Source organism: Crotalus tigris, unplaced genomic scaffold, assembly GCF_016545835.1.
Source record: "Crotalus tigris isolate CLP2741 ecotype Arizona unplaced genomic scaffold, ASM1654583v1 scf7180000017600.4437325, whole genome shotgun sequence".
NCBI classification, from domain to species: domain Eukaryota; kingdom Metazoa; phylum Chordata; class Lepidosauria; order Squamata; family Viperidae; genus Crotalus; species Crotalus tigris.
The window spans coordinates 1,231,723-1,303,811 of NW_024096504.1; positions in this window are offsets into that span (position 1 = coordinate 1,231,723).

The following is a 72,089-nucleotide window of genomic DNA, read 5'->3' on the forward strand; positions in this document are numbered from 1 at the left end:
GCTGGAATTAAAAAATTCCATGATTTCCTATATGGCAGACACTTCACGATCTACACTGACCATAAGCCTCTGTTGGGGTTGTTTACTACAAACAAACAAACCCCCATATCATCTCCCCCAGAATGCTGAGATAGTCCATCTTTCTGTCAACCTATGACTTTTCTTTGGTTCACAAACCTGGCAAGGAAATGGGCCATGCTGATGGCCTTAGCAGATTACCTTTACAAGTGGTAGAGGCTGCCCCTGCCCCTGCCATCAACATTCTTTCCATTCAGGCATTGCCTGAGTCTCCTTTAAATGACAGGGATGTGGCTGCTGAATCAGTCACAGACCTCACACTCACTCATGTATTGTCCTGGGTTTTGTCTGGATGGCCAGAGAGTTGTCCAGGTACTGAGTTTCAGAGTTTCTGGCTTAAGAAACATGAGTTATCCACTTTTCAGGGTTGTCTGTTGTGGGGCAGCAGAGTTGTTATTCCTACCTCAATGAGGCCTAGGGTCTTGGGTTCCCTTCATGAGGGCCATCCTGGCATTGTCAGGATGAAGGTGCTTGCGCACAGCCATTTGTGGTGGCCAGGGTTAGACAGGGAAATAGAGGCTCAGGTGCACGGATGCCACTTGTGTCAGCGCTCATGCCTGGAAATGCCTCAGGCTCCTGTACATAGATGGGAGGAAACACAGTCACCTTGGTCTAGGGTGCACATTGATTACGCTGGGCCCTTTCAGGGTCAATTCTTCTTGGTCCTTGTTGACAGCTATTCAAAGTGGCTTGAGGTTGTACCTGTCTCTTCAACCACTGCTGCCAAGACCATTCAAGTACTGAGGGGAATTTTTGCTGCACATGGGCTCCCAGATGTTCTGGTTTCTGACAATGGTCCTCAATTCACTTCTTTCAAGTTTCAAGCTTTCTTACAGGCCAACATGATTCGTCATGCCACCTCTGCACCATTCCACCCTTCCACCAACGGTATGGCTGAACAGATGGTCCGCATCATCAAGGATGTTTTAAAGAAACTGACCTACAGGGACTGGCACCACAGGTTGGCAGACTTTCTTCTTGCTTACTGCACCACACCTTCAACTTCCACTGGGAAGAGCCCAGCTGAACTCCATTGGGGGCGCAAACTATCATCAAACTTGATAGGTTGCACCCGTATAGCTGCCTCCTTAGGTCACCCAACCCAGGGCACCGCGGTATCTGCAAGTGGGTGCCCCTGTATGGACCCGGAACTACGGGCCTGATCACTTGTGGGTTCCTGCCGTAGTATGCAGGATTACTGGCCCTTTGTCATACAAGGTCTCCTTGGACGATGATCGTGTCCTTCAGCGGCATATCGACCAGCTGCGTACGAGACTGGACTTACCCTCTGCAACTCCTGGGCTTTCTCCAGGGGGGAGGGGAACCACTATGGCAAAGGGAAGGGTGTTGGCAGCACCCGGGGCCAAACGGAGAGGCCACAGACGGCCTGTTCCAAGGTTCCGCAAGTGTTCCAAACAGGAATTCAAGGGAACAAGAAATCACACAGGTACCAGTGCCTACTCCAGCCAGGGAGTCACCCAGGGGGCATACTCATCATTCACAAATACCATTCAGCACTCCAGTCAGGGAGAATAACCGGGAGCATCCTAATAACCCAAGCATTGCAAGAAAACTGGCACACAAACAGTCAAGTTGGCCCAGTTTCCAGAAGGGAGCCTTCACACAGGGAGGTGGTCAGAGAGGCAAATCCCAATTCTGGCACTTCTGACATAGATTGGGGGGCAACTGATTTTTGGGGCACTGCAGAAACCCCAGACGATCCCGTTATGGGGCTTGGGAGTGAAGGGATGCGTTCCCTTGATAGGTCCATTGTGGGCTTGGAGGGCTCTACAGAAATGCCAAACAGTGGCAGGCTTACAGAGGGGCCCGAGAGCCTACAGTTAGGCTGGTCAACCAGGTTCATGGGGGAGCAAACTCCTGGTCTGACGAGCCCGGTGGGCAAGCAAGCAGACCAGGCAACGGAGCACAGTTCACAGGGACCACCAGGGTTTGAAAGAGGGGGCAACTCCATGTCATCCTCTGTACAAGAGGAAGTAGGGGATTCTCAGAATCTAAGGAGGTCACAGAGAGTAAAAAGATCTCCCAAGTATCTTGAGGACTTTGTAACCCTGCTGCCAAAGCAGAAAAAGTGAGAGGATGCCTGCTGTTGTGGAAAATGGAAGTATGGGCATTGGATACTAATCCCAGAATTATAGCCCGGTACCATTTGTGGTGCGGGTATTGCACAGCTGCAATAGATGTGCAGGTTTGGGGTTGGCACACCATGCTTGTGTTGAGGTTGCGTATAACTACCTATATAGTTAATAAGTCTCATCCGGGGGGGAAGGGGTGTTGTGTCCTGAGCCTGCAAAGGCAGGCTCAGGATGTTGCAATGGTCCCGGGCAGTTGCAAGCTGCCTGGGAGCAGACTGGCTGGCGCCAGCTTCGCACACATGCGTGAGGCTCGGAGCGCACCTAATTGTTACCATTCTGCCCGGGGACATTGTTAAAAGGAGTCAGAGAGGCCTGCGAGCCTCAGAGCTGTGTCGGATAGTGTGAACTGTTGAATAAAGGCTGTTGTAATGAGCAGAATGTCTTCTCTTTATTCGCTGTTGATCCAAGAACTCAACACTTTCTATAAAAGCTGGCATGAGGATTTAATAATGGCAGTATTAATCAACATTCATGGAAGCTCAGAAGAGGAAATCATTGTCCATGGCAATTCTAGAAAAGTAGACCTAGAATTTTGCTGGCTGTCTGCCAGATCTTTGATTGTGATCTGGTTCAAGAAGGCCTTGTCTGAACTGACACAAGGTTGTTGATATTGATATATAGAAAGATTTATTCTCTAGCACAGTGGTTCTCAACCTGTGGGTCGGGACCCCATTTGGGGTCGAACGACCATTTCACGGGGGTCGCCAAACAATGCAGTCCGCCATTTTTCCCCCTTTTCCTTAGCTGTGCTACTCCCTTTTATTCTATTGGCTTTTGAAAGCCAATAGAATAGACTCTCTTGAATAGAGTCTAATTCTATTGGCTTTCAAAAGCCAATAGGAATTGTCCAGGCTGTCTCTGCCCTGCTGAGCCCGCCAAAAGTCCCATTCTGCAAACGGTGCTGCACCAGTTGAGTAGTCCTCGACTTACGACCGGTTGAGTAGTCCTCGACTTATGACCGATTGGGGGTCGCGGCATTGAAAAGGTTGAGAACCACTGCTCTAGCACAATCTTGTTTAGATCAGGCTTGCTTGGAAAATCCTTTTGAGTTGCTAATTAGGTTATTAGTAGTATATTGTATAAGACAGAAACTGCTTTGCTGTCTGTACTTTTGACTGTAAATTACGATTAAGGAATGTGCTAGTCAGAGTATACAGCTATCTGGTCAGAGTATATAGCTAGCTTAGGAATTAAGAACTGTTCCCTTAAGGGATAGCCTTCTGGGTAATGTAGTTTATGTTACCTGGTCATATCTGTGTTAGGATTGGCCACTGGGAGGGTCTTGTGTTTTATTATGGGATATCCTGATTACATGCCACTCTGCAATCTCCATGAATCCTAGTCATGAGGACTGGTAGCTCCGTTAGAATGGAGGAACCTATGGGTCTAATTTGCAACCCATATTCCAGAAGAATCTCTACAGTAACTATAAGTTATTGACTTGAGGATGCCTGTTGAATAACGTAATTCCATGAATCCGTCCATGGAGTTATTCTGCCTGTATCAAGTAATATCCACCAGCAATCTCTTTGCTTGAGCCAGGAAAGGGAAAGTGGTTTAGATCTTGAGCTGAACTTTCTTCAAGTATTTATCTGATGATGGCATGAAAATAGCTAGAGGATGGGTGTGCGTGATAGCTGTACTTCCTATTGTCTCTGACCTCTTTGGATTCCACTGAGAATTTAAAGTGACATTGTACTTGGTCCTAAATGGAAATATACATTGTGTCATCACATAAATAATATATAAAGATATTTATAGAGCCATTTCTTTGGGTGGCAATATATTGACTTTCAATGCTGCTAACATTGGATGTTCTTCCTTTGACAACATATAGAGATGCAGCCTTTTTCTTTCTTATGCTTTACTCTTAGAATTAGATGATACTGGGGGAGAAGGAGGAATGTGATGGGAGTTAGTTAGACATAACAATATTGTAATAGTGTGTGAATTCAGGCCTTTTGAAATGAGAGATGATAAGAAATGGTGGGTTTAGAAACAGGAGGGAAAGCCTGCATTTCAAACTAATTGGAGAATGTGATTTATAACTGTTAATTAGAGGAGGGAATTGTGTTTTGATTCTATGTGCTAAGGAGAGGAAAATCCAGATTTTGACTTTGCTTATGTATGTGCTGATGCTATGCTGTTTGAATAAAGATTCTTTAAGATAAACAATGTCTCAAAGTTCTTTGAAGAGTTTCATCTGTCAGAACCATGACATTGACATTTGAAGAATATTCTGTTGGATTCTCTCTCCCCCCTCTCCCTCCCTCTTCAATTCCAATGTTTTACAATTCTTCAAGAATATAGCAGAAGTTTCAAGCTCTCACATGTTCAGATGGATACCCTGGAGGGGAAAAAAGGTAATTCAATAAACAAACAATTCAACTTTGACAAATCAGAGGATAATTGATTTGATCTGAAGCTCATGTCTAAGAGAGATTTGCAAATCCAAAAAGTAATTCCTCCTTTTGTGAAACTTTGGGAAATTGAAAAAAATACTACTGCTGAATGGAATGATTTATTTAGGGAGACCAAGCTTCAAGACTGAAATCTTTCCAACTTCAGAGAAATAAGCAGGTGTATGCATGTGGAAGGGTGCTGAGCTAGTTAGCTTATAACACCAATCTGGATTCAGTAAAGAAAATGCAATTCAGAGTGACAGGTGAGTTTACACATTTTTAAACTGGATCTTTAAATCCAGCATGTCTTTTCTTGATTCTGTGTCAACTTTAAAAAGTTGTTAACAGCTGTCATATGCATTGCACCCATTACCAAATCAACTTTTCTTATCCACAGCTCTAAAAGTAGGTTACTATTAAATTCTGTTTAAAAAAGAAATGCAATGTTTTCTTCTTATTTCTCTTTTTTAGAAAATGCCTACAATATCTGCAATCATTGCTGTGAAAATGAATATACTCCCTTCAGTTTGAAATATGAAATGGTTTGTTTCAGCTTGAAACCCAATTACAGAATAGTGAAACAAAATAACATAAAAAAGTAATCACTTGATACTCTCACACTAAATCAAGCCACTTAGAAGGAACTGAGTTAATTATTTTAATTCAGACACTTTAGCTAACTTACATGAAGAAGATATGTGAATGATTTCCTGAATGGAAACACAAGATAAAATGCAATTTATAGTATTTTAAAAATAATAATCAATGTGTCAGGGTAATAATTTAATAGCTAAACAGCTTATGTAATGATGTAATATAATATAAGTTGGATGATGTAATGATAGGAATGACTTAGCAGGATATGTATCTCTTTAAGAGCCTGAGTATAAAAGGGAAGGTTTTTGCTGGAGTGTCTCTCATCCATTTCCTGCTGTAATTGCTGTGTGTTGGAGTTTGCTGTATTACCACGTGTATGTATATTGTTCCTAGTGTATGATATTGTAGATAGTTTAGGATAAATCACCATTTAATATAGGCCACTGTTTACTGTGTTTACTCCTAGGTTATCTCAGTGCAATAAGACTGTGCATGCTCTGACATAATGTTTTGGCATTGTGAAGTGGTTTATTCTAAAAAGTGCAGCTTGGATAAAGGAGGTGGCTAAGAATAAAAAAAGAAGCTGAAATGAAAGAACTTAATAACAGCCGACAATGGTAATAACAGCAGAAATGATGGAGAAAATGACAAGATCAAGACAGAGAATTGATCATCAACAGGTGAAGATGAAATGCATGGTTTTTAGTTGAAACATATGACTATATTCAATCATTGCCAAGCAGTTTACAACATACTGCCAGGAAGTGTAATTGGTTAACATCCAGCAGAACCTATGTGACAATGAAACATCCAACAGCTTCAAGTCAGGGTACCACCAGGTAGTTACCAGCCAATTACCTGCTTACCAACATCTTTCAAATTGCTGTCTGGCATTTAACAAAGCCCATAAGATGTCTCTGCCAGTATAATTGTAAATATTTTATCATCAAAAACACCATCATATCTTAAGGACTTGGAAAGGACTTGATAGGCAGATAAAAATGCCAACTCCATCTAAATATGTGGTTGACTTGCTCTAATTAGGATGTTTAAACTCATAGCTGGAACCAAATGGATGGAGCTCATCTATCCTATCATAATATAGTAATTAAGAAGCAGGTTCTCAATAAGAAAACTCAGGAAATAATATTTTTTCCACCAAATGTTTCTGCCTCCCTTTGGAAGACAGGAAACCTGAAACTATGAAAACCTAATTTTGAATTATCAGATTTCAAATATCTGTACTGAAAATAAATACACATTGATATAAAAGAACATTTTATGTCCCTTGGAGGAGAAGATATATATTTTGGTAATTTTCAAAGGAATTAACCTGTAGAAAGAATAAAATAACAACATTTATATTCTTATGGAAACTATAAGTCCCCTTTTGTTTTAAAAAGTACCTGTGAGTTTCATTACAAATGACACAGCATAAGTATGTAGCAGGAAAATATTCAGGAGGGAAGGTTGGATTACAGATGAAGGATCCACAGGAATCTAAAATTATAATCATTTTCAATCAAGTGCTTAGCAGGCTAGGATGGAGATCTGACAGGTGGGCAATTTTATAGTATTCATTTTCCATGTCTGATTCTGTAAATGCATGGTATTTATATTCAGACCTTACCATCTGGGTCACAGCCTGAGGGAGAAGACTTCATCTTGCATATGGATTCAAGAATGACTCCTAATGAACAGACTCATATGTTTAACAAAACAGGCAAAAATGGAAAAGAAATATCCTTATTTCATATTCTTGCAAAGCAACAATTAAAAAAAATCTTGCAAAGAGTCACAAAACAAAATTGAACAACCCTATTGTTCTGTGTGCGTGTCAAAGGCATTGAAACAAAGCAGGAGTAACAAAACAAGTCTTCTTTATTCAATTTCACCAACAGAATAGTTAACAAAATGGCACAGGGCCATTTTATACTCCCCTTGCAGGGACAGCATCAGCCAATCAATGCAAGGCTAATCTCCCGCCTTGCGCATGCGCTCAAGGCTGGAGACAGCCTGTTTGGTCCCGGGCAACCATGTGATCTGCCTGGGCCTTCTGCAGCTTCCTGAGCCTGCTGAGTCATTCAGCAGGCCCAGGACATAACACCCCTCCCCCCTGGGATAAAACAATAAGTACATGTACAGCATACATGTACACATGTTCAGTTAAGCAAGTTGTTATTCTAAACATAGTTATGCCTGCACACAGGCAGACCCATTCTTACTTTTTTTTTATTCACAAAATGCATCAACTGTTCAACACAGTGAAAAATAACACCCTTTCATGAGTGTGTTCTGATTTATAGAGAACTATTAAGCTTCCCTCATGACTGACAGGAACCTCACATAGTCCTCTTGATGACCAGAAATTAGGGGACAGTATTAATTGTGAATACATATAGATGGCTTCTCTCTCTTTGGTCACTTGTAATCCTGGATGCAGGGTCAGGAAAGGACAGCAAGGACAACACCCAATGTCCTAACCCACCCAAGAACATATGATATCTTTAAGAAACATTCAAATGGGAACATGTTTAGCTACTTCTGTCTTCTCCCTTTTAATCTACAGTGTGCCAGACTTACTGGGTGCAATCTTTATCTTATGTGTGTCAGCTTTGCTGGATGGGTTGCTTATGTAATTATACAGAATAAATACAAGGATTTCTTGTCATTCTTTGCTCCCTTCATTTAGAGGAGTCTGTCTCTATTCAGCTGAATAAACACATAAAACTTAAAAGGCACTTTCTGGTTTCCTGTATTTCTTTAACCAGCAAAACCTTAGAACCTGCATATCATTTTTGGCGAGCTCTAGCGCAGGAGAAGTGCTTGGTTGGTCCTAGAGAGCCTCAGGAAATGGGAAGGCACTGAGCGTGCTCCAGGATTTCCTGGAGGTGCCCCCCCCCCTTCTTGACTCTTCACTGTGGTTTTTAACAGGAACCAGTTTCTTCTTTTTGGTTGCCTTTTATTTGATTCCTGCATACTCAGGAGGGCTGAAGATAAGGTAGGACACACAGATATACATTACTTTGTTGCACCAGTTTGCCTGAGGGAGTGTGTAAAAGTGTGTTTGTTTCCTTGAATTATTTCCCACCATTGACCAGAGCTGGGCAGAAGGGTTCTTGCCAGCTGCACCTAAGCCCCCCCTCTTTTGGGGGGGTCCTCCTCTTTTGGGGGTTCCCTCTTTTTGAGGATTTGGGGGTGCTTAGAAAGCAAGGGGCTTGACCTTGTACTCTCATGCTCCAACAGATTGTGAGTGGTGTGTGGTTTGTGGTTGCTCCTTATATATTTCCCGCTGTTGACCAGGCCTAGGCATGATACTGATCTTAGCCGAAGGTCAGTGGATCTCTTGTGGCCCACCAGGCTGTGTAAGTAGTGTGAGTGATTTGAACACATGGGCTCAGCCCAAGAAAACTAGTTAGAATGAATAAAAAGGAAGGAATATGTCCTCAGCCCCCTTGAGTGTGTCATAAGGAACTTTGGTAAGCTTAAAACCCATCGGGATATGAAATTGAAACTCTAATTAAATACAATGCCTTCTGTCACCAAGACATACCCACTGTTTGGCCAACAGGGTGATCCATAAGACTGGGAGTTTTTGAAACCATGGGAGTTTATGCTTAAAGAAGCACAGATCATGATCAGCATGCTTAATGTGCTCTTTTTTTTGTGGAAACTTATACGAGAATAAGCAAGTGCTTCAAGACTGTGGGTTGCGGTAACCCTCCATAGCACCATCTTTTCCTGCTTTAGCTTCTGCTTCACCACCCTATAAGGGGATCTATTCCCTCATGGGGCAAGTATCTATTAGAAGGGGGAGACTAATAAGATTCTGATTCATACTCCTTCTCCACATCTGATCTATATGCATGGGAGGACCGATTGGGTTCTTACATTGAAACCCTTGAATTGGTTCTGTTCATTTTCAAACTTACGCCACTAACTGGGCAAAGCCATGCTGGATGTCTTTCTAACAACAGAGGAAAGACATCTGGTAGGAAATGCTGCTTTAAAAAAAAGTTATAATATTTGAGAATACATCATGTTCCTTTCTGGATACAATTCCTGCAGCAGCAAATATAGCAAAAAGAGAATGTAGCAAGCTGACAGAAAGTGGATTTTATTACAGAAGCCAGAAAACTGATTCAGCAATGACTTCTGGATTGGCGAGTAAAAATCACCTGAATGGTACTATTAATACTCTTTCCTATTTTAAGTTTTGAGGAGATTTGTAAAAAGCTTGTTCTCTTACTTTCCTAGCTTGGTTTTTTTTCCTTTGAGCAGGATTGATTAATCCTATCACCCAGGGGAGGAAATGACTTGTTGATGAAGTTTTTTTCTTGTGATAAGTGCTGGTATGTTTGGGGTTAATACTGGCATTGTTTTTTTATGTGTGTGTAGAGCAAACCTGTCAGCTTTCTTCTGGTATGTTCACAGTTAATGCCTAGCTTTTTCCTTCTGTGTCTCTTGGCCATCTGCCCAAGGCTATTGACTGGGGGGGGGGGGAGAGAGAAGAGGAAGAAAAAAACCCTCTTCTCTAGTACTTTTATTTTTCGGCTTGACTTTTCTGAGAGAAAGGAACTGAAGCAGCCTTTCGTATTTGTTATAGTTGGTTTCTAGGGCTCGGTTTTCTACATATGTCATTAGAGAGCCAGGGTTCCCTGCCCTAGTGGGAGGGGGAAGAAGTGGGACTTGTGGAAGAGGATGGCAAGGAGTGATAGGGCCCCCTACCACTGAGAGAAAAATGTCACCCAAATTCCAGGCACCCCCCCCCCCCCAGATCACCCATTGCAGTCTTTTGTCCTAAGACAGGACCAGCATTGTGTCTGCATGACATTTGGCCACTGGAGCAGGGAATGTTTTTTATATTCCCTTCCTAACTATCCTATAGGGTGCTGTTCCACAACTGTGCTCCAGATAAAGGGAGGGTGAGGGGCTGGGGGCCTTTGTCTCCCTGCTCTTATGAATGATTCTTCTTCTTCACCCCTGATACAGTTCAAAGTCAGAGGAAAACAATACCTTTTTTTTATTGGTATAGGAGCATCACATTTAGTATTAAATAAGCCCCTTGGAAGTCCTTCCTCACAAACATTCCAGGTCATTGGGGCCAGTGGTCATTCTGTGTCAGCTGCAATACTCAACCCTTTGGAATGCTTTATGGGTGGTATTCGCCTTACTTATTCATTTCTTTACCTTTCAGAATGCCCTATGCCTCTTTAGGATATATTTGCTTGCTAAAGTTACAAGCCACCATCTTTACTCAGGTGGCTACGCCCTTGTATCAGGCCACTACAGACACAGATAAGGAACCCTTTGCATAAACCAGGTGGCATTTGCTTTAGTCAATGATCCAGCCCTTGGCATTCCTGATGTCACTAAACCTTTTACCTTATATGTGGCTGAAAGTAAAGGGGTGGTTGCTGGGGTCCTTATTCAAACTCTTGGTACTTGGTCTCACCATGTTGCCTATTTTTCCAAACAACTGGCTTGTATTGCTCTTATGGATAGCCAGCATGCTTTCGGGCTGCTGCAGCTGTTGTTCTTCTTTTGGAGGCTGATGGGTAATTAACCTTTTGGGCTCCTATCATAGTGGCATCACCTTATTCTATCCATGCTTTGTTAGCATCTAAGGGGGGCCATTGGCTTACAGCCTCCTGACTAGAGCAGTATCAGATTGCATTTCTTGACAACACACAAGTTCATATTAAGCGCAGTAGCAGGTTCAATCCAGCAACCTTTCTTCCCCAACTGGAATAGGATGGTGATCATGATTGTGTATAAACTATTACAGAGTATTTTCTGGCTGGCTGGATCTAATTGACCAGCCATTGGAGGAGGTAGACAGGGACCTGTATACAGACGGCAGCAATTTTATGGGTCAAGGAGACAGGCAAGCTGGCTATGCCATGGTCACATTGGACCAGGTAATGGAAGCAACTGCTCTCCCTGCAGATACCTCAGCTCAGGAAGCTGAACTCATTGCCTTGACAAGGGCCTTGGAGAAATCAGACGGTGCAGTTAGTATATTTATCGACAGTACATATATGGGGAGGTTTGTGTTATGCACATGGGGCATTACAGATGGAGTGTGGATCACTCACTGCTCCTATTAAATAAGGGCGGGACATTTTAAGGCTATTGGCTGCTGTTTTGCTCCCACATAGCTGCCATGCATATGTGGGCCCTTGTTAGGGTTGATATTGAACATGGACTCTTGCGCAAGAGTCTGCTGCATCAGGTCCCCTGTTGCCTTGGTATATTGGTGTGCTTGTACCCGCACATTTGCCTGTGCTGGCTCCATCGTATATTTCACAGGATGGGCACAGAGCTTATAGACTGGGTGCTGTTTCTCATGGACATAGGCTGGAGAAGGCAGGGAATGCCTTCTCCCAGGATGTGGCTTATGGGCCCTCTTACAAAATTTGCATAGTAGCACTCATTGGGGTTACAAGGTCATGGCTGGGTTTCTTATGAAGGGCAATATTTGTCCTGGGATCTATAACAAGACCCTCACAATGTTCAAGCGATGTGTAGTTTGTTGATGTAATGACCTGTGGCAGTTATTAGGTTCCCTTGGGGAGGCTTGAGGCTGACCAGGATCCACTAGTTTATGGGAGGTTCATTTTACTGGGTTGCCATGGATGCGGGATTTTAGGTGCTTGCATGTTTTTGTGGGTGCTTTCTCTGGATAGAATAAGGCCTTTCCCTGTTGTACTAATAAGGCATGTGCAGTGGTTGAGGCCCTCCTGAAGAGAATTGTTCCGTTTTTTTTCTTTTCCTTACTGAGGCATTGGCTCTGACGATGGGCCCCACTTTATCTCTGATATTACCCAGCAGGTGTCATGGGCCCTGGGGATTGGTTGGTAGTTTCATTCAGCCTACAGACCCCCATCCTCATGGCACATGGAGAAGGCTAATGGCATTCTTCAATGTCTTAAAGCTTACTTAGGAGACACATCTTACTTGGCCTGTTCCCCTTTGAGATCATGTCCTTATCTGCTTCCTTATCTGTTTTTGGAGACCAGGCCCTCAGGGAATATGTACACTCTCTTGCTAATGATGTTTCTTCCATTTCTCGAGTTGTTCAGGCCCTCCATCATCCAGATCCCCATCCTTGCTTGTCGGATTCTGGATTGATTTTGGCTTTTAGCTGGATGCTGGACAGGACCCTTCATTGTTCTTCTCGCTACCTACACAGTTATCATGGTTGCTGGGATTCATGCTTGCATTCATCACACTCACCTTCACTTTTCTTCATCACCTTCTGACGCTAAGGACTGAGTTACTCGGACTATGGCCCCTGGTGCTGAGGAGAACCTTGGGCTGAAGCTTCTGTTTGGGGGCCGATGCTGATCTGTATGCCGGGACATTTTGGATGCTGTGCTACCTGTGCCTGCCAGGTTTCTACATGGGCAGTTTCCTCTCACCAGCTCCCTGCTTACTTGCACCACGGGCATCGTTTCTCTCTCTCTTGACTGATGCCTGGTTTTGTTTTGTTTTTTGTTTGGATGGTTCATCTTTTCTTTTGTGTCACTCTGTCTTGTTTTCTCCATGCTTTCTTTCTTTTTTTGCCTGATGTACTCTTACAGGGGGGATTGTGGGAAGGGTGGTCAAGTTGGAGATCAGGTTCTGGTCATGGTCAAGGTATGTGACTATGTGGACAGTTACTGTGGATTGGGATGTACAATCTAACACACCCTCCAGGCATGAACTCTTTTGTTGCTTTGCACATATGTCGGCAAGGACAGTTTCTTCTTACACATGGTTGGTTGGATCCAGATGCTGGCCAGGCTCACTCTGGGAAATTAGTACCAGGATCTCAGCCAGCTGCTTCCCATAATGCTGAGGTTGGACCTAAACAGGGTACTTTGCACGATAAAGCCCAAAGTAAGACCTCTGATATGCTGCCTCTAGGAGACCAGATATTGGAAAGGGGTCCTACCATTTTCAGTTGATCATATCTTGGCACAACAGTCACCTCCTTCTGATTCTGGGGATTCTAAGCCTGTGCCTGAATTATCTGGAGAATTACAAACATCATTCCCTGTCTTTCCCAATAAAATAAAAAGCCATGTTGGTCCCCAATTTCCCAGTCCTTCTTTAGGAAGTTGGGGCTCCAACACCCATATATAGAATATGAAAGCATGGATTCAGCTTTTGAATGTAACAAATTGCTGGATCTGCACACATATAGCCCCACTGGTACACAGGGATTGGTCATGGAAGCTACACCCTTAGGAGCCTTTATGTTCAGCATGAACAATGCAACAAGGGGCTAGACACTTCCTGTATTTGGGGTAGGGAAACTGTGGATTGCTAAACTAGGGGCACTACAGCACCCTACAGCAGCTTGCCTTAGTCATTTTAATTCTTCTTCCAGATATAAGTTAAGATCTATACATCTTGCAAGTCACATGGAAGGTGGGACGATTGGCATAGCTGTCATCAGTCCTTTGGCCTTGTCTACAAGAAGGACCCCTCCACTCTCTGTAGTTTGTTTGCAGTAATGGGGGTCATGGCTTATATGTTTGGTGTTAAGGCTTGTATGCCTGAGGGGTTGGGAGGCAAACCAAACATTTATCTTGCTGTCCACCCGGACTGATGGTTCTTTTGTGGTCGATTTGCCTATGAGTCTTTGCCAGCTTATTGGTCTGGTACATGTACCCTGGGAATTGGAAATTACCCTAAAGATCTGAAGGTTTCTACTGATACAGTATGGGAGGTCTTCAATGGTATATTCTCTTTCTTACCAGTTGGCTATCAGGATGGGAATAGTTTAGGAAATTATTTCTTGTATTATTTCTTATTGTTTCCTGCTGTGTCCTTCACTGCTTGCCCCTAATCACCTCTGCTTGTCCTAAACAATGTGGGCAACTTACTAAAAAAAACATATCCTTTGTCGCTTCAATTGAGCTGTCATGCTCCTACGCTTGAAGCATGAAAGGGGGGGATTGATGACCAGGAATCAGGGGACAGTATTAATTGTGAATACATATAGATGGCTTCTCTCTCTTTGGTCACTTGTAATCCTGGATGCAGGGTCAGGAAAGGACAGCAAGGACAACACCCAATGTCCTAACCCATCCAAAAACAAATGATATCTTTAAGAAACATTCAAATGGGAACATGTTTAGCTACTTCTGCCTTCTCCCTTCTAATCTACAGTGTGCCAGACTTACTGGGTGCAATCTTTATCTTATGTGTGTCAGCTTTGCTGGATGGGTTGTGTCAGAATTCAATTATACTTCATCTCCAGTTATCAATTATAGAAAACCCCATTTCTGCCCTCTCTGGATTCTGTCATAAAGAAAGAGAGGGGGGTGAACAAAGGGGCTTTATGGCCCTCACTTCCTTTGGTACAACTTCAAAAGGTTTGAATGTGGATAGTACCAAAAGGCTTTATCATAACAAAGGAGGCTATTTACCTTTCATGTAGTTTTCTCTGAAGTCTCCATCCAGCCGGTAGAAAGGAAAGAGGGGTGGGATTGTGATGCCTGAAACTGTCACTGGTAGAGGGGGGTGATTGGGTGGGACTACTGGGGGACCCCTTAAAACCTCGAATGGGAGAGCTTGGACCCCAAGTCCTGTCTAGAACACCTGCAACCATTTTCTCTTAATAAAGGATTCCTGTTGGAAGAATTATTCCAAGAGTTCTGTCTTCTTAAGATGCAAAGTGGGGTGGGTCCTTACAGGTTGCTTATGTAATTATACAGAATAAATACAAGGATTTCTTTTCATTCATTGCTCCTTTCATTTAGAGGAGTCTGTCTCTATTCAGCTGAATAAACACGTAAAACTTAAAAGGTACTTTCTGGTTTCCTGTTTTTCTTTAACCAGCAAAACCTCAGAACCTGCATATCACTCTAGATGTTTGGGAGGACCCTTGGCCTGCTGTGACCTTCTTGGAGCCAATGTGTGTGCATGGCCTGTCAGCTCGCCTGCCATGCTTGGCAGACCAGGACTTTGATGCCCCAAAGACCCAGGTGACTCTCCCAGCTGCTCACTGGCTGGTTCCTCTAAGCCCAAACCAGAGTTCCTTGGGGGGGGGGTGGAAGTTCCCCAGCCCAGTGGTGGAGTAGAATTCCCCAAATCCACAATGAACCCCTCTTGGGAGCACTGTCCCTCAAGCCCAAGACCAGCAGCAGAAGTGGCCTGAGTAGCCAATTGCCAGCAATGTCGCATTGACCCGCTGTCTGTGCCAGAGTCAGGACCGCTTCCATGGCAAAAAACCCTTTTGGAACATGTGCTATAACATGTGAAGGTCTGCTTGGGCAGAGAGACTGTGGTCCACAATCATAATTGTGGTCCTCCTCCCCCCTGAGAGCAGAGCCAGGAGCGGAAGTGTGGCTGGGAAGCCTCCAGCACAGTTGGTCAATGTGACATCGGATCACACAACCTTCATCCAAGGCCACTTCGTATGACAGCAGCCCAGAGACCTTGCATATCACTGCTGTTCACTCAGAGATGTCCAGTCCATAGTTCCTTGCCCAGACTGGATCGCCCACCTGTAGTCTCCTAGGTGCCCGCGGCTGTGTCACCTGTGAAGCCACCCGGTCTGGGTGCAACCTGTCCAGTTTCTTGATGAGGCGGCAACCCCAGTGGAGTTCTGCTGGGCTCTTCCTAGTGGCTGTGCAAGGTGTGGTGCATTGGCAAAGAAGAAAGTCAGCTAACATGTGATGCCAGCTGCCATGAGTGATTCTTTTGAGAGCATCTTTGAGCATCCTCTCAGCATGGCCATTGGAAGCTGGATGAAACAGTGCTGGCCTGACAGATCAAGTTGGCCTGTAGAAAAGCCTGAAACTCAGAAAAATGAATTGGTGTCCATTGTCAGAGACAAGGACATCAGGAAGTCCATGGGAAGCGAAGATTCCTCTCAACACCTGGATGGTCCTAGCAGTAGTAGTGGAGGAAACAGGAACAACCTCTAGCCACTTGGAATGGCTGTCAATGAGGAGAAGGAAGAATTGCCCCTGAAAGGGCCCAGTGTAGTCAATATGAACCCTCGACCAAGGGGCATGTGTCTCATCCGACCTATGTATGCCTGAGGCATTCCAGGCTTTGACTGTTGGCACACTTGGCACCCATGAATCTGGGTCTTGATCTCTTTATTGAGCCCAGGCCACCAGAGATGGCTGCGCATGAGCGCCTTCATCCGGACAATTCCGGGATGTCCCTCATGTAGAGAGAGCAAGACTCTAGTCCTCAATGAGGCTGGGATCACTACCCTGCTATCCCATAGCAGGCAACACTTGAAAGTGGAAAGTTTGTGCTTCCTTTGCCAGAAGCTCTGAAATTCTGCACCAGGACACGTGTCAGGCCATCCTGACAACACCCATGTCAGCACGTGTGTGAGCGTGTGATTAGTGGCAGTTTCTGCAGCCATGTCCCTAGCATTGAGGAGAGATTCAGGCAATTCCTGAATGGAAAGAATGTGAAGAGCAGGAGCAGGATCTGCCTCTATCTGCTGTAGAGATAATCTGTTGAGGCCATCTCCATGGCCCATTTCTTTGCCTGGTTTGTGAACCAGAGTGTAGTCGTATGCTGACAGGAAAATTGACCATCTCAGCATTCTAGGTGAGATTTTGTGTGGGGTTTGTTTGTTTGTTTGTTGTAAACAAACCCCGCAGAGGTTTATGGTCTGTGTAGACCATGAAGTGGCAGCCATATAAGAAGTCATTGAATTTCTTTATGACTGCCACTATGGCCAAGGATTCTCTGTCATTCTGAGTGTAATTACGCTCTGCAGAAGACAGAGTCCTGGAATAGTAGGCCACAGGGACTTGTGTCCCATCAGCCTTCAGGTGACTGAGCACTGCCCCAACCCCATAAGGGGATGCATCACAGGCGATGCACACAGGCAATTGCTCATTGAAATGCGCTAAAACAGCATTTAAAGAGAGCAAGGCCTTGACCTCTGTGAAGCTTCTTTCATGGACCTTTGTCCACTGCCATGGAGTCTGTTTGTCCAAGAGCCAGTGTAATGGCTCACCCACTGCAGCCTTGTGAGGGAGAAATGAGTGATAGAAGTTTAACAGTCCCAGAAAAGCCTGAAGTTCGCTTTTGGACTTGGGACTTGGGGCCTGCTGAATTGCTTCAGCAGGATGGATGCCTTCAGCATCAATACGGAACCTCAGAAATTCAGTGCATGCAACTCCAATTTTACATTTATCTTGCTTCAGCTTCAGCCCCGCTTGGCGGAAACGAAGCAAGACAGCCCTTAGCCTTTCAGCTAAATTCAAAGATGACTCCCCAGCAATGAGGACATCATCGAAGTAGGGACAGACCCCAGGAATACCATGGAGCGTTCCCTCCATCACGCTTTGGAAGATGCCAGGGGCCACGTTAACTCCAAACTGCAGCCTTTTTACTTTAAAGGCTCCCCAGTGCATCACTACTGTTTGGGCCTCAGCTGTTGCCTCATCAACAGGTAACTGTTGGTAGGCCTGTGCCAAATCAAGCTTTGCAAAGATTCGGCCCCCTTTGAGGGAGGCCAGAATGTGGCTCACCACAGGCACCGGATACACATGCTATTGCAAGGCTTTGTTAAGTGTGCATTTATAATCCGCACAAATTTGGACTTCTCCATTTGCCTTCAGAGGTGTGACTATGGGGGTTTCCCATGGACTACTGTCCACAGGCTCTAAGATCCCCTGCTGGAGCAGCTTGTCCAGCTCTGTATCAATTTTGCTTTTTAGTGCAAAAGCATCCTTCGAGGCTTAATCCGAATGGGTATGATGACTGAGTCTAAACGTAAAGCAATGGGAGGCTCCTTGTACGAGCCAAGCTCTGAACTGAACACATCAGAAAACTCCTTGCAAACTTCTGCAAGGTCTGACATTTGCAGACTGTGGAGTCTAGTCACTTGAATCCCAAGGGCCTCGAATCAATCGAGTCCAATGAGACTTGTGCGATCACCCCCAACTATCACCACATCTAGCAGCCCTTCAAAACTCTTACACTGCACTTTGAGCGTGGCCTCCCCCTTCACGCTGACTCTGGAATTCTGGAAGTCAGTGAGGATTAAATTTGATGGCCTGAGTTTAACTCGGAGGCCAGTACTGCTGCAGATCCTTTTAAAGGTGTCATAAGAAATTATCGATAGAGCGGAACCTGCATCCAACTCCATCGACAAGGGAACCCCTTGCAACTTCACTTCAATATGAAGCTTCTTCCTAAGTGGCCTGTGAGCCCCTGTTTTGAAAATGCTCCTGTGCAATGCGCAGAAACTCACCCTGTGTTGGCTGGGTACCCTGGTACCTTTCTGAAGCAATTCTTCTGAAGGCCTGTCCTTCTGGTGACCTAAACAGATGGAGGCAATGTGGCCTTGCCTGCCACATGCACAGCAAATGGCGGAGCGGAAATGGTAATTGGAGCGCTTGTGGCATCCTCCACATCCGAAACACCGAGGGAATGCAGTTGTCTTGTCAGGATGCTCCTTGGGCCTCTTGTCCGCTGCCTGCTGAAATCTGTCCACCTCCTCTTCTAGATCCTGTTTGGATTCCTCCCGAGCGACCTCTTGATGGATGGAGACTGAGGTTGGAGGATTTCTAGCGAGCTGCAAGGCCTTCACAGCACTGCCCGCTGCTTCTTCAGCTGCAATCTCTCTCAAGGCATCTTGGAAAGAGACATCTTCTTTGGCGAAGATCTTCTGCTGCAGCTCCCTCAGGCCACAAACTAAACAATCCCGAAGCCTCTCTTCCAGGTCCTTGAATTCACAGTGTTGTAGAAATGAAAGACTTGAGTCAGCTCTTTCAAGGAAAGGGAAGTTTATTGCGCAGGTTCAGAGAGCCATCGTGGCTAAAGATTCTGAACAAAAGCCTGGGCATTGATGACCATTTTTTTTTTATTGAAAATTTTTATAAATTTTTACAAAAAAAACAGAAAAATAACAATACAACAAAAACATAGACAAGAAACTAAACAAAACAAAACAAAACAACCCTTTCCCTACCCCCCCCAAAACCCAACTCCCTCCCCCCCCCGGAGCTTCCCAGAGCAGAATATAGGCTTAATTAAAAAAAATAAAAAAGTTATATAAAAAAGAGAGTATAACTAAGATATATGTATGTATATAAAAATAAAAGTTATAAAAAAGCTAAATAATATTTTTATATCCAATTTAAATTGTATAAACTTTATCCATTTATCCCAAATAGCAAAAAATTTCTCTTGCGATTGTTCTTTTAAAAAAGCCAAAATCTTTGCCATTTCTGCCAAATAAGACACTTTAAGAAACCATTCCTGCAAAGTAGGCAAAGATTCCTTTTTCCAGTATTGTCCTACTAACAGCCTTACGGCTGTAATCAAGTTTAACATCAATATAACCTCCTTTGTGTCACAATCAGTAACTATACCTAACAAAAATAATTGTGGAGTAAATTTTATCCTCCTTCTAAAAATTCTCTGAATATTCCACCATATCTTAATCCAAAAGGCTTTTATATTTCTACACAACCACCAAATGTGATAGTAGGTGGCATCCAAACAACCACATCTCCCACATTTTTTGTGGGTCAAGGTGCCATCTATAGAACATTTTATAAAAATTCTCCCTTAAATTCTGTGCTTGTGTAAATTTAACATTTCTCACCCAAATGGTTTCCCAGGTATCCAGTAGGACTGGTTCACCAAAATTTTGCGCCCATCTGATCATACAATCTTTAATTAATTCTGTTTCTGAATCCAATTCCACTAGAACCCCATAAATTCTCTTGATATGAGTTAGTCTTTGGTCCTTCACTTGCTTAATAAAATTTTCATCTTCTCTGAGAAAACCCACCTTACGATCCATCTTCCATCTATCTACTAATTGCCTATATTGAAACCAAGAATAAGTAATGTTTTCATGTACTAACTCTTTCAATAGTTTTAACTGCCAATTTTGCCCATCCCATCTAAGTAACTGTGTATAAGACACCATGTCCATTTTAACCCCTCTTTTTATTCCTTCTATCGCATGCCAAGGTATAGCCCATAGTGGTATTTTAGAATCACTTTTATAATATTTTCTCCAAACCCTAAGTAAAGAAATTCTTATGATATGAGATTTAAAAGCCCGATCCACTTTTTTATTAAATATTAAATAGGCATGCCAGCCAAAAAGTAAGTCCCATCCCTCCAAATGGAGTATCCCAAGGTTTGTTAAATTTACCCAATCACTGATTGATGTTAAAACCACCGCATCATAATATAATTTCAAATTTGGTACCTTGAGTCCACCTCTCTCACGGAAGTCTTGCATGATTTTAAACTTAACCCTTGGCTTTTTCCCTGCCCAAATGAATTTATTGATTCCTTTCTGCCATTCACTTAAGTTAATCTCATTTTTCAAAATCGGTAACATTTGAAACAAAAAAAGAAACTTGGGTAGAATATTCATTTTTATCACTGCAATTCTTCCCATGAGAGATAATTGCAACTTCTCCCAATTCCTCAAGTCTTTCTGTACACTGACCCACAACCTTTCATAATTATTTTTAAACAATTTTGCATTAGAAACAGATAACATCACCCCCAGATATTTTACCTTGTTGACAATTTCAAAACACGTCAGGTTAGCCAAAATCTGCTTCTCCCGAATAGTCATATTTTTAGGTAGGATTTTAGTCTTATTAACATTAATCTTAAAACCCGAAACCAAACCATAATGATAAATCAACTGCAATAACTTTACTACAGAGTAATTAGGTTGCGACAAAGTAACCACCAAGTCGTCTGCAAAAGCTCTTAACTTATATTCTTTTTTGTTGACTTCTATTCCTTTTATTTCCTGAGACTCTCGAATTTTAATCAACAATATTTCCAATGTTAAAACAAACAACAACGGTGATAATGGACATCCCTGTCTAGTACCTTTCTCTATTGTAAAAACCTCTGACAAACCTCCATTAACAATAAGTTGTGCCGTTTGTTTTTGGTATATTACTGTAAGAGCTTGTAATATCTTTTCGCCAAAATTCATCTCTTCAATTACTCTTAACATAAAATGCCAATTCAGTTGATCAAAAGCTTTTTCAGCATCTAAAAATATCAGCCCTGCAGAAACTTGGTTATTCTTGTCTAGATATTCTAATAAATTAATGATTTGTCTAGCATTATTTTTCATATACCTACCAGTTATAAACCCAGATTCGTCTTTATGGACAAGATAATGCACAACCCTCATAAGCCTATTTACTAAAATTTTTGCAAATATCTTATAATCAACATTTAAAAGAGATATAGGTCTATAATTCTTTGGTAAAGTAAGATCTTGATCCTCTTTTGGAATCAAAGATATAAAAGCACTACGCCATGAGGGAGGAATCTCTGAACCCTGTAAAATGTCATTAAAAAGATCACCTAATGGTTGAATCATCTCTTCCATTAAAGCTTTATAATAAACAGATGTCAACCCATCCGTACCCGGTGCTTTCCCTGGTTTCAATTGTTTAATTGCTATCGCAATTTCCTCATTAGTAATTAAACCATTAATTTCCTGTTTCTGGTCCTCTGTCAATTTGGGAAGGCTGGCCTCGCTTAAATATTTATTTATATCTAAAATTTGCACATTTGTGGATTTATATAATTTCTGATAGTAATCTAAAAGAGATTTCTTAATCAATTCCTTCTGAAACACTAGTTTACCCTTATAGTTTATTTTATCTATTATTCTCTGTCTCTGTTTCTTTCTTAATTGAAAGGCCAACCATCTCCCTGGTTTGTTAGCATTACAAAATGTATTTTGTTTCATAAACATTAAATTAGTTGCGGATTGATCCGCCATCAACATATTAAATTGTGATCTTAACAACTTTATAGATTCTTTAATCCTTTCATCTGAGGGATTTAAAATCAAAGACTTTTCTTTTAATTTAATTTCATCTTCCAATTCTTTACGTTTCTGAGTCTGCTTTTGCCTATAAAAGTTATTCATTTTTATCAGGATCCCACGCATGAATGCTTTACCTGCATCCCATACCATTGACATTGAAGTCCCCTTATACATATTTAAAGCAAAATAATCCTTTAAACACTCCTTTAACTTTTGAACATTCTTTTCTTGTCTGAATAAGTTCTCGTTCACCCTCCAAGATCTTCTCTCCTCTTTTTCTTGAATCAGCTCCATCCAAACTGGACTATGATCCATCAGCGACCTAGGAGAAATCTTAACATTCTTTACTCTATTATATAAATCCGTTGTGATAAAAAAAAAAGTCAATTCTTGAAAAGGATTGGTGTCTATCTGAAAAGAAGGTAAAATCTCTCTCCTCTTGATTACATTCCCGCCAATAATCCCTTAATTCCCAGTCCTCTTTCATGTCAAAAAAGGCTTTAGGTAGTTTTGCCTGTTTAAAAAGAGGAGAAGAACCTTTCTTGTCCCTTTGTATATCTAAGACACCATTCCAATCACCCATTAGTACCACAGATCTGTAGTCCAGCAAAGTTATTTTTTGATGTAACAATCTATAAAATTGTTCCTGTTGCTGATATGGTGCATAAAGTCCCACTATAAGTATTTTCTTACCATATAAACCAAGTTCAATCATCACGTATCTTCCTTGGGGATCTGATTCTACCAGACAAGCTGGTAAATTTTGCTTCACATAAATAACCACTCCCCCCTTTTTCGCAGGAGCAGAAGATACAAAATGAGATCCCAGACGGGCGTTAACTAAATATTTTTGATCTTTCAATGGAATATGAGTTTCCTGTAAGCAAATAATATCATTATTGTGTTGCTTTAAGTAGTAAAAGATTTTCTTTCTTTTCTGAGGGGAATTTAGACCGTTAACATTCCAGGTCAGGAACTTTGCCATCTCCCTTGGCCAGAAGCCTGGAGAAGACTACCTGGAGGTCTGCCATTGCTATATGTGTTGCGGAACTCTTGGGTCTTGCTCCTCCCACCGGCAATGAAACACTATCCGAAGAAGATTCTTTAATCTCTTTCTTTTGTTGCTCCTTTTCCTTGCGTCTATGTGCTGCACGGGTCATCCTCTGCTCTTTAACCTCTGTTTGACGTTGCCCTTCAACTTGCCACTTCCCAGCAGAGATCAGACCTAATGCTTCAGATTGCTGTTCCAGCACTTTACCACTCAAGGGTTTCTGAACAGATGAAGCTGAGCCTGCACCCAGGACCAGATGACCATTTTTATAACCCTTCAAGCAGAGTTATTTCCTGAGCAGGTCACATTCCTCACATGGTTACATTCTATAGGTCCTTATTCTAACATAGGAAAACTACTAGACAGATCTATAATCGATAGCTCCTCATTTACATTGGAATGCTTTTAGCAATCAGCAATATATCAAGTGTTAAGCAGTTTAGTTACACCATGTGATAGGCAGTTAGTAATATATCATGTGCAGAGCTGGGGACAGGATGTCTGGCCATCCTAAATTTAAGAGCTGTCTTGTAAGCAAAACAAACCTCCCTTTCATACACATTCTTTGGTGGGCCATCTGCTTTTTACCCACATTCGTTGTCAGACCATTAACCATCAGTATTTTTCCAGGTACCACTTTATTCCCCCCTGATGAGACTTATCTCATCCTTGCAGATAAGTTTCATTCCGTAACACTGGGGTCTGATGTATGTATGTTGTTATACTCTTGTCTCTGGAATTCCCACATAGCCATAACCTGAGCCGTAGCTTTTCTCTCTGCAAGCAGGGACACTCGTTTAGGTAGTGTTATGTTATGCATCATTGAAAAGGTACATTGCAGAAGACAACAGCTGCTCATCAGAATAGCAAATAAAAAATGATTACTGCTCTTATGATGTTTCCAATAAGGCCTATTGGGAGCCAAGACCATAAATTACTCCACCAATTTCCCAGGGAATCTATTTGCAGCTCTGAGGCCATTTTATGGAGTACTTTGATTTGTTTATTTATGACGGGGGATTGATCTGAGAGGTTAAAACAACACATCCCCTCAAAGGCCTCACATCCCATATGTTGGCGAAGTAAAAGATAGTCGATGGCTGCCCTATTTTGCAAAATGGCCTTGCGTAATTCTATCATCTCCTGATTGATGGCAGACAAGGCTATTGAAGTGGCATTTATAGTTTTAGCCAAGTTGCAGGCCACAGAATTTATATTGACATGGGCCCTCAGAGCAAGTGCAGGAACTCCCACTAATGAGACAGCCAAAGCATTGTATTCTGCTGTATTTAGAAGAGTGCGGGATGACTCACAATCCTCTGTTAGTACCTCGGCCCTTTTGTACCGTGTGGTGTTAGGGGAGGTGAAAAGTGATCTATCTGGTAAAAAGGTAGTCAGTCTACTTAAACAACAATATGATGTGCTTAAATTGGCAGGGATATAATTAAAAGTGTCTTTCCCACAAGTGAAGAACCACCCTTTAGGTAACCATATGTTTGCATACCCAAAAGACATTGTTTGGAAAGATGTGCAATTTAGCTTTTCTTGGCTCACTTTCAAACAGTGAGGTAAAGGTGTATTTTGCTCGCACCCTGTGATATGTACACATTGTAAGTCTTCTGGAATGGTTACGTTAGGAGTATGCAAAGCTAAAGCATCAGTTGGTAAAAACTTGGAAATGTGTCCCCAGTTGTACATTGTTTCATAGCCTATGTGTTCTTTAAACCCATGTTGACTGAATTCCTTAGCTGCTGTGACTGGAACACACACTGGTATTAAACATGTGGACAGCAAATTTTCCATGTCATATGCTTCAGAAAGGCAAAAATCGGTTGTGTTGGTTAGTTTAGCCAATTGGACCCACAAATTATATTGCATCCTTGACTCCAATGGATAGGGCATATCCTTATTCTGATGGGACCTTCTACTTCGTTTTCTCTCTGGGCCCTTCCTCGGGGGTCTTTGGATAGTTACTCCAAATTCCACCGGGATAACATGTACGATGCAAGTCCCCTTCCATCCCGTCTTCAACTGCGAGACTAGGGTGACCCGCTCCCATCCCCAGAATAAAGGAGGCCCACACTCCAGAGTAACAGGAGGAGGAGGCTTCTTATATGGGGCCTTTACACATATGCCTTTCCTAAGAATATCTCCAACATACTGACAGGCTTCGGGATTGACAGGTTGTCTTGTCATACATACAAGCTTCTTTAACTATTCTGTCAAATGCTTGAGGAAATTGACATGGATGAGGCAAGATACCATTCCAACATTCTGGGGAAAATCCAATAGGGGGTGACCTTTACAAGTGCCCGTGCCTATAGCATAAGATTGGATAAGGCGTGGAGCTTCTTCTGGCTTGCTCCATTGGCCTAAATTAGAAAGACAAACATTATTATATGCAACAATAGTACTATATAAAAGCAGAAGGAAGCCTTTCATCCTTTCTTCTCCCGTGCGTAGAAAGCCAGCTTCCAGGTGTGGCTTAGCAGGGGGTTGAATTTCAGCCAGACAGCCATAGATATATGTGCAGGATACACTTGTGCTAATACAATATCTGGTTTACAAACAATAAAATATCCATTAAACATACTAAACACGTTTAAGAGTGAGTTTGGTGGGAACCTTGGGGTCCCTGTTCACTGTCCACAGAGGTTCTGCAGCTGCTTTAACTCTGGTCCAGTGAATCCAAGATTTAGATTCTGCAATCTTTATTGCTAAAGGAGAGGCCATTATTACTTCATAAGGTCCTTTTCATCTCCCCTCCAGTTGTTCATGTTTCCAATGTTTTACCCACACCTTATCCCCTGGTTTAAAGGGATGACATCTTGTTATTAGTTTAGAAGGTGTTTGTTCAACAACATAGTCCCTAAGTTTTCCACTTGCTTATTCAGTTCCCCCCATACTCCCCCCTGATGGCCCTTTACAATGCATAACTGAAACCTTTCCTGGCTTTTGTACTGCATCGAGAAGATGCTTTATCAAGTGTCCATGTAACCCATGTTTGCCAGCTGAATCCCTGAATCCCCTCTCCTTATACACAGCACCATGAGCATGCAGAGTTAGAAAAACATATTTACTATCAGTCCAAACATTCAAAGTTTCCCCTTCAGCTCTTTCCAATGCCCTAATTAATGCCCATAATTCTGCTACTTGAGCACTGCAGCTTGCTCCTAGCGGACCACTTTCCACCACTTCCTCATCATTCACAATCGCATATCCAGAAACCCTCCTCCCATCCTGCATGTAACTCGAGCCGTCTGTATACCAATTCAGGGCAGCATCCTGAAGAGGAATATCAGACAAATCCGGACGGCTTGAATATACAGTTTCCAAAACTTGCAAGCAGTTGTGTTCTGAATCCACTTCTGTGGGCAATGGGGTGGCAGGGTTTAGCCGGTTAGACACCACTAATTTCACTTGAGGATTTTCAATTCATCATCGCCTGATACTTAAAAAGCCTTTGACTGCTGATCCACAAATGCCCTTTATTATCCAAGATAGAATGAACTGCATGAGGGGTGTGGACACTTATGGGACATGAGAAGGTCAATTTATTACAATCCTGTAAAAGGACTGCTATAGCAGCAAGAACCTTCAGACAATGTGCCCAGCCTTGGGCAACCCCATCTAATTGCTTAGATAAGTAAGCCACCGGGCGTTGCCACTGTCCTAATTGTTGAGTTAACACCCCCAAGGCAACATTCTTCCTGGTATCAACATACAAATTGAAAGGCTTTTCTAAGTTAGGCAAGGCTAAAGCTGGAGCTGATGTGAGGGCTCGTTTCACTTCCCTAAAGGCATTCTTTTGTTCTCCCTCCCATTCAAAAGGTTCTCTATCACCTCCTTTTGTAGCTGAATAAAGAGGTGCTGCCAATAGAGCAAAATTAGGTATCCATATCCTGCAAAACCCTGCCAAACTCCAAAAGTCCCTCAGTTGCCGCCTATTAAGGGGTTCAGCAATAGCTAGCACAGCTTGTTTCCTTTCCCAGCCTAAAGCCCTATGCCCTTCCGCAATCTCATATCCTAAATACTTCACCTTCCATCTGACTAATTGTGCCTTCTTTTTGGAAGCCCTATAGCCACATTTCAACAGTAGATGTAAAAGAGATTCCGTGTTCTCCCAGCATGTCTCTTCAGTTCTGCCTGTCACCAGCACATCATCTACATATTGCAGAAGCGTGTCACCCCTCTGTCGGAGCACAAAATGCTGTAAATCTTCTGCTAAGGCTGTTCCAAACAGGGTAGGTGAATTTTTAAAGCCCTGTGGCAGCCTGGTCCAGGTATACTGTGCTTTTTGCCCAGTATTTGGATTTTCCCACTCAAAAGCAAACAACGGCTGGCTAGCCTTGTAAATAGGAATTGTGAAAAAAAAAAATCTTTCAAATCCACAACTGATTTTCCTGCTCCAGTATCCACCAAAAACGTTGTCTGTTTGCCCCCTGTATTTAAAATAACCAATGGCTCAGGGGGGCTTCCTCCAAGCCAGGTTCCCGTCAATCTGACCAGTTAGTCCCTGCCAATCCAATTCCTTCAATCTCCCTGTCTCTATTCCAATCTCTCACATTCCTCAGACCATCTCTCACATTCCTCAAACCATCTCTCACATTCCTTGGAGCCCCTCTCTGCCCTCTACCCATGAAGGGGGAGTGCGTGGGGGGCCCGCTGCCAACACCTCCACGTCCTCTGCCTTCTCTTCCTCTCCAACCTCTACCTCGCATCTGCCTTCTTGGACATTCTCTTTGCCAATGACCTTCCTCCTTGCAATTAGCACACTGGTTGGGTCCCAGCATGATCCCTCCTTGCAATGCCACAGCCAACAACTCAGTTTTCTTATGCATTCTAGCATCTCTTTCCTGTTTTTCCACCTTATCCCTATTAACAAACACTTTCCTAGCCACCTCCAACAATTCTGTAGTGTTCTTTCCTAATGCTCCCTCCAGCCTCTGCAACTTCTTTCTTATATCTTCATAACTCTGCGCTATGAATCTCTCATTCAACATCCGCACATTGTCTGCACTCCTTGGATCCACCTGTGTATAAAGCTCATAAGCTTCAATCAACCTCTGCAAGAAACTTTCCGGACTTTCATCTGCTTCCTGCATCACTAAAGAGGGTTTTGACATATTCACAGGAGGCTTTCCAGCCTTGCGAAGAGCCTCCACCACTAGATTCTGATATTCCTTTAACAAAGTCATATGTGCTGGATTTTGTGCATTCCATTCAGGGTCCTTTTCTGGTGCCCTGGCTTCCATCTCTGGCTGTATATCCCGCACAGACGTCAACCTATCCTTCAAACACTGCCTAACCGCAGCCTTCCACTTCTCCCTTTCCTCGGGAGTCAACAAAGTATTCAACAATTGCTGTACATCCTGCCACATCCTCTTGACTTACTTCTCCCCTCACATTTACAGAGAGATCTTCCAAATCCCCTTCCTCCTTGGGGGCTGACAGCCTCCCCCTTTCTGTTTTCGTCTCACAGCTGGCTGCCTTTCTTCGGACACAGCAGGGGCAATCAGCCCTTCCTGGCAGAGCGGCTGTTGCCGCAGCCGGCACGGGGGGGGAGGGGGAGAAAGGTGGAACGTAGGGAGGAGGTCTGAGAATCAACTCCTCTACCTCCATCCTTATCTCCTTCTTAGCATCTGACACCTTAGTTTCTGAAATCTTCACATCTTTCACTCTTTTAGTTTGTACTTGAAGCTTTTTTCCTTTGGGTCTAGCCACACACAAACGAACCATTTCAGCCTGACATTGCAATAACTCATCAGCTCGTCCTGCTACTGCATCCCCCCACTGATCCATATACTGAAATTGGTTAGGATAGTTTTCTTAAAAGTCCCCTCTGGGGGCCACCCCACATCCATACTACGCCCCCCCCCATCCTAACACACTGCCAATGACCTACAGAGCCGGCGGTCACTAGTAGGGAATGCACTGGCTTAACCACCCACACAACCTAACATGGACTTCATTAGGATCGCCGTCCCGAGTCCAGGGGAGTGATCAGGCCCCCTCTGTTATCTTCAAATGAGATAAGTACCATTACTTTAAACACATACTCGCCTGCCTTGTAGTTACACCCGTCCTGGCCAGGAGTTGGTTCAGACTTCCTTTCCTTTCCCAAAGGGTTCTTGGACTGGCCTTCAGTACTGTCGGCTCTGCTGAGAAGCCACAGCTGTCTCCTGGAGGAAACACACCCCCACGGCGCCTGGAGAATTGTTCAGAGATGGCTTACCAGCAGATCCAAAGGGTCAAGCCGTCCTCAGCGAAATATCGCCTCACTCAAGCTTTTCCCGGCCAACGCACCAGAAAATGTTGTAGAAATGAAAGACTTGAGTCAGCTCTTTCAAGGAAAGGGAAGTTTATTGCGCAGGTTCAGAGAGCCATCGTGGCTAAAGATTCTGAACAAAAGCCTGGGCATTGATGACCATTTTTATAACCCTTCAAGTAGAGTTATTTCCTGAGCAGGTCACATTCCTCACATGGTTACATTCTATAGGTCCTTATTCTAACATAGGAAAACTACTAGACAGATCTATAATCGATAGCTCCTCATTTACATTGGAATGCTTTTAGCAATCAGCAATATATCAAGTGTTAAGCAGTTTAGTTACACCATGTGATAGGCAGTTAGTAATATATCATGTGCAGAGCTGGGGACAGGATGTCTGGCCATCCTAAATTTAAGAGCTGTCTTGTAAGCAAAACAAACCTCCCTTTCATACACATTCTTTGGTGGGCCATCTGCTTTTTACCCACATTCGTTGTCAGACCATTAATATTTTTCCAGGTACCACTTTAACAGGGCCTAGCTGCTTGTTGGAGCATAGAATAAAGTCCACAGCAGACTCACCAGGCCTCTGGTCCCTCTGCTCGAATGCGTGTCGCCATGCAATTACTGAGAGCTTGGGTTTGAAGTGTTCTCGCAGCATCTTCTTCAATTCAGCATAGGCAACTGACTCAAAAGGTGCTGGGGCAACCAGATTCTCTGCTATATTGAAAGTCTCTTGCCCACAGACACACAGCAATGTAGCAGCTTTGAGGCCGTCTTCTCTGATTTGGTTTACCCGAAAGTAGTTCTCCACCTGGGCTATGTAAGAGCTCCAGCATTCTGGAGGAGATGTGTCAAACTCAGACAGATGGCCAAGCTTGGACATCATTACAGCCTGGAGCTTCATCAACGCCTTCCGCTGCAAGCCTTTGAGAAGGGGTCCCCTTTGCCAAGCTCACCTCCAGCATTCTCGTATTGGCAGGCAGAGTCGCAATCTTCAGACACTGAGCTTCCCAGCATTTCAAAACTTCCTTGGTGAGTCCCTAGCTTCTTCTGTTGTTTTTCTTGCAGCATATCCCACCTTTGTCGCCAATGTTGTTTGCGAGTCAAAGGCATTGAGACGAAGCAGGAGTAACAAAACAAGTCTTCTTTATTCAATTTCACCAACAGAACAGTTAACAAAATGGCGCAAGGCCTTTTTATACTCCCCTTGCAGGGACAGCATCAGCCAATCAATGCAAGGCTAATCTCCCGCCTTGCGCATGCATCCAAGGCTGGAGACAGCCTGTCTGGTCCCCTGCAACCACATGGTCTGCCCGGACCTTCTGCAGTGTCCTGAGCCTGCTGAGTCATTCAGCAGGCCCAGGACATAACACCTATCTCAACAGAGAGGGAAGGCTATGACATCATCTATCTCCAGTCTACAACATAATCCTTTCAGCAATTCCAAGAGGGCTCCATGCCCATTTCCACCACCAGGTGACCTTGAAGACACAAGTAAACCAGTGGTGGGATTCAGCCAGTTCGCACCAGTTCAGCAGAACTGGTAGGTAATTTTTTGTTGCCCAGGCCCAGAATAGACTTCTGGAAGCAGAATCCACACAGAGAACCAGCTGTTCACATATTTGAATCCCACCACTGAAGTAAACCTCCAAGTGGCCTCAACGACTCTCTAAAAGAATGCAGATGACCAGCTGTCTGCAAGGAGTATAAATCCTTCCATTCCCCACCATCTAGTCAGAGCTAAAGAAGCTTCTTGGATGAGAAGTAAAATGTCTTCAAAGAAAAACAAGAAAGTCCAGTTGTCTCTTGAAAAAGCACCTTTGGGACAACTATGACCGAGATGATGGAGAATCTCCATAGACAAAGAATCACAAAGTTTTTAAAGAAAAATATGAAAACAAAGGGATCCTAATGGCAAAGAATTGGTGATTCTAAACCAGGTACAGTCTTATGGGTATTTGCTAAACAATAGAATTCTGAAGATGAATGTGGGACAAAACAGATTGAGTGCTATTCATGGATTTATCATCTTCTGGACCTCAGTCTATTCTATTCTGCTTTTTGCTACTTTACACTTTGGGAATTTTCACCTTCAGTCCTGTTTCAATTATTGCTAGTTTTAAAGTTAGTCAAATATACTTGCTATGCCAACTTGCTTGCTCAGCCAATTCCAGCTGTCCCATATTCATCTGTAGCTGTGTTTATGGAGTATCAATAACCATGCCAGTTTTATTTTTGAACATCTTTACAGATATCCTATTAAAATAATGTGAACTAGCTTAAAACAAAGCAATAAATGGTCCATTACTATGTAGAGCTATGGGCTATTAAAAATAATAGGACTGGAATTGATTGAAGGGGCAGCTGAGAGATTACCTAAAGACTTCTTGTAAACTACACTAGAATATACAAAAGAAAGAGGAAGGTAACAGAAGGGAAATGAACTGTATTAATTGCTAAAAACCTGTGAATTTTCTGCAGGTACACTAAGGTGGTTATTTATCCACCAGTACTGATGTTCCTGATGTTGGATTGATCCAGAAATAAAGTAGTGGATCAGAATAATCCAGATGATATGTAACAACAACCAAGCTAACAGATTTCATTGGCATTCACACTTTTCAATTTTATTTGCATATTTTGTAATCTAATATATTTGAAAGAGCATACCGAGTATAGAAAAGAGAAATTAATAACAGGAACAGATTTTTTTTTAAAAAAAAAATGAATATGTTTCTGTAGAATGCAACGAGAAATAGCACTCTTCATAGGAATCCAGATTTTATTAAATTCTGGAAATACAACACCAGGTTATTGCCTCTTCCAAGTAAATAATCTGTACAAAAAAAGGGATATGGGAAAACAAATAAAATCAAACCTTTCTTGGTCTTCTGCCTGAAGAAAATTAATGTGAAATCTGAAAGTTGGGGAGGTGAGTGAAGTTGGTGTAAACTGGTAAATATTTGCCCCTAGAATCAAGAAAATCACTTGAGTGCTAGACATAGAAGTTCCTAGCTTTGATCATTCACAGGAGATAGAGAAGATACATTTACTGCAAATGTAAATGGAGATAAAATATAGGTAACTGGAGCTATGAATGCAATAAAGAGCTTCTTAGTAGACAAAGGAGAATCTAGAAAGCAATTGAAATAAGGGAGTGATGAACACCTCAGAAGAGGAAAGATAATTTAGCCTTTGCAAATAATATAAAAAGTGTGGAACTGTGGGGGTGCAATAGCAGATTGAGACCCACAGAAAGAACAAACTTTGAAACTTTGGTCAATGCAAGCAGGCATTGTTCAATGATACCAAACTTGGAAGAAATGGCTGGGGGTGGGGGTGGGGGACAGAAGTGGTTAGCTTAGTGAGGAATTAAAATGGTGAGAAATAAGAAAGATAAGAAAAGTCATCTGTGAATAAGAGGTAAAGAAGAAGATATTCCTCAGGCCCTGCTACAAGCTTGGATGAAAACTGTTTTACCAAATGGGGTCAATGAAGCCAACAAGGAGTTGACCTAAACTGGAAGAATCAGAAAGTTTGTCAAGGAAACTTCAAGTTACCAGAGTGAGATTTTTGGTAATGTAGCAGAGGCTGAGGTCCTTGTCAAGAGTTGGGTTGAAAGTACTTTTCCATTTAAGGAAATTGCTGGGATGGATAAGTGAAATGTTGAACAACCCACCAGATACTCAGAGTCCAACCCATTGAATTCAAGAGTTATTGTTGCGCCGGGTGATTCTTGCAACTGGCTAAAAAGCTGGCTATTGATTCAATGTAAGGAGGAAACTAATGCTGTTCTGAATTTTAATAATGGAGTAAAATTGCATTGTTTACTCACTACTAGAGGTGGGAGGAGGAGAAATGCTGCTTAGTGCTCCTTGTGGGTTGGAGAGTTGCTCTCATGATTCCAACAGACAGAGACAAATAAAGCAGAACTCCAAGGCTTGGAAATTTCTCAAAGAACATGTTTATTAGTTACAAAGTATCAGCACGTCAAAAGGGAAAACAAGTCTGGAGACACATGTAACAATTCCCCAATACAAAGTTAAGAAATCCCACCCCTAAAGCTATGCAAGCAACTAAGCTCCCCAATATTTCTTCTTGGCAGGCTTTTCACGAAATGCCCAGCCTGCAATCTCAGGAGCAGCCAATAACCTTGGTTCCCACGGGACACAGGTTTATTTTGACTAGTGAAGCACCTGGCAATCCCCCCTCCCTTCCTTCATTGTATCAACTGAAAATGAATAAGGAAGATAGCCACAGCCATGCTCATTTTCAAAGTTGACAGTTACCGTAATAGCAGGCTTGGTTGAAGGGATTTGGATAGAAATTAGAAAAGAAATTGAAGAATTCCTTCAACTCATGGATGGGAATCCACAGATGGGGATCAAGTTAGCAGCCACGACCATGCATTCCATACTGGACCCTTTTTTATGTGGGTCACAACAGATTCAGGGAAACCTTGGGGCAATTGTTCAAATGAATATCTAAGCAAGAACTGCTGTGAAAAAAAATGTATGGCTGCAATATATTTCAGTCTTTTCTTTGCCTTAACTTACTTTATATAGGGAAAAGTCTGCTTTGACTGAAAACTAGATTTTATAAGTACATGGTGGAATATGCAATTTTCCTGGGAATTTTATATTAAGAATATATGGAAATGATATTTGTTCCAGATCATCAGCTACAAGCTACAGGAGGGTTAGTTAAGATGGGTGAGTTGTAAATCTCACACATGCATGTGGAATTAAAATTACATGGCTGTATTGCTGCTTATTGAGATATCATCATGCAAATGTTGTTCCAATCAAAAATTCAGTGGTTAGTGATTAAAACATAACCAGTTTTCTAATAAGACATGGTTACAGAAATTTAGCAAGACTTTTACTCTAATCACAGTCGTCAAATTACCTGTAAAGAAATCCCATCAAATTCAGTGGGATTGACTCAGACAGGCATGTTTAAGTTTACACAAAAAGTTCTATGCACTTGTGACAGTTACTGAGGACTGAAATAAATATAACGTGAATTGAGTTCAGTTCATGCAATATAGTTTCCCTTGTATCATACACAGAGAGCCCGCAGATTGTTGACCTGTCACAAATGGTATCTGACCCAATCATGACACTTATTGGTTCTGAATTTCCGTTTGTGTGTTGGATGGCATGATGGTAACCAACATGTGAAGGAAGTTCCCATTATTGATTTGTTATGAAAGATTCCCATCTGTAAGAATCCTGCTTCTTGGGAGTTGGTACCTCTGCAAAGGAGTAATTAAAATGATCTGTAAGGACCCACTTCAATCCCACATCTTAAGAAAGCAGAACTCTTGGAGACGGTTTCCTCCAACAGGAACTTTTATGAAAAGTAGTTGATAGCAGGCATAATAGGATCTGAGGGATTCTTTTGCAGATCGATACTTCAAAGTGTCCCCAAGCAAACCCCACCCCTTCCAGACGGTTCAAACCGGCCAATCCCCAGGTGTTAAGTCCATCGTGGGAAGATAACATCGGTCCGGCTCCGGTCGTGCCATGATGTTCAAAGCAGCTCTTTGCACCTCCTTTTGAGCCCGAAGGTTGTATTTCTTTCTCCCCCTCTTTTCCTAGCTGACAGGTTAGGGAGAGGAAAGTTCAAAGAAGATGCAGTGTAAGAAGCAAATGTTACATTGTAGTGGGCAGCGGACATAGAAGCAATAAACAAAACAAAAGTTTACATCGTAGCGAATAGAGGAAGTGAAAACAATAACCCCACAGGCATATCCCCCCTCCCCCTTGGGAGCATGGCAGAACCCAGGGGAAAGTGAGATTTGTTTTTAGATCAGAGGAGATAGATAGAAATAAAATAGAAATGGGTTTTGACATGATCTTTCTTTTTTTTTATAATACAAGTTTTATTAATTTTTTCTTTTTACAACCAAGTGCTTGAGAAACAACGTGGTGACAGGGTAATCAATTATACAAAAGCAAAATCATTCATATATAATTCAAATTCAATTGTTAAAGTCTCCCTCTCCATTCCCTCAAATAATATAATATATTCAAATTAATGTCTTTTTCAATAAAATTCAATTAATCAAAACAATCATCAATAACATTTAATTTATATAAATCAAAATCCTGTTTACAATTACCATATTCCAGTTTAGCTTAAATAACCATATTATTAAGATTTCAGGTGTCTTTCCTTTCCTTTTTCCTTAATATAATCAATAACTCGTTTATTAATGTTATTTCTTCTTTTATCAAGAATCCCTCTTATTCTCCTTCCTTTGCAAAGTAACTTTCCTTCTTTAAAAACAAAAATATTACTCCAAAAAATACATTTCTAATCTATTTTGAATCTATAATCTATCAATCAAAATCTATATAATACTCTTTTAATAAAACTTAGATCCAATCCAAATAATTATTATATCTGCCATACACATATTAATACAAAAAACAAACATCTTTTCACTAGCTTCACATTTAATTAATCTTTATTCAGTCAAAATCTCTGGTGTCTTATTTACCAATCTTAAACTTTAAGTCAGTCCATGTCTAAAAAGCCTTAAATCATTATATACCATTTTAAATCACACTCTTAAATCTTATTCTGGCTTTCCTTTTGTGCCAAGTCGGTTTCCATAACAAAGCCTCTATGTCAACAAATAAATCTCTTTTTATTCCTTGTAGCAAAGTTTGAGTCAGGAAGAAGCATCCCCTCCTCTGTTTTAGAGACCTGAATTTTTATAGGTAGTCCCTTGTTGTTTTGAAGCTTTGGGCCTCGATATTTGACTCTGCTGAGTAAAACACTCAATCATGATCAGTTTTGTAGTTAATAATTGGTTGTCAACATTGTCATAGTTCTCAATCAATTGTAATTGCAAATCAATTTATGTTCATTTTAAAGACATCGATGGTTTAGTTACAGTCATTTTTTTGGTCATCAGCAATCCCAGTAGGTTGTATATAAGATGAAATAGAATCTTCTTTAATAATAATTAATTCCTCTTCTATTGCTATTTGGTCTGTAGAATATTCAGGTAAAATCTGGAAGTCGGTTTGTAAGTTCAAGATAGAATTTCTGTTTATTATTTCTGTAGTACTTTCTCTTATTTGAGGACATATTTGCTCAGTAGCTTCATAAATTCTTTCCAGTATAAGTTTACAGTTGAAATGTGAGTAAAATTTCTCCATTTTGATAGTAACTAGAACCAGACCTGTTATCTCTTAGTGGAGGCTATAGCCAAAAACATTAACCAGTGTCCACCCCCACAAATTTAACATCTGTTAAATTTCTTTGTTTTTTCCTTTATAATAATCTGAAGGTCAAAACCAATCTTATCATGAGACAAAAAGCAAAGACAGTTGCAATTTTAAATTTCTCCAGGAGGTGTCCTCAGTAGACTATAAAAAGTTCTTCCTAGACACCAAAGATGACTTGTCAGAGTCAGAAGAAGGGGGAAAAAAGCAAAAAAGAGTTTTTTCAAGACCTCAAAGTAAATAAAAGCTAAAAATAGTCAATTAAATTCAATTTCCATTCCATTTATTGCTTTCCTTCCCACACTAGCAGACACCGCTTTCTTAAAACAGGGAAATAGTTCCAAAAATGCTTTTTACAGGAGACCAAAAGGGAAAAAAAGGACTGAGAGGGAACAGTAAAAGTTTCACCCAGTTCAACCATGGTGGTTCTTGCACTCAGATGTTCTTCTGACTTCTGGTTACAGCGGCAAAGTAATCGGCCATTTTACTGGCCGGTCTTTTCTCCGTTGGCCCTAAGGAGCAATCTCGGACTGCGGAAGGAGCTACCGCCCTTCCACGGTCGACGATGACCTCCTTAACAGTAGCCGCCCCTCCAGGGCGGCTTTTCAACCCGATTAAGGGTCTACCGGCAGAGGAAAACCAGCCGGTGAAGAGAGCAGTCTCTTTCCACGGCTGCAAATGCCACGATCCAGAACCAGAAGTCAACATGATCTTTCTTAGAGAGCAGATGGATCTGAAATGTATCTTGGTGCCTTTTCATGGTGGTGGCCTTGATAGACAACATTGAAGCCCAGTATGATCTTTGGAATGGGAAAAGGATTTGAGTAGATGGCACGCTCCTTTTGAGTGCTCTTTCCAACTACGTAGAGGCAAATTAGTTCCTTGGTTATTCAAGAGCACTCCCCAAAAAGAAGATGAGGAGACGATGGTCAAGAGTGACATGTACAACATGGGCTAAAAATAGTTCCTCTCTGTTCTCATTACATCTGCACAGATTTGTCCAGATGAATTGGAATGGTGAAAAGTATACAAAGAAAAAATTCAGCCTAAGTGATCATTTATGTGACCCAATCTGCATGACAGCATGCCAATAAAATCTGTTTGAAAAGTTTTCAAGTGGTCCAAAACGTCACAGCCAGATTCACGACGAGAATTGTTTTGAAGCATCACATGAATCCTTAATAAAATGGATCTATAGCACTCAAGTCCCAAAGGACATCTGGAACAATCTTGTTTAAAAATGATCACAGGGTCCCACAGGCCAGACTTTAAGTTAGAGGATGTGCAGAAAACTGCAGTGTCTCTGGTCAGGATGTTTTTACATGGTTTCCACACCCTCTTCTGCTGGACATCCATGCTTTTGCTGTTCATGATTATAGTTTTTTCCTAAGAATTAAAATAGGTTTTTAAAATGCAAAGGCACAATTTAGACATGAACATTTTTTTTAAAAAAGGTACAGCAACAGTTATACTGATTGGTTTGACAAAAGAGCCCAAATGATTTCCTTAAAAGAACAAAAATAAAGCACAATTTAAACTCCTTCAGAGTATTATGAAGTTATACAATTACAAGTGCACCTAAAATAAATTATAGTTAATGAAAAAAGGAACAAAAATTTCTTGTTAGATATAATTGATAGCAGAAATGTTATCAGAAAGGTTAACAAGATCTTGAAAACTGTTGAATCAAGCGTACATACTGAAGTCGTTAATATAATTGCATACAGCTTAGCATATGGCAAAGTTCTTTTTATTATACAATTTAACATAGGTATGGGGGGGGGGGTAACAACAAATTACAAATTATAGTAACAAATTATTCTTAGGCTGGAAAATGTTAATTTTGTCTACATAAATGATAAGAGCCCAACTTCTGATAAAGTTTGGAGAACTGTTGAAATCTTTCAAGTGCTATAATACTTAACTTTTCATTCCATTCATACCAGGATCCAATTTTAACCAAAACTTTCCATATCCATTATCATCAGAAGACCTTCATTTTGAGTTTTGGTAATTCTCAGTGTTCGTGTTTTCTCCTTTAAACATTATTAAAAGAAAGAAAGAAAAATCCTTATTCTGCCAGAAAAATTTCCCTGTCCAAATGTTACAAATGTAACAAATGTACAACCCTAGAGTACAAATGTACTCTAGGGTTGTACTCTTAAAGCTGCAACAAAATGGGTTACATTTATACCATTCATATCTTGCTCTTGTTACAACCACACCTGCAAGATTAGATTTATGCTGTGGTATTTTTCGGTCCTTGTAACAATCTTTGTCACTAGAATGATGTATTAGAATTGTATAGCCTCCTATGTTCTTTGAAAGATAACAATATAATGCCTGCTTTTGGTCTTTTCTATGTTCTGTAATTTCTCAAAATGGTCATTTTTTTTACTTTTTCCTTTGTAACCTCAGTCATTTATAAGGGGAAAAAATTAGTAGGGTGTGGAAGGAAAGTCTTACACCAATCAGTATAAAACCTAACTTATTATTTTAAAAAAATTCTCCCTTTTCCCTATCACCACCATGATTTTAAGTAACTACACCTGTGCACCTTTGCATTTGGATATGGGTGTGTATATCAAGAGGGGACTTTGCAGTCTTGTAGACTGCAGTAATGTAGATATTAAAAAATGGAAGGCTGTAGGGGAGAGATGAAGAATCCTAAGAGAACACCAGTTGGCTTGATACAGTATGCAGGGAGTAACTGCTGGCATGAGAAAAGCAGGTGGGGAGTTCAGATGCATAAATAGAATGCCACAATCCAGCAGCCATGGCAACTTCTCCTGAAATATCAACAATCAAAATCTGGCTGGCAAATGGAAGCATCTCTTTCACTTTCCAGAGACTGAAACATGGTGGGATACTAAAGTCTCTGCAGCAGTTCAGGATGGCAGCAACCAGACTGGGCTGGATATATTCAAATACCAGCCAGCGATCAAACCAGTGAAACCTCTGGTAGCTAAATGGTGGCTAAACTTTAGTTCAGAAATAGCTATAGCTATGGGCTGAGAAGTTTCCCGCATGATCTATAACTGAGATGGGATCCAAGGACAGGCTAACTAAACCTAGTTCTTTATGCAGATGTCAGCAAATCTAGCCTGCCTGCAAAGGAGAAAGAGAGGAAAAGAGAGTTTATGAAGACTCATAGAAACAGTAGATAAGTATTTTTAGAAATAGGCATAGAGCAAATAGTTTATAGTGAAAACAATATCGAAAGGTAGACATCACACAAGAATTGGCATTTTGGTATATTAAAATCTCCTTAGTATCAAAGGAAAGAAAAGGCTTGTCAATGGCTTGTACCATTCCCCATTGCACAAATGACAACAACAATCACAAATATCCCCTATATACAGTATAAGGAGTGTTTATAATTCAAAACTGTGTTGTTGACTTTGTCTCCATCTTATTATAAAAAGGGTCTACATGTACAGTATATCAGGGCATTTGTGTTCCATGAATTTCAAGAAGTATGGCACCATGAAATTGTTCAATTCTCAGTAGGAAAACAGTAATCAAAATCAGTGGATTACGGATGCTCAGTGAAATAAACTGAATAAGTTCCTGATTTCATATAAGCTGGAAGCCAGCACGATGACTTTAATCCAATCAGCCCCGAACTGGTAAGTTGAAGAACATCTATCTGGCAACCAGCCCTGGGGCAAAATGGTAGATTATGATTCCAAACCTTGAATGAAGATACTTTCATTTCAGAGTAAATTAATTCAGGGGAAGGAGGAGAACTGGTGTTTGAATTTCAAGAAATTCACCTATGTAGCTTTGTAACTTGCAAAATGTAAGTTCAAGATGTACAGAGGTGATCTACTGCTGTTTACCAAGGTGTCCTTTAACCTCATCAAGTTGACTCTGTCTTGCTGACATTTTTTTTCTACCTGAACTCTGACTCCTCAATGTAACTTGAAGCATTTCCTCCTGAGCATTTTAAAGATATGCCAATCTGGATAACTGTATGCAGCTCACATTTCTAATATTCAGCATCTTTCTAAAGGTTTTCTACCCCACAGTGTTCCCTGTTGCAGGGATGGGGTGAAACTGAGATGTGACATTGGTTAAAAGGTTCTAAACCAGTAGTTAAAGATTTATATATACCAATCATGAAAAAACTGCCATCGTTTTCCAATTATCATACTCTCATGGTTCTTTTATATTATTTTTATTTGACCAAAAGATTTCAAACTATGGTTGAATTCAGAAGAACTTATTTATAATTCATTCTATATATGTTTAACTGCTGTGGGGAAACATTTTTCTATATATGTATATTTTAGTTCTCAATCTGATGGAAGAAAAAGTCTTTTAAAATATTTGTCAAAGAAAGTGAAAACATAGTGACATTCTAATTAGCAGAGCAATGGTTCATGCATGAGGTCTGAGGGAAATGGGTGGTTCAAAAATGGTGGGAAATAAATAAGTAGAGTAAATAGCTAAAATAAAAAAATGGCAAGATGGCTGAGGTAAGTATGAATTTCTAGCCTTTCTGTGTGCATTTGTCAATCTAGTTCTTGACAGTTTCCCTGATTTCCTATGTTTCAATTAAATCCTACAATAATTTTCCTTTACCCCACTGTCTTCCTTTGGGAGGTGATCCCTTTCAAATGCTTCTGTGTTATAAATGGCCATTTAGATTGGATTCATTGCAGTCCACATTCTCCTTGGGATACTCTCTCTTCTCTTTATATATATGTATATATCATAGTCAAACAAATGGGCACTTGGGTATCCATTTGATACATAGATAGATGGATTCACTACATTGACCATTCCATGCAAACTATTTCATTAAAATATCTGGAATAATCCCTACTTTTATTTTTCCTTATACATATTGTATGTATGTATAGTGTTGCCTCCTCAGAGGCCGCCAAAAACCAGACCCTCCCAGTCCCGTCCCCCTTTGTCAAGCCCTGCAATAGTGTTCTCTAGGGGTTGATAAGATGCTCTTCCAGCCGGACCTCATGCAGAATTAGTAGGTAGCAGGCTCTTGTCATCAAGGAGGGGCTTCCAGGAACTAAAATAACAAGCCACAATAGTCAATGCTATGATGATATCCAACAACCCAAGGCCGTTATAGCAGCAGGAATAAAAGATTCCTCAGCAATCATTCAGAGTCAAGTGGGATGGAGGAAAACCCCGGCTCCAGATGGTAGTAGAAACAACAACAGTCAGTATGCTGTAGCAATAGCTCATCCCCCAGGGCAGCTCCCCCTACAATGTCTAAAACCAGCAGCAATAGTCACAGTCCAAATAGCCTCCAGGCTTTGCAGCAACCGTAGCCACCACCAGTCTCTCCTTTCCTTCTGTTGCTTCTTCAGTCAGGCCTCAGTGTCAAAGCCCTCCTTCCCTTTATCTTTACTGTTAAAATCTGAGGCTAGGAGCCTCAACCAACTCCTTTCTACACACTCTCCCTTGCCTCCATTTGAGATATCCTCCTTACGAAGGAAGCAATAAAACTCCACTCCCCCCTCTCTCTAGCCTCTGTTTAAAATATCCTCCTTACGAAGAAAAGCAAATAAAACTTCCAGTCCCTCTTTACTTTCACCTGATGAACTGCAACAGCCACCCCAGCCCTTTCCTTTCCTTCCCTTTTCTATCTTTTCCTTCCGCACACACTGGCCACACCCAAAGCCAGCAGCAGCTGTCCCAATCTCTCCTTCCCAACCAAGCTCCTGAAAACACTCTCAGACAGCCCCGCTACATATGTGTATGTATGTAGGTATGTATGTATGTAATATGTATGTATGTATGTATGTATGTATGTATGTATGTATTTGGATTGCTAACAAGGAGTTAAAGGGAAGCTGGTATAGCTATTTCAAGTTCCTTTGCTCTCATCAGCCAGCTACACCCTTCTGAGATTCAAACCTGGGCTGCTTGCACATTAGGAAGCTTTGATGACCTCTAAGCCACAGGCTCTTTTTCACTTTGTCAGTTGTGTCATGGAGGGAAGAAACCAGCGGAGGAGATATGTCTTAAGTGTTTTTTATGATGCACCCGGTCAGATTTCTTCTTCCCATACTTGGGCTGACCGGGTACATCATAAAAAACACTTAAGACATATTTTTAGTTATCCTCCTTTAAAAAAAAAGTTTTAATCCTTTGGAAACTCAACCACCTAGTTTAGTTTGTCCACCCGAAGGTTTATGGTTAGGGTTCCTCCTCCTTAGGGGTGGTCAAATTAAACTAGATGGTTGAGTTTCCAAAAGGGTAACATATTTGATTTTTTTTTAAAGGGGGGAGGACTAAAAATTCCATCTCCATCTTTCCAGAGATGTCAATTTGATCCCCATGCTCTCTGCAGTCCGGAACTACCCAGAAAGTTTAAAAAACAGCTGTAAAATGAACTTATTACTTTGCTTATAATTGCTTTCAATGTTTAGTTCAGTTCTTTTATGTATGTGTTTAATGTGTAGTTTAGCAACATCGATATATATTTGTATTCTGCTGCATAAGATTCTCTCTGTGGAGTGTGGACCTTTCTTGTGTGTGAATGCTGCTTGTTTGGAGTGATCTAAGCTTTAAAAGAACAATGTTATTTGTGATTAGAGAATATAAGGGTACAAATGTCATCTCCCTTTTACTTCCTGCATAATGCCTTGTAAAGCCATTATGCTATGGCTCTAGGCTGTTATAGAACACAACAGCATCATCATTAAGCACTTAAATCAACTTTTTTTGGCCTCAGCAGGAAGGGCAGCAAAAGAGAGACAAAACCTGCAAAGAATGGAGGCAATATTGCAGCTTCATCCTGATTCAAAGCCTCTTATAGAAATCAGATCTTTCTCAAAGCAAGAAAGTTCTTTGTAATGAAAAAGTGCCAGCAGCTGGAGTGAGCTCTTGGCCTGGTCATTGAAGAAGCCAAAATGATTTGCTCTGGAAGATCTTAGTATATGCAGCAGGTGAAAAAAAAATCCAGACCAAAGAATTTAAGAATGCTCTTAGATCTCAGAATACAATTTGTAGCATAGAAACTGGACGAATTGACAGTATTCATAGAAAAGATGGGATGAGAAGTGTTCTGTTTTGTTTTGTGAAGGCATTGAAGCGAGGCAGGAGTAACATAGTCCTTCTTTATTAAATCTCCAACAGAACAATACAAAATGGTGTTGATTCCTTTTATCCCCTTTTACAGGGACAGCATCAACCAATCAATGCAATGGATTCTCCCACCTTGCGCATGTGCAATAGGCTGGAGACAGCCTGTCTGGTCCCGGGCATCCACATGGTCTGCTTGGGCCTCTCTGCAGCTTCCTGTACCTGCTGAGGCCCAGGACATAACACACCTCCACCCTTGGATGAAACATAAGCAGACACTTACTATTTTAGATTACTACAAATCTAACACCTTTTCTTTTCCTTTGCCCAACAAAATAATACTTAATATTTCAGATTACTATAAATCTAACACTGTGCCCATCTGAGCACGTTCTGATTTCTAGAGAAATACTAGGCTTTCCCATAACTTGACAGGAACCTCACATAGTCCTTTAAGTGTTTGGGTGGACCCTGGCCTGCTCTGATCTTCTTAGAATAGGTGTGCTTGCCTGGTCTGCCAGCTCGCCAGCCAGGCTCAGCAGACCAGGACTTTGATGCCCCCTGCATCATGCTGACTGGCTGGATCCTGTAAACCCAGATCAGAGTTCCTTGGTGAGGTGGAATTCCCCAAGTCCACAATGGACCCCTCTTGGCAGCACTGACCCGTGAGCCCAAGAACAGCAGATGAAATGGCCTGAACAGCCAGTTGCGAGCAATGTCCCATGGACCCAGTGCCGGTGCCAGAGTCAGGAGCCACCTCATTGGCAAAACCCCTACTGGAGCATGTGACATTCTGCTTTTGCAGAGAAACTTTTTATGGTGCTGGTGTGGCATGACAGATCATGTTGGCCTGTAGAAAAGCCTGAAACTCAGAAAAATGAATTGGGGTCCATTGTTGGAGACAAGGACATCTGGAAGCCCATGAGAGGCAAAGATCCCTCTCAACACATGGATGGTCCTGGGGAGGAGACTGGAATGACCTCTAGCCACTTGGAATGGCTGTCCACGAGGAGAAGGAAGAATTGGCCCTGAAAGGGGCCAGCGTAGTCAATATGGACCCTCAACAAAACGGCATGTGTCTCCTCCCACCTACGTACAGGAGCTTGAGGCATTTCAGGCCTAGACTGTTGGCAAACACTGCACCTGTGGACCTGGGCCTCGCTCTCCTTATTGAGCCCAGGCCACCAAAAATGGCTGTGCGCAAGCGCCTTCATCTGGACTATTCCCGGGTGTCCCTCATGCAGAGACTGCAAGACTCTGGTCCTCAATGAGGCTGGGATCACTACCCTGCTACCCCATAGGACACACCCCTTGAAGATGTATAGCTCGTGCTTCCTCTTCCAGAAACTCTGGAACTCTGTGCCTGGACACGTGTCAGGCCATCCTGACAGCACCCATGTCAACACGCGTGTTAACATGTGATCAGTGGCTGTTTCTGCAGCCACATCCCTAGCATTGAGGAGAGAGGCAAATCCTGAATGGAAATTATGTGGTTAGCTAGAGCAGGATCTGACTCTACTAGCTGTAGAGGTAGTCTGCTGAAGCCAACTCCATGGCCCATTTCTTTGCCTGGCTTATGAACCAATGTATAGTCATATGCAGAAAGAAAAATTGACAATCTCAGCATTCTAGGAGAAATTATGTGTGAGGTTTTCTTGTTGGTTGTAAACAACCCCAGCAGTGGCTTATGGTCTGTAAAGACCGTGAAATGGTGACCATATAAAAACTTTTTTATGCCAGCCACTATGGCCATGGCTTCTTTTATCTATCTGCACGTAATTACGCTTAGCAGATGATAGAGTCCTAGAATAGTAAGCTACAGGGACTTGTGTCCCATCACCCTTTAAGTGACTTAACAGCTTCAATCCCATAAGGGGATGCATCACAGGCTATGCATACAGGCAGTTGCTCATTAAAATGCGCTAGAACCGCATTTGAAGACTTTTGTCCACTGCCATGGAGCCTGTTTATCCAAGAGCTGATGTAACGGCTCAGCCACTGTAGCCTTCTGAGGGAAGAATGAATGGTAAAAGTTTAACAGTCCCAGAAAAGCCTGAAGTTTGCTCTTTGACTTGGGACTTGGGGCTGCTGAATTGCTTTGAGCTTAGATTCAGCAGATTGGATGCCTTTAGCATCAATACAGAACCCCAGAAACTCTGTGGAGGTGACTCCAATTTTACATTTTTCTTGCTTAAGCTTCAGCCCCGCTTGGCGGAAACTCAGCAAGTCGGCCTGAAGCCTGTCAGCCAAATTTTTGGATGATTCCTCAGCAATAAGCATATCATCAAAGTAAGGGCAAACTCCTGGAATGTTATGGAGCGTTCGCTCCATCACGCTTTGGAAAATGCCAGGGGCTACGTTAACCCCGAACTGCAGCCTTTTAACTTTAAATGCTCCCCGGAGCATTACAATTGTTTGGGCCTGTGCCATTGCCTCATCAACTGGTAGTTGTTGATAGGCCTGAGCCAAGTCAAGTTTGGCGAAAACTTGGCCTCCTTTGAGGGAGGCCAGAATGTGGGTTGCCACTGGCACCGGATAAGAATGCTGCTGCAATGCTTTGTTAAGTATACATTTATAGTCCGCACAAATATGGACTTCTCCATTGGCCTTCAGTGGTGTGACTATGGGAGTTTCCCATGGACTACTGTCCACAGATTCTAGAATCCCCTGCTGAATCAGCTTGTCCAGCTCTTCATTAATTTTGTTCTTCAACACGAAGGGCACCCGACGGGGCTTAATCCTAATGGGGACGACATATGGGTCTAAACGTAAAGCAATGGGAGGCCCCTTGTACGAACCAAGTTCTGGACTGAACATATCAGCAAACTCCTTGCAAACTGCCACAAGTCCTGTCATTTGCAAGCTGTGAAGTCCAGTCACTTGAATCCCAAGGGCCCCGAACCAATCGAGTCCAATGAGCCTCGTGCGATCACCCTGACCACAACGACATCTAACAACCCTTCAAAGTTCCTATGCTGCACTTTGAGTGTGGCATCCCCTTCACGCTGACTCGGGAATTCTGAAAGTCAGTAAGAATTAAATTTGATGGCCTGAGTTTAACTCACTGGCCACTTCTACAACAAATTTTCTTGAAAGTATCCTGAGATATGATCGATAAAGCAGACCCCATGTCCAACTCCATTGACAGGGGAACCCCCTGCAACTTGACGTCAACGTGAAGCTTCTTTCTTAGCAGCCTATGGGCCCCAGTTTTAAAAATGCTTCTACGGGACTTCCGGTTCTGGTTTGCAGTGACTGCAGTCGTGTAAGAAGACGTGTCTTTTCACTGGCCGATTTTCCTTTGCCACTAGACCCTGAAGGGGGTTGAAAGTTGCCCTGGAAGGGCAACCACCAAGGAGGAGGCTTGCTGGTGACTGTGGGAAGGCGGCAGCTTCTCCTGTGGCTCTCAGGGCTGACAGAGTAAAGATCGTCCTGTAAGATGGCCGATCATCTAGCTGGACCAGCCGAAGTCAAAAGAACAGCTAAGTGTGAAGAAACCACCACGGAGAAATCTGGGTGAGACTTTTTTTCCCCCTCTTACCCCCAACTATTTTTTCTGCAAATTGCCTTTGGATGATTTCCCTGCCCTAAGAAAGCGGTGTTCATCTATTTGGGAAAAAATATTTTGAATAAAACTATAGAACAGTATTTATTGGACTTTCAACTTTTTGGATACTTGGGACCCCTGGAAAAACTTGTATTATAGAGTATTATTTTACTTACTATATCGTAGATACTTGCTTTTCCCTGCCTCCTTCTTCCTTTTTCTCAAAATGAGATAAAAGCTTTTAACTTGGAAAGAAAAAAGCTTCTAAGCTCACTCATCTTGTGGCGAAAAGTGTTACTGCAATTGTAATGTTTTTAGGTGTTTGAAGATGGATTTGACTTTCATATAATAACAAAAGGGGAAAGATAAAGGCTTGGAAATAGCTGTGGGTTGACTTTGTGATCTAGAAACTGTACAGCTTCTACTAAAAGACTAAAAGACTATTTTACTATGGAAATGGAAGAATCTTACCCACAGCTTGATTATGAGCTTATACTGGAAAAAATATTGGAAGCTACAGAGTATATGAAATCATGGAGAAACATTAAAGATCATTTTGCAAAACCACAAACCAGCCTCAAATTTTAAAAGATTAACCTATAGGTCAAGAAGAAGCCTATATGCAACAGTGTACACAATTTAATGAGATGGAAGAAGAACCTACTGACCAATTGAATCTTAGAAAAGATAAACACCAGTACTCAAATATTGAGATTTGATGACATAAATGCGGCATCATGGAAACCAGCTTGGCACAGAAAAAAAGCCAGAGTTAGATTTAAAAATGTGATTTAAAATCTCACTTATTGGGTCAAAAAGGTTTTAGAGATCTGGATTGATTTGACAATTAACTGAGACAATTACTAATGTGAAATTAGTAAGATGATAATTTGTGTAATGATATGTTTGTTTTAGACATGATAATTATTTTGGTTGAGATTTAAACTTTATTCAATGGGTTGAAATGTTTCTTTATTTTTTATTCTGGTTATATAGAAAATTACTTTGTAATAGAAGAACTAGAGAGATTTACGATAAGAGAAGAAAGGATATTCACCAATAATTTATTAAATTAAGAAATGGAATATATATGAAAATATTAGAATGTTATTGTTGGAATACTATGTATGTTGTAGAAGGGATACCCGAAGTCTTATTAATATGTTTATTTAAGATGAATTTGAATATGTTAATCGAAATTAGTGAAACTTAAAAGCAGGATGATGATTGTTTGGACTGACTGAATTTTATGAAGAAATTGATTAAACTAAATTTGTTATATTATGTGAGGGAAATAGAGAGGGAAATCTTTAATGTACTAACTTCAGTTATATGTGTATGAATTTGTTTTTGGATGATTGATTTCCCCACCACCACAGTGTTTTCTTGAGCACTCTGATGTAAAAAATAAAAAAAACAATAAAATTTGTTCGAAAAAAAAATGCTTCTACAGGAGGCACAAAAACCCACTCTATTCTGGCTGGGGATCCTGGTACCTTTCTGAGGCAATTATCCTGTAGGACGATCCTCCTTGAGACCCAAACAGATGGCAGCAATGTGGCCCTGCCGGCCACACACCCGGCAAACAGCAGAATGGAAGCAGCAATCGGAGCACTTGTGGCATCCTCCACATCTGAAACACCAAGGGAATAGAGTTGCCTTGTTGTTTCGCTCTTGGGGCCTTCTCTCTGCTGGCTGCTGTAATCAGTTGACCTCATTCTCTGAGTCCTGTTCGGATACCTCTCGAGCGATCTCTTGATGGACTGAGCTCAATGTTGTAGGGTTCTTGGAGAGCCTCAAGGCCTTCACAGCTCCATCCACTGCTTTGTCAGCTGTAATCTCTCTCAAAGCATCCTGGAAAGAAATGTCTTCCTTTGCGAAGATCTTCTGCTGCAGCTCATGACTTCTCAATCCACAGACTAAACAATCACAAAGTCTTTCTTCCAGGTCTTTGAATTTGCATGGCCTAGCTGCTTGTTGCAACACAGTAATAAAATCCACAGCAGACTCTCCCGGATGCTGGTCCCTCTGTTTGAATGCGTGTCGCCATGCAATCACTGAAAGCTTTGGTTCAAAATGTTCTTGCAACATCCTCTTCAGCTCAGCTGAATTCAAGTGGTGCTGGGGTGACCAAATTCTCAGCAATATCAAAAGTCTCTTGCCCACAGACACACAGTAGTGTAGCAGCTTTAAGACTATCCTCCAGAACTTGGTTTAGCCGAAAGTAGTTCTCTACCCGGGCCACGTAAGAACTCCAATGTTCCAAATGAGCTGTGTCGAATTCTGACAGATGGCCTAGCTTGGACATCATTACTTCCCGGTGGCCTCATCAATGCCTCATGCTGCAATGGCTTGAGAAGGGGTCCCTTTTGCTGAGCTCTCCTTCAGCAATCTCGTACTGGCAGGCAGAGTCTCACTCTTTGGACACTGAACTTCCCAGCACTTCAGGCCTTCCATGGTGAGTCAGCCTATCTTCTTTTGTTGTTTTCCTTGCAGCACATCCCATCCTCGTCACCAATGTTTTGTTTTGTTTGTTGTGAAGGCATTGAAGTGAGGCAGAAGTAACACAGTCCTTCTTTATTAAATCTCCAACAGAACAATACAAAATGGCGTCGATTCCTTTTATCCCCTTTTACAGGGACAGCATCAACCAATTAATGCAATGGATTATCCCACCTTGTGCATGCGCAATAGGCTGGGGACAGACTGTCTGGTCCCGGGCATCTATGTGGTCTGCCCGGGCCTCTCTGTAGCTTTCTGCACCTGCTGAGTCACTCAACAAGTCCAGGACATGACAAGAAGGATGCCAAGGTGAGTGTGTCCAAGTCTTGTACCTGGAAGCCATCCCATAGAATTTGTGTGTTTCCTGCCTGAGTTTTTCTGGAGTTAAAATCAAATCTGTTGTTAAATTAAATCAGTGTACCATATATGATATGAGCAAGTGTGAGTGTAATTTGAACAATAAAAGAATCAATTTTTGTTTCTAACAGTCCAAGAATCTCTTATGTTGAGGGATAGTGAATAAATACAGGTAGAATTGGAGGTATTAAAAATCTCTCTTTATAGACTTTTGTATGAATGATAATGCTATTCATCTGCTTTGCAAACAAATGTTCAAAGAAAAGAAAATTCCTGGAGATTTCCACAGTTTACTGTCCCTGGGTCTGAGAAGATTGTAACTGTTCTGTTTCTCGCATTGGTAGGCATTGAATGAGGCAGAGTAACAAACAGGTACTTCTTTATTCAGCTTCAACAGAACAGCAAACAAAATGGCTCTGCCCCCTTTTATACCTTTTGCAAGGGACAGCATCAGCCAATGAATGCAACGTATTTTCCCGCTCCTGCGCATGCTCAGTAAGCCAGAGACAGCCTGTCTGGCTGGGGCAGGCCATGTGGTCTGCCCGGGTCTCATTGCGGTTTCCTTCACCTGCTCTGTCAATCAGAGCCCAGGACATAACACCCCTCCCCTCCTGGTTCAGGAACAGATACTTAATATTTTACAATACTACATGCGGCCTCGCAATGTTATATTAACAACTAATAATACACAACATTATAGGTCATCCACTTATCAAAATAATAATAATAATTGAAATCGGTTACAAGGAACATTTCCCATACATTACATCATAGCACAAAATAAATCAGTTTCCCAAAAGACATACACAAGCTTTTCATTGCAATAAAATACAGGAGCATTTTATGGTTGCAAAGACAGAAACCTCACGTAGTCCTTTAAGAACTTCGGTGGGCCCTCTGTTCCACTCTGATCATCTCGGAGCTGCTACAAGCGCCTGATCTCCAAGCTTGCTGCCAGGCTCGGCAGACCAGGACTTTGAGACCCATTTGATACGGTGAAACTGGATCATGAAGGCTGGCCTGTTCCAGTAGGCCCATTTGACTTTGAATGGCCCTTTCCGGGAGGCCCAAACCAGAGTTCCTTGATGGGGTGGAATTCCCCAGATCGGCTGCCAGCTGGGGGCACAGTCCTATTGGCACAAGGCCTGAGGTAGATGTGGCATGAAACACAATGTGCAATTGCCCATTGGTGGATTGCCCACAGAAGGAGCAGTGTGACAAGCTGGTTGAGTGCAATATCCCATGGACACTGTGCCACAGTTAGGAACCACCTTGTTGGCAAAATCCTTGTTTGGTGAATGCAATGTCCCACTTTTGCTGAGAGATTGAGATTCACGCTCGTAATTGTGGTCCCCCCCCCCAAGAGCAGAGTCAAGAGCAGAAGGGTGGCTAGGTAACCTCCAACACAGCTGGTCAATATGCCTGTGAAGCACATGACCATCTTAAAAGGCCACTTCATATGAAAGTGGCCCGGTAATTTTGCAGACCACTGCAACCACCTAAAGGTGCCCAGGTCCATAGTTCCACACCCAAACCGGATCACCCACTTGCAAACGCCTTGGTGACCACGGCTGTGACATCTGTGAAGCCACCCGGTCTAGGTGTAATCTGTCAATCTAGGTCCGTTGTCACTGCAAAACCCCACCCGTGGTTTTGCGGTGGCACAGATATGGCAGTTCTTGACATAGGTCTCCACATCCAATGTGTACTCCCCCAGGGCGCTGGAGTAGCTCCATTCATCCTCTTCATCCCCAGTCAATCGCCTTTCCCTCCACCCCAGAAGCAACGACCTAGCCAGGGGGTTGCAAGGCCGTCCAGCATCCAGAGATGTCAAGGCTGGGCTCTGCCACCACTCTTCTCTCGGCCTTGTGGCCACAGCCTCCTGGGACTCAGCCAGGGACCCAGGCGCCTGGGTGGCCTTTGGTCTTACCACCGGCTGCTCCTCCTGGGTTATGGCTGCCTCAAGAGAGTCTGCAGGATCAGCCACTGCAGCTTCCTCCACCTGGGGAGCATCTTGTATGCTCTCCGCCATTCCCTATGGTTGGGGTAAAGGCAAGGAGCGGCAAATAGAGAGGGAGTGCTGACTTACTGTCAATCTAGGTCCGTTGTCATCCCGAATGAAGAAAAACAGGAACAGAGGAATGTAGTGCAAGTTAGGTAGTTTAATCCCTAACAAACAAAGTCAGCACTGGGAGTGGTTTGCTCCCAGTGCTTCTTATAACAGTGCCACACCCAAAACCCCACCCTCCACTCAGAAACCACCATCTGCCCGGCTGCCTTTAAAAGTCCATACGTCTGACCCAGGCCCTCCTTCTGCTGAATCCCGCCCCTCCGTTCCGCCTTCTGGCTGACCAAGATAGAGCCGCTTGTTGCTGCATCGTGTTCCAACACCTTTGGAAATGATGAGTCTGCTTGTGCCTTGCAGCTCTCCATGGAGAGCAGTCCCTGCAGCAATTCTTCACTTGGCCCACTCCCTTTGCCGCCCTGTCGGCCCCCGACGTCCAGCTGATCAGCGAGGCATCTAGACTCGACCTCTGCAGATACCGGCTGAAAGGCAGGGCGATGATGTATGGGTTGCCCAGCCACCGGCTGGAAGGGAGGGCTGTGCAGCGCTTCTATCCAGGATGGCTCAGGAGTGCTGGGTGTTGCGCAGCTGGTTTCGGGGGCATCCCACCGGTTTCTGATGCCCAGCTGGCTGGCTGAACTTCCAGCCCTGATTTCCACAGCGGCTGGCAGGAGGGCAGGGCATTGGGGCTCGTGTTGTGCGGCCACCCACCGGTTCCTGACGCCCAGCTGGCTGGCGGAGCATCCAGCCCCAGTTTCTGCAGCGATCGGCAGGAGGGCGGGGTGTCGGGGTTCGTGTTGTGCGGCCACCGACTGACGGGAGGTACTGTGCAGAGCAGCAGCCTGGAACAGCGGTGGTGAGTCATCTCCTATGTTCCCCCCACCGATGAATGGCAAGCCCCGTAGGGCTTGACATAATCTATTTAACTTGGTGATAAGGCAGCGATCCCATCGGAGCTCAGCTGGGCTCTTGCCTGTAGACATGCATGGAGTGGTACAGTGGCAGAGGAGGAAATCTGCCAGCCTGTGATGCCAGTTTCCATGGGTGAGCCATTTCAAGGCCTCTTTTGTGGTGCGCACCATGTGCTCAGCTTGGCCATTTGAGGCCAGTTGAAAAGGTGCCGAAGTAGCATGCCTAACCATATTTGCCCTCAGAAAGGACTGGAACTCCGAGGAGGTGACTTGCGGTCCGTTGTCGGAGATGAGGACATCTGTGAGCCCATGAGAGGCAAAAATCCCCCTCAACACTTGGATGGTCCTTGCAGTAGTCGTAGTGGACACTGGAAGGACCTCCAGCCATTTGGAGTGACTGTCCACAACCAAGAGGAAGAATTGCCCCTGAAAGGGGCCAGCATAGTTGATATGAACCCTTGACCAAGGAGCATGTGTGACCTCCCATCTATGAATGGGAGGCTGTGGCATTTCGGGCCGGGACTGCTGGCAAAGGTGACACCCTTGGACCTGGGTCACGATGTCTTTATCATGAGGTAGCTGCACGCAACTGCCTTCATCTGGACTATTCCCAGATGTCCCTCATACAAGAAAGCCAAGACCCTAGTCCTCAGTGAGGTGGAGATTACTACCCTGCTGCCCCACAGGACACAACCCTTAAAGGTGGATAATTCATGCTTCCTTTTCCAGAAACTCTGGAAATTAGTGCCAGGACACATGTCAGGCCATCCTGACAGCACCCAGTTCAACATGCGTGTTAACATGTTGTCAGCAGCCATTTCTGCAGCTACATCCCCTGCATTGAGGAGAGACTCAGGCAAATCCTGGATAGTCAGGATGTGATTGGCCGGAGCAGGATCCGACTAATAGCTGTAAAGGCAACCTACTAAGGCCGTCAGTGTGGCCCATTTCTTTGCCCAGTCTGTGAACCAGGCAGTAGTCGTAAGCAGAAAGGAATATTGACTATCTCAACATTCTAGGAGAGATGATTTGGAGCATTTGTTTGTTCATTTTGAACAACCCCAGAAGTGAATTGTGGTCTGTGAAGATTGTGAAATGGCGGCCATACAAAAAATTGTGAAACTTCTTAATGCCAGCCACAATGGCCAAAGCTTCTCTATCTGCGTGTAATTGCGCTCAGCAGAAGACAGAGTCCTGGAATAATAGGCTACAGGGACTTGTGTTCCATCAGCCCTGAGGTAGATTAAGACAGCCCCAATCCCATAAGGGGATGTATCACAAGCTATGCTAACTGGCACCTGCTCATTGAAATAAGCCAAGACAGCATTTGAAAACAACAATGCTTTGACCCCAACAAAATTCCTTTTGTGGACTTTTGTCCATTTCCATGGAGCCTGTTTGTCCAAGAGCCAGTGTAATTGCTCTGCCACTGCAGCTCTGTGGGGGAGAAATCAATGGTAAAAATTTAGAAGTGCAAGAAGGCTTGAAGCTCACTCTTCAACTTGGGACTTGGGACCTGCTGAATCACTTTGAGCTTAGATTCAGCAGGATGGATGCCTTTGGCATCTATACAAAACTCCAGGAATTCTGGAGGTTACTCCGATTTTGCACTTCTCCTGTTTGAGCTTCAGCCCCGCTTTGCGGAAACACCGCAAAATGGCCCGGAGCCTGTCAGACAGGTTTTCGACTGATTCCCCAGTGATGAGGACATCATCGAAGTATAAGCGTACTTCCAGAATGTTACGGAGCGTTAACTCCATCACGCTTTGGAAGATTTACCCCAAACTGTAGCCTTCGATGAGTCACAATCGTTTGGGCCTCTGCCGTGGCGTTGTCCACTAGCAGCTGCTGATAGGCCTGTGCCAAGTCTAACTTGGTGAAAATGCGGCCTCCTTGTAGAGACACCAGGATGTGGCTCACTACAGGCACCAGATAAGAGTGCTGTTGTAATGATTTGTTTAGCGTGCATTTATAATCAGCACAAATGCGGACTTCTCCATTGGCCTTAAGTGGCGTGACAATGGGTGTTTCCCATGGACTACTATCTACAGGTTCCATAATGCCTTGCTGTAACAGTTTGTCCAGTTTAGCATTGATCTTTTGCTTAAGCGCAAAAGGCACCTGAGGAGGCTTAATTCTGATCGGTGCAATGGAAGGGTCTAACCTTAAGGCAATTGGAGGTCCTTTGTAGGCCCCTAACTCAGGGCTGAACACATTAGCAAACTCATTGCACACCTCTGCAAGCCTTGCCACTTGCAGACTGTGTAACCCAGTCACCTGTATTCCAAGCGCATCAAACCAATCGAGTCCAATTAGACTTGTGCAGTTACCTCAAAGTTCCTACACTGCATTCCGAGTGTGGCCTCTCCCTTCACACTGACTCAGGAATTCTGGAAGTCGGTCAAAATGAGATTCGACAGCCTGAGCTTAACTCTTTGGCCACTTCTACAGCAAATCTGCTTGAGGGTTTTCTGGGAAATGATTGACAGAGCTGAACCCGTCTCCAGCTCCGTATCTAAGGGAAGCCCCTGCAATTTGGCTTCAAGCTGAAGCTTTTTCTTCAATGGATGGTTGGCACCTGTTCTCAATACACTCCTTCTGGTCACGCAAAAACCCACCCTATTCTGACTGGGGACCCCGGTACCTTTCCGAGACAACTCTTCCGATGGATGGTCTTTCTTGTGACCCAAACAGACGGCGGCTATGTGGCCTTGCCAGCCACATGCCTGGCAAGTAGCAGAACAAAGACAACAGTCGGTACCTTTGTGGTGGCCTCCACACCCGAAACACCAAGAGAAGAGAACTGCTTTGTCAAGGCTTTTGTCAGCTTGCCTTTGGGGCCTTCTTTCTGCTGGCTGTTGCAAACAATTGACCTCATTGTCCTATTCTGGTTCTTCAACCCTCTCAGTGACCTCTTGATGTACGGAGTCTGAACACTGAGGGTTCTTTGAGAACCGCAAGGCCTTAACAGCTCCACCTGCTGCTTCTTTAGCCATTATCTTCCTCAGCGTGCCTTGTAAAGAAATAGTTTCTTTGGCAAAAATCTTTTGCTGCAGCTCTTGGCTCCTCAGACCCCAACCAGCCGGTCTTGTAGCCGTTTTTCCAAGTCTTTAAACTCGCAAGGCCTTGCAGCTTGACACAGAGCAGCAATGAAGTCCATGGCAGACTCTCCTGGACATTGGTCCCACTGTTCAAATGCATGTCACCATGCTACGACCGACAGCTTTGGTTCGAAATGTTCTTTTAGCATTTTTTTAGCTCTGCGTAAGCAATGGATTCCAAGGATGCTGCAGCAACCAAGTTTTCAGTGATGTTCAAAGTCTCTTGACTGCAAACACACAGCAGTGTCATGGCCTTAAGCCATCCTCATGAACTTGGTTGACTCTGAAGTAATTTTCCACCCTGGCAACGTAGGAGCTCCAGCGTTCAGGATGCGTGATGTCGAATTCAGAAAGACGACCGATCTTCACCATGATGATTCTTGGCGGCCTCTTTCAATGCCTCGTGGTGCGCAGGCTTCTGAAGGGGTTCCAGGGTAGTTCTAGCCATACTCTCTTCTAGCGTCTTCATACTGGCAAGCAGAGTGGAAGGAAGTTGGAATGCCAAACTTCTAAGTGCTTGCCAGCTTTGAATCTTCTGCAGCATGATCTCATCCTCATTGCCAATGTTCTTTTTCTCGCATTGGTAGGCATTGAATGAGGCAGAGTAACAAACAGGTACTTCTTTATTCAGCTTCAACAGAACAGCAAACAAAATGGCTCCGCCCCCTTTTATACCTTTTGTAAGGCACAGCGTCAGCCAATGAATACAATGTATTTTCCCGCTCCTGTGCATGCTCAGTAAGCTGGAGACAGCCTGTCTGGCCTGGGCAGGCCACATGGTCTGCCCGGGTCTCAGCCCAGGACATAACAGTAGCCATCATTAAATTCAAAGGAGAATTTATTATTCTTATACAGAATCTTAAACAGAACAATAGAGTTAGAAGGGACCTTGGAGGTCTTCTAGTCCAACCCCGTCAAGCAGGAAACCCTATACCATTTCAGACAAATGGTTTCCAATCTCTTTTTAAAAACTTCCAGTGTTGGACATTCACAACTTCTGGAGGCAAGTTGTTTCACTGATTAATTGTTCTAAATGTCAGGAAATTTCTCCTTAGTTCTAGACTCTCTCCTAAAATTAGTTTCCATCCATAGTTTTGCCTTCAGTTGCTTTAGAGAATAGATTGATCCCCTCTTCCTTAGCTATTGGAAGACTGCTATTATGTCGCCCCCTAGTCCTTCTTTTCATTAAACCAGACATACCCAATTTCAGCAACCATTTTTTACATATTTTAGCCTTTAGCCCTCTAATATTCTAATTATCTAATCAAATGTTATGTTTGCTGTTCGATGTGGTATTGAAGAGGCAGCAGGTGAACACTACTCTCTTTATTGCAACGGCAAAACTGAAACTAACAAGCACATGCTCCACATTCAGTCTAGGAAGCGGCAACCAATAGGAACACAGTATACTCCCACTTAAAGGCATCATAAGTAGTCTGCAGACAGAAAGTCTGGCTTGTTGGCCACGTGGCCTGCTAACCGTTATTACACAGTTTAACCACTCAATTCTCAAATTTAACTCAATACATTACACCCCTTCCCCCTGGATCATTGACACTTACAAACTTTGTTTGTTTGAGCAATTATTAGAGATATTCAAAAAGGCATAATGACAGACAATGATACATAACATGGCATTACACTGTTCCAATAGCAAGAATACCTAAACATTCCAGTTTGCAAGAAAACACATAAGCATCCAAGATTGCAATGGAAAATACATAAGCATTCAAGTTTGCAATGACAAAAACCTTATGTAGTCTTTTAACTATTTCGGTGGCCCTGTTGCCCACTCCAAATGTCTTGAAGCTACTACTAGCTCCCAATCTGCAAGCTTGCCTCCAGGCTTGGCAGACTGGGGCTTTGGGTCCCGTCTGACATGGGTAGAGCCAATTCTTGAAGGCTGGTCTATTCCAGTAGACCCAAGCCTGAGTCTATTTATCTGGCTGGCCTGTTCCGGTAGGCCTGAGCCAGTGTTCCTCGGTGAGGTAGAACCCACCGGATCGGCATGAAAAGCCGATTGAGGAGCCAATTGTCGGCAATGTCCTGTGGACGCAGTGCCAGAGTTAGGAGCAGCCTTGTTTGCAACACCTGCATTCAGCAATTGCAAGGTCTCGCTTCTGCTGGGAGACTCAGATTCATAATCGCAATTGTGTTCCTCCTCCTCCCCCTGAGCAGAGTCATGAGTGGAAGGGTGGTTTGGAAGCCTCTGTCACAGCTGTTCAATGTGCCTGCAAAGCACTCAACTGTCTTCCAGGGCCATTTTGTATGAGAGCGGCCCTGACACCTTGCAAACCACAGCTACCACCCACAGTGCCCCTTGCCCATAATTGTGCACCCACACTGGGTCACCCACTTGCAAGTGCCTCAGTGCCTTAGGCTGCTGTACTTGTGAAGCAACCCTGTCTGGATGCAAGCGTTCCAGCTTTGTGATTAAGCGTCGCCCCCATCTTAACTCAGCTGGGCTTTTGCCCGTAGAAGTTCAGGGTGTTGTGTGTTGGCAGAGTAAGAAATTTGCCAACCTATGGTGCCAGTTGCCAGTTGCAATCCTCTTAAAAGATTCCTTGGTTGTTCTGACCATGCACTCTGCTTGGCCATTAGAGGCTGGGTGAAAAGGAGCCAAAGTGGCATGCCTAATCATATTCACCCTTAGAAAGGACTGAAACTCTGCAGAAGTAAATTGAGCTCCGTTGTCTAAGACTATGACATTGGGGAGCCCATGCATTGCAAAGATGCTGTGCAGAACCTGGATGGTCCTGGCAGTAGTCATAGTGGAAACTGGAGCAACCTCTAACCACTTGGAGTGGCTGTCCACGACTATGAGGAAGAGTTGCCCCTGAAAGGGGCCTGTAAAATCAATATGAATCCTCGACCATGGGGCTTGTGTGGTTTCCCATCTGTGGACCGGGGCATGTGGCATTTCTGGCCTTGACTGCTAGCAAATAATGCAGCTGTGGACCTGGGCCTCAATATCTTTATTGAGCCCAGGCTATCAAAGATAGCTGCATGTGGGGCGAAGCCAGCTGTCAGAGTGGGCGGCAGTGTGAATGGTCTCTCTGGCACCGCCAAATGCTCGTCCTAGGTCCATGGGGCTCATCTGAGCTGAAAGAAGCCTCATGGGGCAACGGAAGGTGTGGGAATCTGCTGCTCTGCCATCAGTGGCGACTGGCGAAGAGTAGCAGATAAACCCGGTACCGAGCAGATAGGGAAGAAGATGACCAAAAATGGCAGCTGAAGCTGACAGCTGGACAGAGTAAGCAAGGAAATAGCAGAACGACGGTAAATTGGATTTGACTAAATTGACTTTTCCCAAAGCTTTGTAAGCAGTTTTGGTAGATGCATCAAAAGAGAAAGCAAAAAAGGGAAGCCTGGAAAAAGAGAAGCTGAAGGAGTGAAAAGATAGCGGCGAGTGAAAGTGGCAGGAAGAGCGTCTGGAAGGGTCTGATGTGGAGGAGCCAGGCTGCATTGATTAAAGACCTAGTGTTTTAAAAGCCACACAAAAGGACAGGAATCAACTTTCATTTAAGCTAAGAACCTTGTATTATGGCCTCTGGCTTTTGCCTTTGACTGCTGAGTGGATTGGCCTGCGGGAAAGTTTCTGTTCTCTTTCTTTTAGTGTTTTTTTTTCTTCTCCCCAGAAAAAGATAGAGATTGCATGATAGAAGGAACTGGAATGATATAGAGACTGACAACTTTGGAAAGTGTTGTTGAGGAGATAGCAGGTGACTATATGGACGTATAGAATGGAATGGTGTGAGACAGAAGAAAGAAGAAAAGAGAAAGGATATTAAAGAGAGATTGAAGGGTTTATTGGATTATATAAAGAAAAAAGGAAAACGCTGGGAAAGCTTAAAGTTAACAGCTGAGATTGAACTATTAGAACCTGTACTTGTATTAGTATTATATTGATAGAGTTACATAGATGGAATATACCAGCGATATTGTTGTTGTTTAAACACCTGCAAGGGGAATAACATAAAGGGGGAGAAAGTGGAAGAACAAAAAGAGGGAAGTGGAAAGTGGATATTTTGGAAGAAGAGTAAGTTGTGGGAAAGTTTATTTACAATGGCAAACAATCCAAATTTAGTTAAGATTGGTGAGGGGAAGAAAAACGTAACACAAGGTTCCAGCCCTATGAGCCAAAGATCATTAGATGACATGCTTCAAAGAGAATGTATCTTCTCCTCTTATTACTTTAACAAAAGGAGAAAGGAAAAAAATGGCGGAGGAATGCCGTTTCTTTGTCTGAAAGAACATTGCAAAGAAAAACTTTCACTTTCATTTGGCAACAAAGTTTAAACAATGTAACAGACTTTGTTTATTTAAAGAGTAAGCTTCTTTTTTCTCATTTGGGGGGGGGGGATTTGGTTTTTTAAATTATCCCCTCCTGTTATTCTTTTTATAAGAAGTGGTTTTAAAAAGTTTAAAAATGGCTTCGAAATGCCCTGGAATTTCCTCTCTTCCTAAAGGCTCAATTTCTTCTCCAGTAATTCAGACTGTGCAGCAATCTAAGCCAAAATCTCCCCCACCCTCTCCTCCACCACCGGCATTCACACTTAAACTTACAGGATGCTTTGGAAAAAACAGCACAACAGATTAGACATGAGATGGCAGAGCTTTTTGAGGAGAAAAATAGGGAGATGAGAGAAGATATACTGCTGGCCCTTCAGGGGCTAGCAGCCCATGTAGAACTTGACGAGCATGTGGACGATGTGGTGGAAAGTGTTGAAAGATTAGAAGACAGAATTGGAAAAGTTGAAGATAATGTTGATACAGCACAGAATGAAATTATTATGTCACAATATAGAGATATGGAATATGCTTTGCAAATAAGAGGGTTGAAGGAGAATTTGCAAGAGAATCTGAAAGAAGAAATTGCAGCAGAATTAGCCTCCATTTTGGGATGTGAATCTGAAGAAATGTTGAAAGAGATAGAAAAAATCTTCAGGGTTAATTCATGGATTGCGAAACAGAGAAATTTACCAAGGGATGTGGTTATTTATTTTTCCAGAAAATCACTTTGTAATGAAATCATACAAGCTTTTTATAATCAGAGATTTCAAATTGCATTTCAAGATGTTATAATTTTAAAAGAAATACCTCCAAAAATTCTTAGAAAAAGAAAGGACTTTGCTTTTTTGGCTGAGGAGCTTAAAAAATGACAGATTCAGTTTAGATGGGATGTACCTGTTGGAATAGTGGTGAATTATGTTGGGACACGTTATAGACTTAACACAATTTTAAAAGCAAGAGATTTCTATGTGTCAGTTCTGAAGGCAGGTGCACCTCCATCTCCACGATCCAAAAGAATTGAAGGGAAGCTTGAAGTACAGCTGGCTGAAGGTGTAATGTCATTAGTAGGAGGAGAATTGCAGGTTGAATCTATGCAACAATGTTTGGAGACAAGAGATGATCCAAAGGAACAGAGAATGACTTGTGCAGCTTATAGACGTAAAGAAAAAGAGCAGCAAAAAGTGGATGTTGGAGCTACAACACATTTGACTACCTCAGAGCCACTGGGAGGGATAAGACCAAAGAGATCTTCAATGGCAGATTTGCATGCAGTGTTCCGGAGGCTTCAGGCCACTAAGGATGGCAAAGTTCCTGACATGGAATGTTAATGGTTTGAATTCACCACAGAAAAGAAAGAAAGTATTTCACTATTTGAAACTACATAAGAATGATGTTGTATGTTTGCAAGAGACTCATATTGCTTCAAAGGATCAAAAGTATTTGATTAACCCCCGGTTGGGATCATTTTATAGCTTCTGCTCTGCAGAAAAAAGGAGGAGTAGTTATTTATGTGAGAAAAGATTTATCACCGAAATTAATTGACTCTGATCCACAAGTAAGATTTCTTTTTATTGATTTATTATTAAATGGTAAGAGATGTCTTATCATTGGATTATATGCCCCTAATCAGCAACAAAAACTGTTTTATAAATTGATACATCAGAAACTAATTCAATTGGATTACAAATCTGTTATTTTGATGGGTGATTGGAATGGTGTTTTAGATTCCAGCAAAGACAAGAAGGGTTCTTTTAAATCTTCTAATCATGCTAAATTACCTAAAGCTTTTTTTTTTATTTGGAGGATGATTTGGACTTAGAGACATTTGGCGAGAATGGAATATTGAAGAAAGAGACTTCATTTTTTTTCAGATAGGCGTCAATCGTATTCTAGAATTGATTTTTTCTTAATTACTAATGACCTTTTTTCTAGGGTGAAGAATCCTAAGATATTCCCTAGAATATTGTCAGACCATAATCCTGTATGGATGGAGGTATCTATTGAAGATGGGAATAGAAGGACTTGGAGACTGAATGAAAATCTATTTAGATATGAAGGGAATTCACAGAAATGTAGAGAATATTTGAAGGAATTTTTTCTTCTGAATATGCATAAGGGTATTTTGATGCCAATGGTTTGGGATGCAAGTAAAGCGTATGTGGGGGGGGGGATTGATTCATATGAATAATGCTTATAGGCATAAACAAATGCAGAAATGTAAAGAGTTGAAAGAAGAGATTAAACTTAAAGAGAAGGCTCTTATTTTAAATCCATCGGATAATAGTTTAAAGGTTTCTATAACTATGCTTAGGGAGCAATTTAACATGTTAATGGCTGATCAGATTTCAATTAATTTGCAGTATATGAAACATAATACATTTTGTAATGCAAATAAAACTGGTAGGTGGTTGGCTTATCAATTATGAAAGAAACAGAAGTCAAGGATTATAGAGAAAATAAATTATAAAGGTAAAGAAGTATATCAACAAAATTTTATTAAAAGGAGTTTTTTAGACTTTTATTCAAAGTTATGTGCTAGTGAGAGTATACAAGTTTCAGATATAGAAAAGTATTTACAAGTGGCACATTTTCCTAGACTCTCAAATGACCAACGAGATGAGATGAATTGTTTAGTCACTTCTGAGGAGATTATTTGGGCAATTAAGCAATTGAAGATTGGTAAGGCTCCTGGTACAGATGGATTAACAGCAATTTATTACAAAATGTTATCGGAAGAAATGATAGAACCATTGAAGTAACTTTTTAATAGTATTTTGTTGGGAGCAGAGGAGAAGGGCTTTTATATTGTTGATCCCAAAGGAGGATCAAGATTTGACTCAGCCTAAAAATTATAGACCAATATCTCTTTTGAACACAGATTATAAGATTTTTTCAAAAATATTGGCAAATAGATTAATGCAAGTTTTGAAGCAATTGATTCATAGTGATCAATCTGGATTTATAACTGGAAGATATATGAAACATTGTAAATTTGTAAATTGTAAATTTAATAGAGTACTTGGATAAGAACAATCAAATTCCTGCGGCTTTGATATTTTTGGACGCTGAAAAAGCTTTTGATCAGTTGGATTGGCAATTTTTATTGAAAGTTGTAGAGAAAATGAATTTTGGGGAAAAATTTTTGTGTGCTCTTAAGGCTATATATCAACAACAATTGGCACAAATTATAATCAATGGGGGATTAACAGAAGCATTTAATATTGAAAAGGAAACAAGACAGGGATGTCCTTTATCTCCATTGTTATTTGTTTTAACAATGGAGATTTTACTTAATAAAATTCGAGAATCCTCTATAATAAAGGGAATAAAAATAAATAAGAATGATTATAGGTTGAGAACTTTTGCAGATGATTTGGTTGTGACATTATCTCAACTGACAGAGTCAGTAAGGGACTTGGTAGAAATTATAACCCAGTATGGGAAGGTTTCTGGTTTCAAGGTAAATAAAAATAAGACTAAAATATTATCGAAAAATATGTCTATGAAGGAAAAGGAGATTTTAGTTAAATTAACAGGTTATGAAATAGTGAAAAATGTTAAATATTTGGGAGTATATATTACAGCTTCTAATGCTAAATTGTATAAGAATAATTATGAGACATTATGGGTAAAAGTGCAAAAGGATTTAAATTATTGGAAAAAATTACAGTTATCTTTACTGGGGAGAATTTTGGCAGTCAAAATGAACATTCTTCCAAAGTTTCTCTTTTTGTTTCAAATGATACCTATTTTGAAAAAAGATGCTAACTTGGAGGAATGGCAGAAAGAGATTAACAAGTTTATTTGGGCAGGTAAAAAACCAAGAGTTAAGTTTAAGATTATACAAGATGTACGGGAAAGAGAAGGACTCAAGGCACCTAATCTAAAATTGTATTATGATGTGGTGGCTTTAACATTGATTAGTGATTGGCTTAACTTAACAAACAAAAATATTCTTTCTCTTGAAGGATGGGATTTATTATATGGATGGCATGCATATCTAATTTATAATAAAAAAGTAGATCAGGTTTTTAAATCTCACATTTTAAGAAATGCTTTATTATGTCTCTGGAAGAAGTATTATTATAGGTTAAATTATAAAATTCCAATTTGGGGGATTCCCGGACACGTGATAGAGGGGGTATCTAGAGGAGTGAATTTGGATAGGATTTCTTATAAGCAATTACTTAATTTGGTAGGGAAGGACTGGCAATTAAAATCTTTAGCTGAGTTGAAGCAAGACAATATTGTACACTCTTGGTTTCAATATAATCAATTGTTAGTTAGGGGGAGTTTAGATCAAAAGGTTGGTATTACTTTAGAGGATGCAAATTTGATAAAACAGATTAAAGATGAAACTCAAGCTCATATAAAGAGAATGTATAATGTCTTAATAGAATTGGATTCTGAAACGGAATTAGTTAAGGATTGTATGGTAAAATGGGCACAAAATATTCAAGAGCTGATTCTATTGGATACATGGGAGACAATTTGAGTTAGAAATGTAAAATTTACTCAAGCTCAAAATTTGAGAGAAAATTTTTATAAAATGTTTTATAGGTGGCATTTGGATCCCCAAAAGTTATCTTGTATGTATCCTAACTTGCAGCCCAAATGTTGGAGAAGTGGTAGTTTGGATGCAACTTATTTTCATATTTGGTGGACTTGTAGAAATGTAAAAGCTTTTTGGATTAAAATTTGGTGGATCATTCAGAATATTTTTAAAAGAAAGATAAAGTTTGCTCCTCAACTATTTTTGTTGGGTATTATTGTAGATTTTGATGTTAAGGAAACTAATTTGATGTTGAATTTAATAACAGCAGCAAGGCTGTTGGTAGGGCAATATTGGAAGAAGGATTGTTTGCCTACTATAGAAGAATGGAGGCTTAAAGTGTCATATTTAGCAGAAATGGCTAAGATTTCTGCTTATTTGAAGGATTATTCACAAGAAAGATACATTTCGGTTTGGAGAAGATAGTCTCTTCCTCCTTCCCTCCCTCTTTCCCATTGTCCCTTCCTTCTTTCTTTCCTTTCCTTCACCTCCTTCTTTTTTTTTTATTGAAAATTTTTAAAAGTTTTACAAATATACAACCAAAAAAAAAATCAACCCTCACCCCATCCCTCCCAAGCCCACCCCTCCCTCCCCCCTCCCCAAACTTCCCAGAACTGAATATAGGCTTATCTAAAATTTTAAAATATCTAAACAAATTTTACATCTTATAATAATAAAATATATATAAACATTAATAATAAAAAATACTTAAAAAAAAAGAAAGAAAGGAAAGAGAGAGAGAAAGAGAAAAAGAAAAAAAAATAAAAGAAAAAAGAAAAAACAAGAGACGGAAAAAGAAAAGAAAAAACAATCTATACAAGTTATAAAAAAGCTAAATGATATTTTTCCATATCCAAATTATATTGTATAAAATTTATCCATTTTTCCCATACAACAAAAAAATTCTCTTGAGATTGCTCCTTTGAGAAAGCCGAAATCTTTGCCATTTCCGCCAAATAAGAAACTTTATAAAACCACTCTTGCAAAGTAGGCAAAGAATCCTTCTTCCAATATTGTCCAACTAACAGCCTAGCGGCTGTGATCAAATTTAGCATCAGTATAACTTCCTTAGCATCACAGTCAGTAATAATACCTAATAAAAATAATTGCGGGGTAAATTTTACCCTCCTTCTAAAAATTCTTTGAATATTCCACCATATCTTAATCCAAAAGGCTTTTATATTTTTACACGACCACTAAATATGAAAATAAGTAGCATACAAACAACCACATCTCCAACATTTAGGCTGTAGATCAGGGTACATAATGGACATTTTCTTTGGATCAAGGTGCCATCTATAAAACATTTTATAAAAATTCTCTCTTAAGTTCTGTGCTTGTGTGAATTTAACATTCCTCACCCAAATAAGTTCCCAAGTGTCCAGTGAAATTGATTCACCGATATTTTGTGCCCATTTAATCATACAATCTTTAATTAATTCAGATTCTGAATCCCTTTCCACTAAAACCCCATAAACCCTCTTAATATGGGTTGGTCTTTGATCCCTTACTTGTTTGATGAGATTTTCATCTTCTCTAAGCCATCCCATATTACAATCCGTCTTCCATCTATCCACTATTTGTCTATATTGAAACCATGAATAAGTAAAATTTTCATGTGTTAAATCTTCCAAAGATTTTAACTGCCAATTTTGACCATCCCATCTAAGTAATTGTATATAAGAAACCGTATCCATCTTGACTCCTTTCTTTATTCCCTCTATCGCATGCCAAGGTATGGCCCATAATGGTATTTTAAAATCACTTCTATAATATTTCCTCCACACCCTAAGCAAAGAAATTCTTATAATATGAGATTTAAAAACCCGGTCCATTTTTTTATTAAAAATTAAATAGGCATGCCATCCAAAAAGTAAATCCCAACCTTCCAAATGGAGTATTTCTACATTTGTTAAATTCACCCAATCACTAATCAATGTTAGTACCACCGCATCATAATACAATTTCAAATTTGGTACCTTGAGTCCACCTCTCTCACGGAAATCTTGCATAATTTTAAGTTTGACCCTTGGTTTCTTCCCTGCCCAAATAAATTTGTTAATACCTTTCTGCCATTCATTTAAGTTAAGTTCATTCTTTAAAATAGGTAACATTTGAAACAAAAAAAGAAACTTTGGCAGAACATTCATTTTAATAACTGCAATTCTACCCATAAGAGATAACTGTAAATTGTTCCAATTCATTAAATCCTTCTGTACCCCAATCCACAACTTTTCATAATTATTTTTATACAGTTTTGCATTAGAAGCAGATAGTGTAACCCCCAAATATTTTACCTTGTCAACAACTTCAAAATCTGTTAGATTGACCAAAGTCTGTTTATCACAATTAGTCATATTTTTGGTAATATTTTGGTCTTATTATTATTAATTTTAAAACCCGAGACACACCCATATTGCTGAATCAGTTGTAGTAATTTAACTACCGAATGAGTAGGTTGAAACAAAGTAACAACCAAGTCATCTGCAAAAGCTCTTAACTTATATTCTTTTTTATTAATTTCTATTCCTTTTATTTCTTGAGACTCCTGAATTTTAATCAACAGAATTTCCAATGTTAAGACAAACAATAACGGAGATAGTGGACATCCCTGTCTTGTACCTTTTTCTATTGTGAAAACCTCTGATAAACCCCCATTTACGATAAGTTGAGCAGTCTGTTTTTGATATATATTAGATAAAACATGTAATATATTTTGTCCAAAATTCATCTCCTTAATTAAACATAACATAAACTGCCAATTCAACTGGTCAAAGGCTTTTTCAGCATCCAAAAATATCAGCCCTGCAGGGACTTGGTTGTTTTTATCTAAATATTCTAATAAATTAATAATTTGTCTAACATTATTTTTCATATACCTTCCAGTTATAAAACCCGATTAGTCCTTATGTATAAGCTGCTGCCAAACCCCCATGAACCTATTGGCTATAATTTTTGCAAAAATTTTATAATCCACATTTAAAAGAGATATAGGCCTATAGTTCTTAGGCAAGGTGAGATCTTGGTCCTCTTTTGGAATCAAAAATATAAAAGCATTACGCCATGATGGAGGGATCTCTAAGCCCTGTAATATATTATTAAAAAGCTCACATAACGGTTGGGTCATCTCTTCTACTAAAGTTTTATAATAAATAGACGTCAAACCATCCGTACCCGGCGCCTTGCCTAATTTCAACTGCTTAATAGCTGTCACAACTTCCTCATTGGTAATTAAACCATTAATCTCTTTTTTCTGATCTTCTGTTAATTTAGGAAAATTAGCTTTACTTAAGTAATTGTTTATATCTGTAGTTTGTACATTAGTACTCTTATATAATTTTTGATAATAATCTAAAAAAGATTTCTTTATCAATTCTTTCTGATAAACCAATTTACCATTATAATTTATTTTGTCTATAATTCTCTGTCTCTGTTTCTTTCTTAACTGATAAGCCAACCATCTCCCTGGTTTGTTAGCATTACAAAATGTATTTTGTTTCATGAACAATAAGTTGGTTGCAGCTTGATCAGCCATCAACATATTAAATTGTGTTTTTAACAATTCTATAGCTCCTTTAACCTTTTCATCTGAAGGATTTGAAATTAAAAGTTTCTCTTTTAATTTAATCTCATCTTCTAATTCTTTACGTTTCTGAGTCTGCTTCTGTCTATGAAAATTGTTCATATTTATCAAAATCCCATGCATAAAGGCTTTACTTGCATCCCATACCATTGACATTAATGTTCCCTTATTCATAATTAAAACAAAATATTCCTTTAAACATTCCTTTAGTTTTTGAACATTTTTTTCTTGTTTAAATAAATTCTCATTCAACCTCCAGGATCTCCTCTCTTCTTTCTCAGCGACCAATTCCATCCAGACTGGACCATGATCTGTCAATGTCCTAGGAAAGATTTTAATATTCTTCACTCTATTATATAAATCTGTTGTAATCAAAAAAAAGTCAATCCTTGAAAAGGATTTGTGTCTATCTGAAAAGAAGGTAAAATCTCTTTCCTCTTGATTACGTTCGCGCCAGTAGTCTCTCAGTTCCCAATCTTCTTTCAATTCAAAAAAGGCTTTAGGTAGTTTAGCCTGTTTAAAAAAAATAGAAGAACCTTTTTTGTCCTTTTGTGTATCTAAAACACCATTCCAGTCTCCCATTAATATCATGGACCTATAGTCCAACAGAGTTATTTTCTGATGTAACAACTTATAAAATTGTTCCTGTTGCTGGTTTGGTGCATACAATCCCACAATAAGTATTTTCTTACCATATAAACCAAGTTCAACCATAACATATCTTCCTTGAGGGTCTGATTCTACCAAACAAGCTGGTAAATTTTGCTTAACATAAATTACCACACCCCCTTTTTTACCAGGGGCAGGAGATATAAAATGAGATCCCAAACAAAGGTTAGCTAAGTATTTTTGATCTTTAAGTAAAATATGAGTTTCCTGCAAACAAATAATGTCATTGTTGTGTTGCTTTAAATAATGAAAAAATTTCTTCCTCTTCTGGGGAATGTTTAAACCGTTAACATTCCAGGTCAGGAACTTTGCCATCTCCCTCAACCAGGAGCCTGGAGAAGATTCCCTCAAGATCTGCTACTGAAGAATGTGTTGCAGAACTTTTGGGTCTTGCTCCTCCCACCGGCATTGAAACAATCTGATGAGCAGATTCTTTAGCTTCTTTCTTCTGTTGCTCCTTTTCCTTACGTTTATATGCTGCACGGGTCATTCTCTGTTCTTTAACCTCTGCTTGACGCATCCATTCCACCTGCCCAGCAGCCATCAAGCCTAATCCCTCAGACTGCTGTTCCTCCTCTTTATCACTCAAGACTTTCTGAATAGATGAAGATGAGCCTGCACCCAGGACCGTATTAAAAAATTCTTTAGCTTTAGCAACTGTATTAAGTCTATAACGTGTCACCTCCTTCTTAGTCTCTTCCTCCTTCCCTCCCTATCTCCCATTGTCCCTTCCTTCCTTCTTTCCTTCCTTTCCTTCACCTCCCTTAGTCTCTTCCTCCTTCCCTTCGTCTTTCCCATTGTCCCTTCCTTTCCTTCTTTTCCTTCACCTCCCTTAGTCTCTTCCTCCTTCCCCCCCTCTTTCCTATTGTCCCTTTCTTCTTTCCTTCCTTTCCTTCACCTCCTTCTTAGTCTCTTCCTCCTTCCCTCCCTATCTCCCATTGTCCCTTCCTTCCTTCTTTCCTTCCTTTCCTTCACGTCCCTTAGTCTCTTCCTCCTTCCCTCCCTCTTTCCCATTGTCCCTTCCTCTTTCCTTCCTTTCCTTCACCTCATTCTTAGTCTCTTCCTCCTTCCCTCCCTCTCTCCCATTGTCCCTTCCTTCCTTCTTTCCTTCCTTTCCTTCACCTCCCTTAGTCTCTTCCTCCTTCCCTTCCTCTTTCCCATTGTCCCTTCCTTAGTCTCTTCCTCCTTCCCTTCCTCTTTCCATTGTCTCTTCCTTCTTTCCTTCCTTTCCTTTCCCTCCCTCTTAGTCCCTTCCTTCCTCCCTTCCATTGTTCCTTCCTTCCCTCATTGTCCCTTATTTCCCTCCCTCTTCATCCCTTCCTTCCCACCTCCGTGCCCAGGAAGGGACAAGGGGAAGGGGACAGGCTGCCAGAGGCAGAGTAGAGCTCCACCCAGCTCACTTACTCAGCTTTGCCAGAAAACATGCTGCTTGCTAAATTAGCAGAAGCCCCAGGATCAGCACCGGGCTACAGCTGATTCCTGCTTCTGCTAAATTAGCAAGCAGCATGTTTTCTAGCAAAGCTCGAGCTAGTTTGCTGGGCAGGAGCCAAGGAGAGCTGCTACAGCTGACTGCTTCTTGGCTGCTCTGCAAAAGTGCAGATCAGCTGTAGAGGTTCGCCCGATCCTGGACAAGAGGGAAGGAAGGAAGAATGGAAGGGACAAGGGGAAAGAGGGAGGGAAGGAGGGACAAAGAGGGAAGTGAAGGAAAGGAAGGGAGGAAGAAGGGAAGGAAGGAAGGGAAAAGGGGAGAGAGGGAGGGAAGGAGGGACAAAGAGGGAGGCGAAGGAAAGGAAGAAAGAGACCAAGAGGGAGGGAAGGAAAGGAAGTTCCAGCCAGCAGAGGCTTGGCAGCCTGGCTGCCGAGGAACAGAAGAGTGCAAAGCCAAGGAGAAGAAGGTGGCAGTTTCCTCCCAAAGGGGGCTCCTTTTCTTCACCATTGGTGACAAGTGAATTTCTTGTCACCAATGCTGACAGGTGCTCCTTCAAACCCACCGTGAGCTTTCTCGCCCCCTTTGCTCCTCCCCTCCCTCCCCCACTTTCGTGAGGATTGTGGCACCCTTGGGAAGCTGATTGTGCTTTGAAGCTTAGGAGAGGAGGAGGAGTCCCTTCCTCCTTCCCTCCCACTCCCCCTGTCAAGCTTGACATGAACGGGCAGAGGAGGAGTTGAGGATGGGTGGGGTGGCAAAGGAGACCGGCGGCTGTCATCAGACCTCCCGGCTGACAAGCGCAAGTTCAGGGGTCGCCAGCTGACAGGCACAGGAGTTTGGTGCTGCGGCGGCCTCCCCTTTGCTGACCTGCGTGCATGAGAAGAAGTCAATCCGGTTGCTGCACAATGAGTCTCTGGGGAGGACAGGGCCTTGATCTGCACCTGCGCTCTTCATGCGCCCCTTGCAGGGCACATTTGGTAGAGTTCATGCAGACTGCTGCCAAGCAGCATATTTTCCACAAACAAGTGAGGTGGAATGGAGGGGAGGAGGGAGAGAAGGTGGTTGACAAGCCCTGCCTAAGACCATTGGAAATGTGTATTTTCCGATGGTCTTAGGCGACACCTGTGAAAGGCTTGTGCAACCCCCAAAAGGGTCGTGACCCACAGGTTAAGAACCACCGTACTAGAAGTTTTCAATGCCATATTGACTGAAGCTAAAATACCTAACTCCTGATCAGAGGCAAATATAATATTGATTCCAAAAGAAGAAGCGGAAAAAACATGAATACAAAATTATAGACCTATATCATTATTGAATTCTGATATAAAATTTTTGCCTCAGTAATGGCGGAAAGATTCAAAAAGTACCTAATTGATTTCATACATTCGGATCAAAATGGGTTTTTACCAAACAGGCAG